At 44.5% G+C, this 52,621-nt stretch overlaps 1 protein-coding gene across 1 annotated transcript; it reads right to left on the reverse strand.

The window, feature by feature from the left end:
• Positions 1-4,637: 4,637 nt before the first annotated feature.
• LOC117365091 (solute carrier family 2, facilitated glucose transporter member 11-like) lies at positions 4,638-42,722 on the reverse strand. The gene is made up of 12 exons (XM_033955041.1): positions 42,262-42,722; positions 32,964-33,062; positions 29,985-30,145; positions 29,656-29,780; positions 19,959-20,088; positions 15,959-16,107; positions 14,306-14,493; positions 13,473-13,583; positions 13,275-13,376; positions 10,968-11,043; positions 9,102-9,229; positions 4,638-5,311 (listed from the first exon to the last, which is right to left on the reverse strand). Exons 1-12 carry the CDS (start codon positions 42,274-42,276, stop codon positions 5,108-5,110), a joined length of 1,488 nt encoding a protein of 495 aa, XP_033810932.1. The 5' UTR covers positions 42,277-42,722; the 3' UTR covers positions 4,638-5,107.
• Between the last annotated feature and the right edge of the window lie 9,899 nt (positions 42,723-52,621).

A 52,621-nucleotide genomic window follows, 5' to 3' on the forward strand; every position in this document is an offset into this window, starting at 1 on the left:
GATTTAAAATAGGCATTATATGTCTGAACATGAAACACCAGTAATTAACCTAGCTGCAGAGTCAGCAAGGTCTGACTCTTTGTATTAGCTACGCCAAGAAATAGGCCATTACAGTAATCCAATCTAGCCAATTGGGATTACATTGTTAAAAAAAATCAATGTGGCCTACAATGTAGGCATCTGACTCGCGGTTACGGAAGTACCTATGCACACCTACAGACATCTAAGGCTGGCGTAGGCATGGCTTATGCCGGAATTGGCCTTAGGCATCCATAGGCATGCCTAGGTGCTTCCGTAGGTGCAAATCAGACACCTTAAATGTAGGCCTGTAAAACACTGGCCTACATTTAAGGTGTCTGTACAAAAATTTGACACGGTACCTACTGGTGATTGACACACAGTAGGCACCTGTTTTGCAGGTGCCTACCACAGCTGGCACCGTTTCCAGAAGCAGGCCCCATGTGCTTGACGAAAACCAAATTGATAGGGATCCAAGCAACCCACCTGTCGAACATAATCATTCAATCGATGCAGCAGTGTGGTGTGTGTATGTGTGTATGATTATTTCTAGAAATGTGTGAGCTGTACTTTTAATGAAGTTCTTTTCCACTTTTTGTATTATTGTATTATATTATATATTGTATTATATTATATATTATTGTATTGTATTATTGTATTATAATTGAAACAAAATCCAAAAAGTAGGGATGAAGCCACAAAATGCAACTGGGGTAGCGTGTAAGAAAAACTAAGATCAATGAATGTTGTCCCAAAAAGTTTTATTTGGAAAATCCGACACGGTCTGTGTTTCAGCTCAATAGTGCCTGTATCAGGGGTTGTATGCACAATATCATATAGAAAAAGTGCAAGCACAAATTGTCGATTGCTAATTGGGTTTGCCCTTTGCATAAAACGACTATGAGGCTGAACTATTGTTCAAATCGCTGAAATGTGGCTGTGCCACAATTTGGCAATTTATCAAATTTTTAAAATAACGATAATGATATATCCCAGGTTATAAAATTGGGATTTAGCTGTGTATGCAACACAGCTAAATATTGGTTTATACATGTTGAAAGTGTGCATAGAGCTTTCAAAATAAGCACCTTAGTGTGTTTACGCACAGGGAGGGCAATAACGAAATCCCCTGATGTATGTGAGCAACGTTTCAAAAGGAAACAACCTATGGAGGTTTCTTTGCTAATTTGGACGGTGCTCACATGACAGCAACCAAAGATTTTTTTGCAGCACATGCACCCACTTTGAAACACAGCTATCTCCTATACCCTGAAGTATGTTCTTAGCAGTTCCCATAACTCAAGGTTCAAGTTTATTAGGTGTTTATATACGGCCTATCAAGGTTTATCGCAGTGGTTTTTACAATCAGGTACTCAAGTATTTTCCCTATCTGTCCCATGGGCTCACAATCTATCTAACGTATCTATCTAACTCCTGTTAGAGTCTTTTGCAAAGGCATTGTCCACATCCCTCTGATTCCTTTCTCTCCCTCCTGTAAGGTACTCACCAGGTCTGAGAGCAGGCTGCCCATCTCCACTGCTTAGCACGAGTCCTGAATTCTTTACCCTTCTCATCCATATAGCCCTCCAGGAGGCTGGAAGCTTTCAAACTCCACTTTGTACTGTTTGCTTTAGACTGGGTTGAACCTTCACCCTTGCTGACGGTGATCTGGGACACTTGAGGTCACGGTGAAACTCCGAGAAAGCTTCAATGGTGCTTTTTTTTTTGCAAAATTTTGTGTCTGCAGTTTTTTGGTCCAAAATGTATCATTTCTGCGAAAATTAAAATGAGGGCAAAAGCCAAACTATTGTAATTCTGCATAAGATTCTTGTGTGCAAGGTTCAAGCTATTTTTATGCTATGGAAATATATACAAATTAGGGCTGTGCATTGATTACAATTTTTAATCGCACAATTAATCGCATGATCCAAATGAAAAAGAGGTGAAATATGTTTAGCATGTACAGTCCAAAGCGAGCTTTTACAAAGCAGTGCATGTTAAATGCCAAGCTGCCAATAGGAATAGAAGGGGCAGCTCAGCATTTGGCTTTGTAGAAGAACCTGAAAATCTGGTGATTTTTATAATCATCTCCATTCCTCTTCTCTCCTCTGCATTCCATGGGCACCATCTCTTCTCATCTCCCTTCCCTTCCCGCCTTGCCACTCCCCTCCCCTGGGCACCATCTCTCCTTTCCTCGGGCACCATCTCATCTCTCCCCTCTCCTCCATGGATACCATCTCTCTTCAGGCACCATCTCCTATTTCTCTCCCTTTCCCTTTTCTTTCTTCCCAATCCCTCCCTCCCTGGTAGCCCAATCTCTGCCTCTCTACTCCACTTCAGGATAAATCTCTGGAGAACACCCCCCATCCTCATTTTTCCCTCTCTCTTCTTTTTTCTGCCAGCACCTCTTGCCTCCCCCACACTCCCCCCCCCCAGGCACGAGTATTCTTTCCTCCTCTCTCCCCCGGGAGGGAGGTGGGGGTGGGTTAGAGTCAACCCTATAATTATTGGCAATTTTTTGGTAATCGCGGGCCGGCTTTGCCCCTAATCCCCGCAAATATAGAGGGAGATGTGTGCTAATTAAGAGGTGTTGGGTGCTGATTATCAATGCCAATTTAGCCTTTTAATCAATTCAAGTTAGGTGCCCTGATGTAGGTGCTTAACTTTAGGTGGACTTTATTAAATTTAGGGGTAAACTCCCAAACATGTAACTTTCCAAATTACTTGGAACTCTAGCTATTACTGTGGAAATTTGTAGCACAGTGCTTCCCAATCTTTTTATGCCTGTGACCCCATGATTGCAGCCAAATAAAACTGTGTGACCTGACCCCCATCCAAGGAGCCCAGGGTGGTGGCATCCTCCCTGCACCCTCCCGCTCTTTAGACACCAATCCCCCCCTGCTCCTTCCACACCTCTCTGCCACATTCGCGCCCTCCCTTCCCACCCCGTACCTTTTTAAATCTTCGCCAGTGTGAGCCGCTTCTTCAGCATGTTGCTCATGCTGGCTTTCTCTCTGATGTCACGTCCTGACCCCGTGACCCAGAAGTGATTTCAGATGGAGCCAGACCAGCATATGCAGCAAGCTAGAGTACTTGCTCACCCTGGTGAAGATTTTAAAGAGGCATGGGGGTTTGGAAGGAAGAGTGCGAACATGGCATAGGGGGACAGAAAGGTGCTGGCAAGATGGTGCCTGGTGGGATCTGCCCTCCCTTACTTTACCACTGGGTGCTGAATAATGATGCATCTACAGAAAGCCCACCTAGGTCATGACCCCAAAAGCAGGTTTTGTGACCCCCATTTGGGGTTTTGACCTACAGTGTGGGAAGCTCTGGTGTACATTAACTCTACAGTGCTGTTTCTTCCCTCCAGACATCTGGGAAAACCTGGACATGTCTTCTTTTAAGAGGATTGTCTGGGCTGCCGGACGGACTTTCCAAAACCCGGCATTTGTCCGGGTTTTGGAAAGCCCCGAGGAGCTCCGGCTGCATCTGAAGGGTCTTTGAGCATGCACTGATGATGTCACACACCTCTGCACATGCTCCAGACCCTCCAGACGCAGCCAGAGCTCCTCAGGGAACAGAAGAGGCTTTGTGAGGGTGAGGCTGGAGGCAGAACTGTGTGGGTCTGGGGCAGAATGGGGCGTGCTGGGGACAGAATAGGGCAGGGCTGGAGGCAGGATGGGGCGGGATCATGTGACCAGAGTTTTACAGCTGGAAATCTGGTAACTTTAACAATACATATATGTACAAACACACACACATCACATGGATGCATGTCACATGCACACAATATAGACACATATTTCATGCACAAACTCACAGACCTGTCACATACATGGGGGTAAGGGGGGACATGTACAATTACAAATCTTAATGAAAAGAACCAGCTATATAATGCACACAATATCTTTTCTTAATTTCTCTTGTTTACTAATGAATACATTTTCATTTAAATAATGACTATACATACAATATTTATACCCAAAGACTTAGGGCACGATATTCAATGTAATTTTGCTGGCCAGGAACAGCTAATTTCTGCGGCCAGATAGGCCCACCTAAAAAACAGGTCTATCTTTTGCCGCTTAGTCCACAACTCAAAAATTCAGCCTCTCCAGCAGATCTAATAAAACCCCAACATGAGATGCATTTAATAAGCAGTTGACAGAAGGTAGTACTGAAATAATAATAAAAAAAATACAGGAACTATTCATCATCCACATTTGCCATCAGTTTTATGTCCTTTTGCAAGGTCAACATGAAAAATCAGACCAATATCTGATGTATAGAAACAGTAATACCTAATGTGGGGAACAGTTTATATATCAGCCCATGGGACAAAACGTAACTGACCAGATTTTAGCTGTCTGTTGGATTTGTAAAGAGAAAGAGAGAGAGGAGCCAAAGTTGACCCCCAAGGCAGGGCCAGTGAAATGGTATTAGGTGCCATAAACAAACCTTCAACCTTGCACCCTTGCTAGGGTTACCAGATTTTGCATCTGGTAAAGGAGGACATGTGGCTCTGTCCTGTTCCGCCCTCGGCTCCGCCCTGTTCCGCCCCTAGGTCCACCCCATTCCCACCCAGCCCCGCCCTGTCCCGCCTCCCAACCCCAGCCCCATGCAAACCTCGTCTATTCAGGCCGGGTCTGGAATGCATCTGTGCATGTGCAGATGTGACGTGATCTTGTGCAATCATGAAATCTGAGAACGTGTTCACTACTCAGGTTTTCAGCCGAGGGTGGCATTTTGCCGAGTAATCACCAAGTCTCAAGAAAGAGGTCCTTCTGGGGTTTTATACCCTGATGCTCACAAAAATGCAGCACCATAGATTATTCCCAATAAATGTGCCCCTCTAGTTCTCCATAGTCCTGCATTAAAAATGTGATAAGTTAGTTCTGAGCAGAGCTAAAAAAAAATAAATAAAAAATGAAGGGCCATAACCAATAAGGGCTCCAGTGCCAGTAATTCTCCTTCTGCACCACAGATCAAGAGTTAAACACCGCCAGTCACATGAAAAAAAGTAGTGCATCGCTTGGATCTTAATGAGTGCTCATCCCAACTGCTCAGTCTGTCCTTCAGATATTTCCATTTAGAATCTGGTAACAAAGATCACATTGCTGTCTGTCTGTTTGTCAGTCTTTTTCTTGATCCCTCCAAAGTTCAAACGCTGAAACTCTTCCATGATCTCCAGTATGCTCTTGCCTTTGGTTTCTGGCACAAACAGGAAAACCAAAATAGCCATAACGAGGCAATACACCAAAAAGAAGATGAAGCAGAACGAGCCAAGGCCTTGCTGGAAAAAAAAAAGCAGTGAGAAGTTACAGTGAGAGGAGATATTTCATAGCCAACTTTCACCCCAACCCCACCCAAACCCTGTCTCTTCGGGGCCATGTCTGGAGGGCATCTGCTCGTGCGCAGATGTGACATGATGTCACACGCATGTGCGTGATGTCATCGTGCCACATCTGCACATGCACTTATACCGTCCAAATGCGGTCCTGAGCTCAATGTTTTTCTAAACCCGGACAAAGTGCCAGGTTTTGAAAACCCGTCCCAATACCTGGACAGTCCTCTAAAAAGAGGACATGTCCGGGTAAATCCTGACGTCTAAGCTAGTGCATGCCTACAGTAATTCCATTACATCTTTTTTACCCTTTAACATTACTTTTCCAACTGTACCTGCCATTCCCAATTCTATTGTAAACCATAACATTACTTCTCAGCGTGGGCTGAAATTATTCTCCCAGTTCCCCGAGTCCATGAGACAGAGGCTACATTTCTTTACAAGCAACAAAACTGTACATTATTTTTCTCCTTGTTCTGAGTTACTACCTCAAGAAAGATTTGCTTAAGAATCGAGAGTCCATTCTGATAATGTTTTATACTTATAGTACTGGGTTTAAACTTCGTGCTAATCACTCAGGGAGGGAGGTAACGGAACAGTGATAAGGCTTCTGAAACATGTTACCTGCCCTGTGCCTTATTCTATAACATGGAAATCTAAATTTCAAAGGGTATAACTCCAAAAGGAGTGTGGCCATGGGAGGGGCATAGATGGGCCACACCTTATGGCCATCAGTTGGGCATGAGCACTTACATCAACCTTTGCTAGATGTTCAAGTTTCAAGTTTCAAGTTTATTATTATTTCTTGATTAATCGCTTTCTCTAATTCAAAGCGATGTACAAATCAAATTTAATTAAAAGAAAACAAACAAACAAACAAAACAAACTGTTGGGAATCATAATGCTTACAAAGGTTAAAACTTATTATACTACATTGGGTAAAAATAGGGTTATAAAATACATTCGTTATATAAAAGATTAAACATAGGAAAACACATTAGGAGAAACAATAAATAAAAAATCAAGAGTTAAAAGCGTCATTAAAAAGAAATGTTTTTAATAGTGATTTAAATTTTACCAAATCTTGATCGTTCCGTATAAAAATTGGAAGAGCATTCCAGGTTTGAGGGGCTGTTACGGAAAATATAAATTGCCGTCTAGTATTAATCAATTTCAATGAAGGTACTGTTAATAGGTTTTGATCAATTGATCTTAATGTTCTAATTGGATGGTAAGGTATTAAAAGTTTATGAATAAAAGCAGGTGTCTTATATAGTAGTGTTTTAAATGTAAGTAAACAGATTTTATAAGTTATTCTATGGATGACAGGGAGCCAATGTGCCTTTTCTAGTAGGGGAGTGACATGATCAAATTTTTTAGATTTAGTAATAAGTTTTATAGAGACATTCTGTATAATTTGTAAACGTTTAATTTCATTTAATGCAATACCTCTAAAAAGAGAATTACAATAATCTATTTTTGATATGACTAATGAGTGGATAAGGATATTTAAAGATTGTGCATTCAGAATGCTCACACCCCAAAGTTAGGCGTGAAATGCGTGCTGTTCGTTTTCCACAGAGGTCATTCTGTTCAAGTTTCAAGTTTCAAGTTTAATAAGTTTTTGATTAATCGCTTCATCTAAATTCGAAGCGATGTACAATATAATAAAATACAATGTTAAAACAGAGTCATAGAGGATGATACTAACAAGGTTAAAAAAACAAATTTGACGAAACAGGAGACAAGAGGAAAGTATGGGGAAAAAGTTACATTTTAAATAAAAAGGATAAACATAAAGGGAAAGCACATAAGGGAGGGATAATGATAATAATTAAAAAAGATAAAATTTAGTAGGAGAATAAAATTGAAAATGAGACTTGAGAGAAAGCTTTATGAAATTCTCGTGATTATTTTAAAAAAAAAAAACCACGTTAGAAGCATAGTTAGTTTAAGAATGCATCATTAAACAGGAATGTTTTAAGTTTACATTTAAATTTCCCTAAATTAGATTCTTCCCTTATAAAGCTCGGTAGAGAATTCCATGTCTGGGGTGCAGTGACTGAAAAGATAAATTGACGACGCGTATTTATTATTTTTAGCGATGGAATCGTTAGAAGATGCTGTGCGGCAGATCTTAAAGTTCTATTAGCTGTATAAGGGATAAGCAGTTTGTGAATGAAAGCCGGTGTTTTATAGAGGAGTGATTTAAAGGTGAGCAAGCAAAGTTTATATATTATTCGATGACCCACCGGAAGCCAATGGGCTTCCTTAAGGAGCGGCGTTACGTGATCGAATTTTTTTGCTTTAAAGATAAGTTTGATGGAGGTATTTTGTATTATCTGTAAGCGTTTTATTTCCTTTTGTGCTATACCTTTGAAGAGGGCATTACAGTAATCTATCTTTGAAATGACAAGTGAATGAATGAGGATATTAAGAGAGTTGGCATTAAGGAACTGTGATACAGAGCGGATTTGTCGAAGCCTGAAGAATGAGGACTTTATAACATTACTAATATGGTCATGGAAGGAGAGAGAATGATCAAAAGTGACTCCGAGTATTTTAATATTGTTTACCTCTTGTAAAGGATGACCCTTAATAGAAATTGGGAGGCTTAGTTTGGGGTTATCCTTCCAGGGAAAAAGTAGTACATTAGATTTTGAAATGTTCAATGCAAGTTTATTATTGTTTAACCAATTATGTATTTGTTCTAATTTTGTATTGATTACTGATATGTCAGAAGGATTATTGGTATCAATGGGGTGCAGAAGTTGGATATCGTCGGCATAAGCGAAGACATTAAAGCCGATAGATTGACATAAAGTTAACAAAGGAGCAAGAAATATGTTAAATAGAAGAGGAGAAAGTATAGAACCTTGAGGGACACCGTTTGAAGAGGGGAAAGTATTGGAAGTTGAATTATTGAAAAAAACAGATGAAGAACGATCAGAAAAGTAAGAGTGAAACCAAGATAGAACTTGGTCTGTGATACCAATTGACTGGAGCCGATACAGAATGCTAGCAATGTGGATCATCCTGTTGCACTTTGGGCGCCATTTATTGAAATTCCTCCAAATGGACTATACTGTCCAAATACATTGTAAAAAAAACCTCTCTCGATCACAAGGGCTTCGATCTAAAGGAGTTAGTGAAATCTGCAGATGGCTTACTATATTGTTGGCTACAGGCTTTTATTATTATACTGTATGTGTCATAATCCAAGAAAAGGGACCAAGTCTTAGAAATTGAGTTATTCAGCTGGGTAAGTAATCAAGAAGATGCTGATTCAAATGCAACAAACCGCATCTTTCTATCATTTCATTTGCCTGAGATATACCATTTCAATGAACAATATAATTCAACAAATAAATAGAACCCAAGCGACATTGTTGCTTCGTTTCTTCAGTGAACATGCACTTGATACCTTTTCTTAGATTGCGACACATAATAGTGACTAGTAGTAGCAAATAAAGACCAAAATGGCCCAACCAGTCTGTCCGGTAGTTTGGGTGCAATTACTGCTCCATGCAGTTTAAACCCCACCCCTCCACCATGCCTCTGTATATGATTCCATTTAATTCTCCACAAAAGAAACCAATCCATCCCCACTGGCAGTGTCGGCACTCCCTCATATTATAGTAAGGGACTCATATTCTGTACTCCTTCCATGCTCATGAAGTCAATGGCGCTGACCTCTGAGCCGGCCCTTCTTTCACTTTCTACCGAAAAAACAACTTACCACCATGAAGGGGAAAACAAATCCTAAAACGATAAGACCAAGCCAGTTCATAACGCCGCAGAGGACAAAAGCTGCAGGTCTGTAGGACTGATTAAAGATCTCTGTTACCAATAGGCAGCACACACCAGCTGCAAAAACAGAAATGGGAGAAATTCAAACAATGATATTGTGAGAATCAGCTTTATATTTGTTATTGACCAATTGTTACTTAAGAAGTAATGTTACATCACTGTAATCTCCCATGTGAGGTGTGTGGAGTGTCCAGAACAACCTAAAGTTGGAAAAATTGTACGAATTGAACTTTTTCCCATGTATTTGATTGTGCTTGATCAGAAAATAATTTTTTAACATTTTAAAGCCCATTCTGGGGTCGCTCAAAGCCACTGATTACATAAAGCTCTGTTTTTCTTAAAATCTGCTATTATTTTTGCTTAATGGAGCAAATTTCTTGGTAATATAGCTATAATTTTTGTTTTCACACTCGGCAATGATACATTGATAACAAGACATTTTTTATGCAAAATATCTAGCAGTATTTTATTAAATAAAGCTTCAATATGTGCACTTTATTGTGTAAAATAACAGAAATATAACATACTTCACCAATAGTTAAACACATAGGGCTCCTTTTATCAAGCCGCGCTAGCGGGGTTAACGCGCGTGACATTTCATCATGCACTAACCCTTGCGCTGGCCAAAAACTACTGCCTGCTCAAGAGGAGGCGGTAGAGGCTAGCACGGCCGGTGGTTTAACGTGCGCTATTACGAGTGTTAAACCGTTAGTGTGGCTTGATAAAAGGAGCCCATACGCTTTGGTGTAGTCATCTACCAATAGCATTCCAAACAGTCAAGCATTCAATGTCTTTTTGAGATAGTCAGGATAAAGCTTGCTAGGCTGTTCAGCTCCCTACAACAAAGTCTCACACTGCACTGGGTCTATGGTGATGCCAGGGGCAAAGTTAGTTATCAGTTTAACATCTCACTCGGCTGTGTTGTTAACCATCTTTACTGTGTTGACAAACTGTTCAGTGTTATGGAAGTTTGGATCTTGTCCACTGGCTTTGCCAACAGAAAATGTGATTCATGTCTACCAAAGTCTCCCAGTGACTTCAAGAAGACATTGAATGCTTGAGTGTTTGGAACGCCATTGGTAGATGACTACACCAAAGTGTACGTGTTTAGCTATTAGTGAAGTGTGTTAAATTGCTGTTATTTTCCACAATAAAGTGCAGATATGGAAGGTTCATTTAGTAGAATACTGCTAGATTAGCTATAATACTAAGACATTTGCTCCATTAAGCAAAAAATAATAGTAAATTTAAGAAAACTGAGCTTTATGTAATCAGTGACTTTGAGAAACCCAATCAAATTCATGGGAAAAACTTCAATTCACACAGTTTTTCCAACTTTAGTTTTTTTGGACAACCCTAGTGGAGTGTGGTAGAAATTTGGGAGAAGGTAGGTAGAAGGGGAGGTGCCGTCTCCTAGAGCAGTGGTTCCCAACCTTGTCCTGGAGGACCATCAGGCCAATCGGGTTTTCAGGCTAGCCCTATTGAATATGCATGAAGCAGATTTGCATGCCTGTCACTTCCATTATATGCAAATCTCTCTCATGCATATTCATTAGAGCTAGCCTGAAAACCCGATTGGCCTGGTGGTCCTCCAGGACAGGGTTGGGAACCACCGTCCTAGAGCCTCAGGTTTTCTGAGAAAAAATATTTTCTTGGAACCATAGTCAGAAAAATGGTTAATGTTCTGCTAAGTCCATTACTTTCACTAAGAGTATGGTATACATTACTTTTTAAAACCAACATATCTTTTCTTAATCAAACAATTTAAAAAATGAAAAGACTTTCAGATACTAACCTGGGCCTATCCCATAGCTCAGGAGAAGGATGAAGATAAGTATGGTAGAGAAGTATGGCATCCAAGAGTAGACACTCTGTGGAAAAAGATTTCCAGTAAAATTAGCTGCTCTTGACAGAGAAGGAAGAATCTTATTCTGCTCCTTGAGTCATAGATTCAGTTCTGGATTCCAAAAATTTCTGCAGGGGCACATTGTCACATCTCCTGTCCTTCTCAGCCCTGAATTAGAAATCTAGGAACTGCACTGCTGCCTGATTGCAGATTGTGGGTTCTTAGATCAGTATAAATCTATATCTAGAAGTGATGTTGCACAAGAGCTACTGGGAACATATCAGTACCTCCCTCAGTTTTGGAATGGGACATGGGCTTCTGGCAATGAAAGGTGTATATATGCCCACATTCTCTTTAGGAAGTCTAGCAAACACATGTATCAGGAGGGAACTTTTCTGCTTTTGTATAGAATCAATCATGGAAAAGATCACTGTCAGGTTTGTTAGTGGCCCCCACAATATATGGTTGGTGGGGTCACTTGAGAGGCGCCCTTACAAACGCCAGGTCCCAGGTTCAGTTCCCTCACAAATGACTCACCAGGAAGTAGAATCAAAGAGGCACAGCCAGAGGTGATTGCATAAAGAAAATATTATAGAAATAGGCTTACAGAAAAGTAGTATTCATAGGCATTACAATTAAGTAGAGAGCAAAGCAGTTTCCCTGCCTTACATAGTTCAGAGGAAAAGAGAGACATAGAAGCTTGCAGTTCTAGGGAGAGCCAGACAGAGAGAGAGAGAGAGAAAGGGGGATGGGGTGATAGTCTAAGTTTCGGGTTTCAGAGATCGGCCAGAGAGAGAGAGAGAAAGAAAGAAAGAACAAGAGAGCCAAGACCAAGAGCCAAGAGATAGATAGATAGATTGATAGATTTTTGTGTGTTGCAGAGAGGAGGCTTTTATAGCTTGGAATCTTATTCTGTGTATAGAAACTATTGTATGTCCCAGTATCTTTCTGTTTAGAATTTGTAAACTGTTTGAAACAATGGTTTAAGGAGGGTGTGATACTTGTAGGCATGGTAGATGGGATTAGTCTCTGGCTTCTTTGTCCCATTCAAGCAGCCTATCTTCTTGATCTGTGCACCTGGACCCATTGTCCTAAGCACCCTCTTAATCAGACATTAACACCTTTTAGCTAATCATGATTCAATCAGGGCTACTTAAAACAGTCTCCCTGCCCTCAGGGTCTATCTGCATTCACATGCCAGAGTCAGATTGATATAATTTCCCATAGGCCTTCGCTGACATAAGTAATGCCAACTAAAAATGCTGAATGGTAGCGATAGCTATGCTGACAATCACGTTCAGAGCTATTTACCATGGCAGAAACTGCCATTCTCTGGCCAGCTGAAAGTATGTGAGGCTTTTCATGTATGTGCACTATTTGCCACATTGTACAGAGCCATTTTCAGAGGTGTGTTTATGTGGAGGAGGAATATAACGTAGAGAATGACACGGTGACAGAATTTATCACTGTTCCCGAACCTGTAGATAACCGCGGGAAACCATACCATATGGTTCTTTAGTGTCTATCTCAACCTCAGTCCTTCTACACAAGTATTCTTCAGTGCAAGGCTTGAGGGTCAGTGGTTGTGCTCATTCATACTCTGATTCTTATGTGAACCTAGTATAGGATAATGAACCCATTGTGACATCACTGATGAGGCTAGCTCTTAGGCATTGGTGGAATGAGGAATTATGACATCACAATATCTGCTCTGGATACCAGAGACTGTCATTCTCAACCTCAGTCCTTCTACACCATCATTCTTCAATGCAAGGCTTGAGGAACAGTGGTTGTGCCCATTCATACTCTGATTCTTCCCTCTCTCCTTTAAAAATGGCATAGGGATGGTTTCCCACCGTTATCCGCGGGGTCGGTAATAGTGATGAATTCTCTACATGTAGACCAGATTTACCCATGCACACATGATGATCTCCCTCTCACAAAGACCAGGACTGGCTGCTGTTGGAATCAGGATACTGGGCTATAAGGACCATCAGTCTAACTCAATATGTCTATTTTGTACTTATGTACACAGATGCTTTTAATCTAAGTGCAAAAAGAAAACTACCTTGCGTTTCTTTCATTTTGAAAATTAGTGTCAAGTACATTGATTAAAAGCGCCCATATACTTAAAAATGACCCTCAAGATGTCCAGTACAGCCAGTGGCATGTGACTAGTAAACCATATCTTTTACACATAGGACTTGTCCTTTGGGGATGGAGGGGCCATAATTCACCTAAGAGAATGAATCCTACCTGCAGTGAAAGGGAGACTGTGAGAGCTCCTAAAACCAAGCTGAGAATGCTGTAGCCCATCCAGAGAAGAGTCTTCCTCCCTACACGTTCAATCATGTACCCCTACAAGCCAAAAAGAAGAACAGTTAACTGAAAGAAGCTTTTCAGTGAGGCATGGAAGAGATGCACAAGCAGATCGGAAGGGCTGGTGGTACTCACACAAAGGGCTATGGTAAAGATCTCAGTTATGCCCAATCCAAGGGATACATAGCGAATCTGATCACTAGGGATTCCAGCACTGAAGAAAATATCATAAGTATAGAAATACACCTAGGAAGACAGCAAAGAGATTCTTAAGTTGCACACATTAGATCATGCAAGCACTGTTTCCTGTAAGCTGAGCGGGATTCCTCCACCTACAGTCCTGCCAGTGGGTGGCGCTGTTTCAGTATCACATTTTCAAAAATGAGGGGCAAGCAAGCTCTCCAGGACTCCAAGGAACCTGCATGTTCTTAGTGATTGATAACACTAGAGTTACCATATGTCTTTTTAGAGAACTGTCTGGGTGTTCAGATGGACTTTCCAAAACCCGGTAATTTGTCTGGGTTTTGGAAAGCTCCAACCTCCGGCCGTACCTGGAGGGCCTCTGAGCATGCGCAGATGACATCACACGCTCTCCAGACATGGCCTGGAAGTTGGAAAAGAAAGACAAGGCTTTGTGGGATTGGGGCCAGGGACATAACAGGGAAGGGCTGCAGGCAGAACAAGGCAGGGCTGGAGACGGAATGGGGTGGGGCCATGTGTCCGGGTTTCTATGTCAGAAAATCTGGTAACCCTAGATAACACAATATTGAAACACCACATCTCACTGGCAGCAGTGCAGTTGGAGAACTCCCACTGAACTTAGATGGAACAGTGCATGCAACTTGAATATTTCCTTCCCTACATGCACTGGCATAGTTCTGACATTAAATAAACTCTGTTCTTGTTTCACTAAACTCTGTCTTATTGGTATGCTCTCCAATATCAAAAACAACCATTGGAAAAATTACCACACTGATGCCAGCAAGTTGAAGACAGCCATAGACCAGTAGGAGGATGAGGAACTGCCGGCGCACAGCCCGATGGCATACTAGCTCCATGACACTTTTTGCTTTCTCCCCGTTGATAGCTGTCTTTTCCGCTAACATCTCATCCATCTCAGCTTTGTGGTCTTTGTCCCCCCAGAGCTTCTTCATGGCTAGCAGAAAATAGGAGGGTGTAGATAGATACAGAGATGAGTGATGTGCTGACCATGTCCTCCCCTGATCCTATATGGAACCCCCTTTAAGCTTGGGCCCCTGACTTAACTCCAGTTAATGCGGGGTGTTATTGTTTGCTTCTATGTATATCTTAAAAGACACTATACAAGAGGCAGTAACAGTCAATAGGTTTCCAGAGAGAACTCCGAGGGTAACCACTCGTGAGAAGAATAAATACTCAATGATTCATTAAATAATAATAAAGATAATACAGATTTTTTTTGTGAAATGGGGTATCCTCAGTGTGGGGGGTCTGCGAACGGAGGAAAAACCTCCAGCGCAGAAAACAACTAGATTGGGGCAGCAAACCCCTACCAGCACACCATCATTGGATACCTCATGTGTGCATAAATAATACAGTGAAAGCAAAAGTGAAAAATAAGTGATAAATCATTTAATTGTCACATAAGTGGAATCACACGGAGAACACTCTGAAAACCCCCAGCCAACTCCCAAAATAAACTTGAGTTTGAACTGCCTCTGTAATTAGAGTTTAAACTGCCTCTGTAATTGGAAGGCAGAAATGCAGCAAACATCTCCAGCAAACTGGATATAAGTGAGGTCAAGGATTTAATAGCCGTCAAAGGCATCACAGAAACATTTTGACTGTACAGGCAAACTGAGCAACCTAGAAGATCCACACGAGGAGATAATCTAAGACCAACTACCGGTAATCCACAGAACAGACAAAATGTGGAAGTTTAACTATTATATTTTAAATTGTAATTCACTGGAATTGACTAGTTTATATTCTTATTAATATCCACCTAGAACTGCAAGGCGGAATAGAAATAAATAAATGTAATGTATTAGGTATATGTTAAATCTTACTCTGTCTTCATTCTCAGCTTCCAGAGGTTCACAGCTCAGACATATGAAAGATACAGAAATGAGTCCTGCCTCTCCTTAGTAGGGGATACAAAGCCTTTGCTATCATATTCTCCCTCCTAAGATTCTTCCCTGGAACTAGCCAAATATCTGGAAATATTCAGCCCACATTCTCACACACACTCTTATGTGAACACTGACATACTGTGTATACACACATGTGTTTGCTCTCACACCTACAATCTCCTACTGCTTGTGCACAATGACATACACATACCACATTCTTACATGTTTTCACTCTCATACACACACACACTCACATTCTCATGTGCACACTGACATTCACTTACTCACTTACACACACACATATGAGCATTGGCACTGTTGTTTCATAGTTTCTCCTTATTTCAAGTAGAGGTTTTTCTTTGTTTCCTGACGATATCAAGTAACCACTATATTTCTTGTTGTTCAGAATTTATACTCCCTGACAGAAGGCAGAGGCCCAGCACTTTTCTCTCATTCCCTCTCTCTTTTCTGTAGCTGGTGGTGCTAATTTTTCTAGAATGGTCTCCTCACCTTTTATGCAGCCTTCCTTGTCTCCCTTGTCAATGAGGAGGTATCGTGGAGGATCCGGGAAGAACGGCAGGGTGACCAGCTGCAGCAGAGCAGGGACCGCACTGCTGGCCATGATCAAGGGCCACAAGGCTTCAGAACCCAGGAGCTCACTGGACATCGATAGAGACATAACAGACATTCAGCATTCATTAGACCAAAAAAGAAAGAATAAATGTGTGTGTGTATGTGTGTAAGTGTACTGTATAGGCGAGAGAGACAAAACAAAATGTGTGTCTATGCATGTCCATTGAACAAATGCCTTTACTTTGTGCATGATGGAATAATTTGAGATGGATTTGGAACCCCAATTACTCTGAAAAGTTGACTCCTTTGTATGAGAGGATGAAAGAGATAGATATTATGAAAGAGAGAAAAGAAAGTGTGTGTATGTGTGTGTTGTCATAATCTGGGTTTGCGGGACTACAAATTCAAAGACAGTGTGCTACCGGGTGCCATCTCAGTGGGGACGCCAACACATCTTTTTCTCTCCACCCTTTGCTCCTTCCCTCCCCCTCCCCCACTACGTACATGCACCTTCCCTCCCCCCATATCTCTAACTTTTCACCGGCATGAGCAGCATCTCTAACATGCTGCTTTGTGCTGGGGCTCTCTTTCTGATGTCATTTCCTGGTCCCATGACCAAGAAGTCATTCCAGAGGGAGAGCCAAGGCTGATGCATGCAGCAAGTTGGTGATGCTGCTCGTGCCAGTGATGTTAAAGGGGGGAAAGGAAGGGAAGGTGTACATGCGCATGACGGGGGGGGGGGGGCAGGGAAGGAGCGAGGGACATAGAGGGGTGTGCCACCACCATGGGTGCCTCCTACACTTGCTACACCACTGGTATTATATGTTAAAGATCATATTGAATCCACACAATTGCAGGATCTGCAGGGTAAGGAAGAGGCACTGTGGGTCAACCTGGAAAAAGGGAATGGAAAATGTATTTACATTGGTGTGTTATACAGGCCTACTTCACAGACAGAAGAAGTGGACAGAAATTTAATAGTAGACTTTCAGACTATAGCTGTAAAAGGGGGAGTATTACTAATAGGTGATTTTAACATGCCAGATGTTGATTGGGGTATATCTATTGCAGGGTTATTTAGAAGTAGAGAGATCCTGGATTCTCTACAAGGAGAACTGTCCTAGAAGTTGGTAATGGAACCCACATGTGACGGGGCCATACTAGACTTAGTACTTACAAATGGAAAGTATTTCTGGCATCCAGTGATCACCGCATGATGTGGTTTAATATTAAGACAGATGTAGAGAGGGGTCATTCAAAAGTAAAGTTTTCAGACTTTAAAAAAAACTATCTTTGTTAAGATGTGGAATTACATCAATGAATTATTGTCTGGATGGGAATATCTGGAAGAAGCAGGAAAGCTGTGAGCAAAACTGAAAGGAGCTTTTCTAAGGGCAACAAATCATTTTGTAAGGAAAGTAAGTAAAAGTAAGAGGAAAAGAAGGCCACTTTAGTTCTCAAAAGTAGTAGCTGATAAGGTAAGGAAAAAGAGGTTAGCTTTCATAAACTACAAAAGATTGCAGAAAGAAGAAGATAGGCTAAAATATCTGGAAAAGTTAAGAGAGGCTGGTCGAGTAGTCAGGAAAGCAAAGATTCAAATGCAAGAAAAAATAGCCGACACAGTAAAATAGGGGGGCAAGACACTTTAGATATACAGTATTAGTGATAGGAAGAAGTGCAAAAGTGGTTTTTTGAGACTTAAAAGTGAAGGGGAGAAATATATAAAAGCTGATAAAGATAAGGCTGAATTGCTTAACAAATATTTCTGTTCTGTGCTCACAGCTGAAGCACCAGGAGTGGGACAGCAGAAGACAAGCACTAATAGGGATAGAGGTGTGGTATATCATGATCAATTTTCAGAGGATTGTGTTCATGAGGAGCTAGCTAAACTAAAGGTAGACAAAGTTATGGGGCTAGATGGTGTACATCTGAGGGTATTGAAGGAACTTAGGGAAATTCTGTCGACTCCGCTTGCTAACCTTGTCAATGCTTCTCTAGAATCAGGAGTGGTACCGGAGGAAGGAAGAGCAAATGTGGTCCCTCGCCTCAAAAGTAGAAGTAAGGAAGAAATAGGAAACTACAGGCTGGTAAGTCTGACTTCTGTGGTATGTAAATTAATGGAAACACTTTTAAACAGAGAATAGTGATGTTTCTGGAATCCAGTGGATTACAGGACCCGAAGCAACATGGAATTAGTAAATGGAAGGTCTTGTCAGACAAATCTGATCAATTTCTTTGACTGGTAACTAGAGAATTGGATAGAATGTGTGACCTAGGAATGGCTTTGACAATGTTCCACACAGGAGTCCAGTGGCTTAGCAAGGGTGAGATGCACCCAGGGTGGTGGCGCCCCTCCCCTGCCCTCTTCTCCATCCCCCCACCCCATCCACTCCTTCCACGCCCCCTTCTGCCGCTCGCACGCACCCCCTTCCCTTCCTCTTTACCTCTTTAACATTCCCAGCATGAGCAGCTACCCCAAACTACTGCTCGCGCCAGTGTCGGCTCTTCCTCTTACATCACTTCCTAGGCGTGGATTCAAGAAGTGATGTCAGAGGAAGAGCCAATGCTGGTGCGAGCAGGAGGTTGGAGTTGCTGTTCGCACCACGAACATTAAAGAGGTATGGAGAAAGGGAAAGGACCCACGCATGCATGGTAGTGGAGTGGCGGGGAAGGAGTAGGGTGGTGGAGGAGGAGAACGGGTGCTGTTGTCCCTACCATGATGGCGCCCGGGGCAGACCACCCCCTCCCTTATTATGCTACTGCAGGAGTCTAATTAATAAACTGAATGTCCTTGGGATGGTCCCCAAAGTGACAGGCTGGGTCAGGAACCCGTTGAGTAGAAGGCGACAGAGGGTAGTGATCAATGGAGATCGCTCTGAGAAAAGGGGTGATACCAGTGGTGTGCCTCAGGTTCTTAGGCCTGTTCCTTTTAACATTTTTGTAAGCGATATTGCTGAAGGGCTATCAGGCAAGATTTGCCTCTTTGCAGATGATACCAAAGTCTGCAATAGAGTAAATACCCCTGATGGTGTAAGTAACATCAGGAAGGATTTAGCGAAGTTTCAAGAATGGCCTGAAATTTGGTTTTAATGCTAAGAAATGGAAGGTCATGCATTTGGGCTGCAAAAACTCAATGGAATGGTATAGTTTAGGGGGTGAAGAACTTATGTGCACAACAGAAGAGTGTGATTTGGGTGTGATTGTATGTGATGATCTTAAGGTAGCCAAACAGGTTGAAAAGTCAACGGCAAAAGCTAGATGGATGCTAGGGTGCATAGGAAGAGGTATGGCCAATAGGAAAAAGGAATATTGATGTCCCTATATAAGATTCTGTCGAGATCTCATTTAGAATATTGTGTACAATTCTGGAGACTGCACCTTCAAAAAGATATAAAAAGGATGGAGTTGGTCCAGAGGAAGGCTACTAAAATGGTGCATGGTCTTCGTCATAAGGTGTATGGGTTCAGACATAAAGATCTCAATAAGTATACTTTGGATTAAAGGTGGGAGAGGGGAGATATGATAGAGACGTTTAAATACCTACTTGGCATAAGTGTGCATGAGACAAATCTCTTTCTTTAAAAGGATGCTTCAAAATGAGAGGTCATAGGATGAAGTTAAGAAGTGATAGGCTCAGGAATAATCTAAGGAAATACTTTCTTACAGAAAGGGTGGTAGATGAATGGAATAGTCTCCCGGTAGAGGTGGTGGAGACAAAGATTATGAGTTCAAGAAGGCATGGGACATTCATGTGGGATCTCTTGGGGAGGGGAAGAGATAGTGGATGTTGTGGATGGGCAGGCAGGATGGGCCATGTTTATGTTTCTATGTAATGTATGTTCCGAATGTCTGTGTCATCAGCTGAAAAGATTAATTAAAACTAATGTAATGAATGAATATCCTGTACTGGTATAATGGGACAGTTTTATATCTTCACCTGAGGCTCAGGAGCAGTCCTACACATTTTCCAATAGCTATGAATAAGGCAGAGGTAATAGTGATCAATCCTCGCAGCTGTTGTGGGGCGCACTCCCCTGCATATATCATATGAACATTCAGTCCCAAACCTGAAAGCAAGAGAACACTGATGAGACAGGAAAGCACACATCAAAACACAAAGATGCTCAGCTGTGAAAGGCTCTATCCAGGGATAGATGAAGGGGTTAGGGAGAGAGGGCTTCCAGATCCAGTCTAGCACTGACTCTATTGAGCAAGATTACCATTGTACTCATACTACTTCAGACGCTAGGCCACTATGTCAGACAATATGGACACAGCTAAGTTTAATTTAAGATTTATATACTTTGTTAGCGGCGGCGCTTCTGCAGCGGCGCTTCTGTTAGCTGTTCTAGTTGTTTTTGTGCCTTTTTTTAGGTTTCCAGGCAGAGAGGTGAGCCGGGGACGCTGAGGAGAGGAGGACTGGGGAGGCAGGCAGATCGGGGTCGCGGCGAGAGTTAGCTCCGCCCACCCCCGCGCGTCACAGGTCGCATCGGCCCGGGCTCCACTAGAAGAGGAAGGGAGCCGGGACACGAGGAGACCTGCAGCGGCGCTTCTGTTAGCTGTTCTAGTTGTTTTTTGTGCCTTTTTTTAGGTTTCCAGGCAGAGAGGTGAGCCGGGGACGCTGAGGAGAGGAGGACTGGGGAGGCAGGCAGATCGGGGTCGCGGCGAGAGTTAGCTCCGCCCACCCCCGCGCGTCACAGGTCGCATCGGCCCGGGCTCCACTAGAAGAGGAAGGGAGCCGGGACACGAGGAGACCTGCAGCGGCGCTTCTGTTAGCTGTTCTAGTTGTTTTTTGTGCCTTTTTTTAGGTTTCCAGGCAGAGAGGTGAGCCGGGGACGCTGAGGAGAGGAGGACTGGGGAGGCAGGCAGATCGGGGTCGCGGCGAGAGTTAGCTCCGCCCACCCCCGCGCGTCACAGGTCGCATCGGCCCGGGCTCCACTAGAAGAGGAAGGGAGCCGGGACACGAGGAGACCTGCAGCGGCGCTTCTGTTAGCTGTTCTAGTTGTTTTTTGTGCCTTTTTTTAGGTTTCCAGGCAGAGAGGTGAGCCGGGGACGCTGAGGAGAGGAGGACTGGGGAGGCAGGCAGATCGGGGTCGCGGCGAGAGTTAGCTCCGCCCACCCCCGCGCGTCACAGGTCGCATCGGCCCGGGCTCCACTAGAAGAGGAAGGGAGCCGGGACACGAGGAGACCTGCAGCGGCGCTTCTGTTAGCTGTTCTAGTTGTTTTTTGTGCCTTTTTTTAGGTTTCCAGGCAGAGAGGTGAGCCGGGGACGCTGAGGAGAGGAGGACTGGGGAGGCAGGCAGATCGGGGTCGCGGCGAGAGTTAGCTCCGCCCACCCCCGCGCGTCACAGGTCGCATCGGCCCGGGCTCCACTAGAAGAGGAAGGGAGCCGGGACACGAGGAGACCTGCAGCGGCGCTTCTGTTAGCTGTTCTAGTTGTTTTTTGTGCCTTTTTTTAGGTTTCCAGGCAGAGAGGTGAGCCGGGGACGCTGAGGAGAGGAGGACTGGGGAGGCAGGCAGATCGGGGTCGCGGCGAGAGTTAGCTCCGCCCACCCCCGCGCGTCACAGGTCGCATCGGCCCGGGCTCCACTAGAAGAGGAAGGGAGCCGGGACACGAGGAGACCTGCAGCGGCGCTTCTGTTAGCTGTTCTAGTTGTTTTTTGTGCCTTTTTTTAGGTTTCCAGGCAGAGAGGTGAGCCGGGGACGCTGAGGAGAGGAGGACTGGGGAGGCAGGCAGATCGGGGTCGCGGCGAGAGTTAGCTCCGCCCACCCCCGCGCGTCACAGGTCGCATCGGCCCGGGCTCCACTAGAAGAGGAAGGGAGCCAACGGCGCCCAGCCGTTCGGCGCGCGGCGAAGGCGAGCGGTAAAGGCGCTCGCCTTAGCGAGAGCGCCTTCGCGAAGGAGCCTTGAGAAGGAGCCCAGGCAGCCCAGCAGCAAACCTAACTTTAACCCAAATAAAAAAAAAAAAAAAAAAAAAAAATCTTTTTTCTCCACTTTCTTCCTTCTCTACCCTTTCGGCTTCTCACTCTTCTCTCTCTCTCTCTCTACTCTTTCAACTAGCTGCACGCCAAAAGCCACTCTCAACCACCGAGGGACCGTAGGAGCAAGGAGAAAGAAATGGAGGCTACAGGAACCCAGCAGAGCTACCCAGTTTACTGCGTTGAGTGTCATATGTATGACTACCTCCCCTCCGGGAGGCGGGCATACATATGCGGTCGGTGTCAGGAACTGGAAAGCCTGAGGATGGAGGTCGGCAGATTGAGGGTCAAGGTCCAGGAACTGGAGGGACTGGAGGGACTGCGCAACATAGAGGAGACGAGCTGGTCAACCAAGGACACAGATGGAGCAGGCCTCATTGTGGACCAGGTGAGGGACCTTGAGAGATTCATCGAGGAGGCCTATAGGAAGGCGGAAGGACAGGACCAACAGCTGCACAGACGGATGTCGGCAGACGAGACCCAGGATCCACAAGGCGACACCGGGGAAGGACCTAGCGGAGGAACCACACAAGAGGAGGAGACCGTGACTCACCGAGACCCCGAGGGTGAGACACCTCACTACACCGAGGACACGGACCTGAGACAGAGGAGGTTGCTGAGGAAAGGGAAGTCTGCTATTGTGGTGGGAGACTCGATCTTGAGAGAGGTAGATAGTCACGTAGCTGGAGGAAGGGAGGATCGGCTAGTGACTTGTCTCCCAGGGGCCAAGACACGAGACGTCACTGATAGGATTGAGAGGATCCTGGACGGAGCAGAGACAGAGGAGACTGCGGTGATAATCCACGTCGGAACAAATGACGTGAGCCGGAGGAACTTCAGCATGGCCACGATGACTGACCAGTTCAGGGTCCTGGGACGAAAACTGAAGCAGAGTAACCGGAGGATAGCATTCTCAGAGATCCTGCCAGTGCCGAGAGCAGATGCAAAAAGGCAGGCAGACCTCCAGGCTGTGAATGCATGGTTGAGGAGATGGTGCCAGGAGGAGGGCTTCCACTTTGTAAGGAACTGGACGTCCTTCTGGGGAAAGAGTAAGCTCTACCGGCGGGACGGCCTGCACCTGAGCACAGAGGGAACTAGACTACTGGCTGCCAATGTGAGGAAGGAGATCGAGAGGGCTTTAAACTGAGGAGAGGGGGAAAGCCGACAGCTGATCTGATGTTGACGCTTCGGACAACAGTATCCAGAACAGATGCTGAACGGGCTGACTGCACAGAGGAAGTAGAGAGACCAGTGGATCTCAGGATCAGACAGCAAAGGAAACAACAGGTAAAGGGAGCTTGCTGGGTGGAGACTAAGGGGCATGGAGACACAGGGGGACTGGGTGGCAATAGGGCGAAAGCTGAGGGCATTATAGGGGCTACACAAGGCGAGGGGGATCGAACAGAGGCCGGGGCCCAGGAGGGGACAAGAAAACCCAGAGGAAAAGCGGGGAATTGGGGTGGCGGAAATGTGGGGAAGCTGAAAGCTACGAGGGTAAAGGCTATGGGCAAAACAGAAGTACAGGGAACAGGAGAGGCGGCCCAGGTGAATGCAGAGGTGGAGGAAAAACGACGGGACCTGCGGTGCTTATACGCAAATGCAAGAAGCCTCATGGCCAAGATGAGTGAACTTGAGGTCGTGGCCAAGGGGGAAGACCTGGATATAATTGGAATTACAGAAACATGGTGGACAGAGGAGAATCAATGGGATGTGGCGCTGCCGGGGTACAAGCTCTACAGGAGAGACAGGACCCACAAGAAGGGGGGAGGCATAGCACTATACATAAAGGACTCTATCTACTCGGTCGGGATGGATATAGCAACGAAGGCAGAGGGGCTGGAATCGCTATGGGTCAAATTGCCGGGAAACAATGGTGCAGGCATAAAACTGGGACTGTACTATCGCCCACCTGGCACGCCGGAAGGACTCGGACACGACCTGGAAGCTGAACTGAGACAGGAGTGCAGGACTGGAAGTGTAACAGTGATGGGAGACTTCAACTACCCAGGGATAGACTGGAGTACGGGTCACTCCAACTGCACTAGGGAAACAGGATTTGTAGAAGCTGTGAGGGACTGCTTCATGGAGCAACTGGTCAGGGAACCGACGCGGGGGTGTGCTACCCTTGACCTCATCCTGAATGGATTAGGGGGGCCTGCAAGAGGGGTAGAAGTAGGAGGACCACTAGGCAACAGTGACCACAATGAAATCAGATTCACATTAGAAAGGGGGACACCCATAGTAAGGAGAACCGCAACAACTGCGCTCAACTTCAAGAAAGGGAACTATGTTGCTATGAGGGAAACGGTGGGGAGGAAGCTCAGAAACATCTTTAGGATGGAGACTGTGGAAAGCGCCTGGACCCTATTCAGGGACACCCTGCAGGAAGCACAAAAAACGTACGTCCCCAGTTTCAGGAAAGGATGCAAGAACAAGCGGACAAAGGACCCGATTTGGATCTCAGCAGAAGTAAAGAAGGCAATAAATGACAAAAAAGTGTCCTTCCGGAGATGGAAAAAGGATCCAACTGAGGAAAATCACCAGGCGCACAGGAAATGCCAAAAAGAATGCCACCGAGAGGTTAGAAAAGCAAAAGGGAAATACGAAGAGGGGCTGGCCAGGGAAGCAAAAAACTTCAAGGCATTCTTCAGTTACGTAAAGGGGAAACGACCAGCGAGAGAGGAGGTGGGGCCGTTGGACGATGGGGATAGGAAGGGAGTGATTAAGGAGGATAAAGAGGTAGCTGAGAGGTTGAACACGTTCTTCTCGTCGGTCTTCACGAGAGAAGACACATCTAATATACCGGACTCAGAGGAGCTCATGATTGGGGAACAGGCTGAAAAATTGGAGCACATAGAGGTAAGTAAGGAGGATGTCCTCAAACAGATAGACAGATTAAAATGCGGCAAATCACCGGGTCCGGACGGGATCCACCCAAGGGTTCTGAAGGAACTAAGACAAGAAATAGCGGGCACAATCCAGCATGTTTGTAACCTATCCTTGAAAACTGGAGAGGTACCAGAGGACTGGAAATTGGCGAATGTCACACCTATATTCAAGAAGGGATCGAGGGGTGACCCCGGGAACTACAGGCCGGTGAGCCTGACTTCAATTATAGGGAAGATGGTGGAAGCTATGATAAAAGACGGCATTTGTGAGCACATTGAGAGAAATGGCCTACTGAGAACAAGCCAGCACGGATTCTGTAAGGGAAGGTCGTGCCTAACGAACCTTCTGTACTTCTTTGAGGGAATAAGCAGTCGGGTGGACAATGGGGAACCCATCGACATCATTTACCTCGATTTTCAGAAGGCTTTCGACAAGGTACCACATGAAAGGCTGCTTAGGAAACTGTGGAATCACGGGGTGGGAGGGGATGTGCACAGATGGATCGAGCACTGGCTGTCGGGTAGACTGCAGAGGGTCGGAGTAAAGGGCCAATATTCTGACTGGCGGGGAGTCACGAGCGGTGTGCCACAGGGATCGGTGCTGGGGCCGTTACTCTTCAACATATTTATCAATGACCTGGAAAAAGAGGCAAAGTGCGAGGTTATAAAATTTGCAGACGATACGAAACTGTGCGGCAGAGTTAACTCCAGGGAGGAGTGTGAGGACCTGCAAAGGGACCTAGACAAGCTGGAAGACTGGGCAAACAAATGGCAAATGCGCTTTAACGTGGAAAAATGCAAAGTCATGCATATAGGGAAAAAGAACCCGTTGTTCAACTACAAATTGGGGGGGGCATTGTTGGGAGAAAGCAATCTTGAGAGAGACTTGGGTGTGCTGGTGGATGCATCACTGAAGCCATCTGCACAGTGCGCAGCGGCCTCAAAAAAAGCCAACAGGATGCTGGGCATCATAAAGAGGGGCATAACTACCAGGACGCGGGAAGTCATCATGCCACTGTATCGAGCGATGGTGCGTCCGCATCTGGAATACTGCGTTCAATATTGGTCGCCGTACCTCAAGAAAGACATGGAGGTACTTGAGAGAGTCCAAAGGAGAGCAACGAAACTGGTAAGAGGGCTGGAACACTACTCATATGCTGAGAGGTTGGATAGGCTGGGGCTCTTCTCTCTGGAAAAAAGGAGGCTCAGGGGTGATATGATAGAGACCTTCAAGATCATGAGGGGCATAGAGAGGGTGGATAGGGACAGATTCTTCAGACTGAAGGGGACAACAGGTACGAGGGGGCACTCGGAGAAACTGAAGGGAGATAGGTTCAGAACGAATGCAAGGAAGTTTTTTTTCACCCAGAGGGTCGTGGACACTTGGAATGCGCTACCGGAGGAAGTGATCAGGCAGAGTACGGTACAGGGATTCAAACAGAGACTGGATGGATTCCTGAGGGATAAAGGGATCATGGGATACTGAGAAAGCTAACCAGAAAATAAATGTAGAAACCCAACCAGGTCGTGCAGGTGCAAGACCGGAGGGCTAGGACTTTGATGGGAAGATAGGACTCAATTAGGAAACCGAGGTGGCATGGGGGCCCCTTCTGGTGATTTAGACAGGTCGTGACCTGTTTGGGCCGCCGCGGGAGCGGACTGCTGGGCAGGATGGACCTATGGTCTGACCCGGCGGAGGCACTGCTTATGTTCTTATGTTCTTATGTTAGTCGTCTTATGTTTTCTGGAATATTCTGAAGCTCATTTTCATAGCACATAGATTTACAAAATTATATGTTTCTATGGGGCTCGTTTTCAAAAGATAAAAATGTCCAAATAGTGGCATAAAAGGGTAGATGGACGTTTTTCTCTCCATACCTTCCAAATTGCTATTTTCGAAACCCAATTTGTAGATGGATTTCTATGCTGTGTTTCTGCAGTGCCTCTAAATCTCAAGGGGACATGTTGGAGTCCTGTTTTGGGTAGGATTAGGGTGGGCTTATGAGTTGGACATTTTTCTGCAATAATGGAACATTCTGAAGTGTGTCCAGGGCACAATTTGGACATTTGAGGCTAGACCTGTGTTCTTAATGAATAAGTGCCAAAAAGGTGCCCAAACTGACCAGATGACCACTGGAGGAATATAAACATAACCCACCACACTCCCCCAGTGGTAACTAAGGGTTTGAGACTCAGACAAGCTTCAGAAAGAAAAGGACACCCTCTGGGACACATTCTTAGCCAGTAGCTATAATAGAAGAGTTACTTCTTAAGCCCTAAAACTTCTGGAGAATTCAACCCATAAAAATAGCAATAACCAACAACCAATGGATAAACAACTCATGTTGCTCCCCTACACCCAAGAAATGACAGACTGCATAGGTAAATTGCTAAAGAAAAATCACATCAGAAGAACATACAGCACACCACAGGAGAAAGCATCCATACTCACATGTGTGAAGGCCCAGCTACCTTGGCTCCAATTCCCTGGAGTTTATGAAATCCCAGGTAGCTGCAGCCAATCAGACACTGGTGGATCTGGCTGTATCATAGAGGAAAGGCTACCAGAAGATTTTAGGTGGTCAAAAAGAATCAAAGAAGCAGTAGAGATAGCAAAACATCCATGTAACCTCAATGGAGACAAAGGGCTACTCTAAAACAAGGCATGGCAATCACCCATTCAAAGGACAAATATCCCTATCTCCATCCCAGAGTTTCGAAATGTGACATACAGAAATTCCTTCCCCTTCCCCCCAGAGTCACAACTGTTCCAATGAATTTTCTGCTTCATTTTCCCACAAAATTTAAATTTATCAACAAACTTTCTGTCAAAATTCAAATTTATAACCAACACACTTTCTCGCCAAAATTTCCTGTATTAAACCACCCACCTCAAACCACAACCAGTCAGGTTTGAGAACCCACTATATAAAGAACTGCAGACCTCACATCACACCCTGAAGAAAACAGCAGCACAATGGCTGAGATGTTGGAAATGTACAAACAAACAGGAGAGAGAATCCCCACATTAATATCCAAACGTACACACAAAAAGGGGGATTTCTGAAGGATCAGAGTGGCCACCAGTGAATGTATAAGTTAAGAAGCAGTCTGTATAAAAATAAAAACAAAAGAAGAAAACTCTTTCTGAAGTGATAAACAGTCTTTATTCTTAATCATAAGGTCTTCAAATGGAAGAAGACTCAACATGGCCATGCATCAGACTACACAGCTGAAACATGGCCATGTTAAGTCTCCTTCCATTTAAAGTTCTTAAGAATAAAGACTTTACCATTTCAGAAAGAATTTCTCCTTTGTTTTTCTTGAGGATAGAGACTGCCTCTTAACTCATACACTCACTGGAGGCTTCTCCAGTCCTTCAGAAACCCCACTTTTTGTATGTACTTATGAGATGTTGGGCATGGCAAGACCCAGCCAACTGCAACAATCACTACTTATCTTTCTCTTACTTTATTTTATCTAGTCAACCACTTTGTATTCTTTAGAAACCTTTAACCCATGTGAAGAATTTCTCTATTTTCTTTTCTTACGCTAAAGGATGTATTGTAAAAAGATTCCTGGACAAAACTTTAGCTTACCAGGCTAGTGTCTGGAGCAAAACTTTAACGTGCTCTATTTGTGAATTCCTGGTCTTATCAAATGTTTAGGAAACCTCTGAAATCTTATTTGTATGACAAATTTGTTTGAGAAACCTCTACTTGTGAATTCTTTTCCTTACCAAATGTGTAAGGAAGCTGTGAAATCTTATTCGTATGACAATTTTGGCTTAAGATACGCAACCATGCAAGATATATAATTCGATATGTATTCATCTGCGTCTGGCAGATTCTCTTTGTTGTAAACCGCTCTGAACTGTTAAGGTATAGCGGGTTATAAATAAATTATTATAATTACTTTATCCAAACACCTTGGGGGCAGAGAAGCAGGATGTCATGCTGTCCTTTTGAGTTTGGCTGTGAGTAGGGTTTTGAGGACATGTCCGGGGGTCCGGATGGCTTTTCAAAACCCGGCACTGACAAGAGCAGGAAGCAGGGGGTGGGGCTAGGGCAGGCTTGGGGGCAGGGATGGCAACCATAGCTTTGAGCACATAAGCCCAAAAGAGAGACAAGGTGCAGAAAGCAACCATTGGCTGGAGCATTACCCTTCCCCTGGGTGCAGTGACAGTCTCAATTTGGGCTGGTGCAGTTCCATTGGTTTTATGTACTATTCATGCTTATTTCATAAGAATTTGAAATCAATTACTTTTGAAAAAGGAAATCATTTCCTACTGTCACTCAATACATGCTTCCTATAGGGTTGGCAAAAGAAGTCTGGAAATGCTTTCAGTGGCCTTTCAAAGCCTGCACTGGAGAAATGGCTCAAATCCCACCTTTCTCATTGATGTTTCTCGTGACACTGGACAAGTCTGTTTACCCTCCACTACACCAGGTATAAACCAGGATTAGATGTACCCTCTGGACAAGGGTCTACCTTTGGTATCTGAATAATAATTAATAACTCATCTTGAGCAGAGGCCTGAAAGGAAACTAATGAAATCCAAGTCCTGGGTGGGAATTTTAATGGCAGGACAGCTCTGGGGAGGGAGGTTGGAGGTATAGGGAGAAAGATACAAAACCCCTGACTGAAGAAATGCTTCTAGGAAAAAGTCCATAGACAGATGACCTGTGACTGAGGAGATCACTGGCAGAAAAAGAACCTTATTTTATCTGAGGACTGTGAGCTGCATGTAAAAAACTGAATGTGTACCTGAGCCAACCCCATACAGGAATCGACCTAATATCACCATTTCAAAGGAGCCCAGGGTCCGACTGAAACCCAAGACAGCTGCACCCAGGAGCGCAATGATATTATTATATAAGAGGGTCTTCTTCCTGTAGTGGTGAAAAGGAGAACATATGTCAATGTATGGAATATCTATAGCCCTTTAATAATACTACTTGATGATATAGGCACATATAGAAGCACATTCATGGAGTTTGAAATGTAGCTCCCCTCTTTCTGTTCATTCATTGCAATCTTTAGTCTTTGTCTATCCTAGAAGAGATCTATCACACAGGAGCAAAGGATTGCTTTACCTGCCAAATCTGACAGAGAGGTAGGCAACATTCAGGGAACCCAGCAACCCCCCTACGTTGTAGATGGCGATGATGACAGACCATAGTAAGCTAACTTTCTCCTGATGAAGAGGAGAGCCATAGCGATCCTGCCAGGTCTGGTTGATGAACTCCTTAATATACTGGAAAGAAGCAGAAGCAGGTGAAAACGACTTGAGCATAGATTTATTATACTAAGCAATTATTCCTTTTTTATATATATATATATTATTTCTTTATTAATTTTCACAATATTCACAAGCATAAATCTTGTTCCATATAATACAGAGAAGGAAACTATTCAAATCACAAAAATTTTCCACATTGAACGGTATAAATTTTTTCCTCTTCCTCAGACCACAATGTTGAGGAGTGGTAGTCAGAATCTAGTTTAGAAAAAATAGGTATCTAACATTCAAAGAAAAGGGTTAATGGACTATCGGTTGCAATATTCACATAATTCCATTCCTTAATCAATCCTTAATGATCTTTTTCACTTTTAGAAATTCCCTCAAATGGTCTGGAGAGTAAAAAGTATATTTTATTCCCAAATACCTAGCTAGGGATCTGCTAAAAGGAACATAGCACCAAGTTTAAGAGTCTCTTGACGTAGGGAAAGAAAGTCTTTTCTTCTCTTTTGCGTAACTTTTGAGACATCCGGGTATATCCAAAGTCTTTGATCTCCAAATAATTTTTGGGAATTTTTAAAGTATAATTTCAAAATCGAATTTAAATCTTGCTCAAAAACAAAAGACACTAAAAGAGTAGCTCTTTCAGTATCTACAGACAAGGTTTGTTCCAAAAGGGCAGAAATATTCCCAAAATCAATCTGTTAGCAATTATTCCTTTTTTTTAAATTGATCATTCATGTTCTATTTCTGATCTTTTAATGGTGATGTATATAGTTTGATATCTTCACATTCTACGATTGCGCAAAGAGAGGTTAAGTGACTTGCTCAGAGTCACAGAGGATGTAAGAACATCAGATATGCCATTTTAGGTCAGACCAGATATCCACTGAGCCTGATATTATGCCTTCAACAGTGGCTACTCCAGCTCATCAAGAAGTATCCAAAGACCATGATCCTTAGTATTCATTCCCAAGGTTAAGCAATGGCTTTCTCATGTCTGGATGGCTAATAATTACGCAGCAAAATACAAAATCACAGAGAAACCAATGAACTTATCTAGAGATGCACGCAGCTGTCCATATCTCATCAAGGGGGTGCCTTGGCTGATTGCCCTACAGAATATCCTGTTTCGTAACCTTCAGAGGCAAACTCAGGAGCATGACCCACTGCTAGTAAATCATCACTTCTCTAAGCTACATGACATATGCAGGCACGCACACAACTTAGAGATGTTACGCACGTATGTCATGCACTTATGTCTCACAACTTAGAGATGTAATGATTTATCCCAGTGGTTCTTAAACCTGTCCTGGGGATCCCTAGCTAATCGGGTTTTCAAGATATCTCTAATGAATATGCATGAGAAAGATTTGCATGCCTGTCACCTCTATTATATGCAAATCTGGCTCAGGCATATTCATTAGGGATATCTTGAAAATCCAACTGGCTTGGGGTCCTCCAGGACAGGTTTAAGAACCACAGGTCTATCCAATCCAGCTACTCTCAGTTTCAAATTTTATCAAGGCACAACATATTAGCCCTTAGATCAGTGTCCCGCAAATGTTGTCGAGCCACAGCACACTAAACGTAGTGGCTGCGGCTCAAGGCATCCATCCAGATGTGTGTGAACATTAACGCGATGATGTCACGAATATGCGTGACATCATCACGTCAATGTCTGTGCATGTGCGAAGGCACACCAGATGGGCCCTGAGCTGCCAGTGGGGAGTGCCAGCAGGGAAGACACACAGAGAGGAGAAGTGCTGGCGCCGGCTGATTGCCTACAGCAGGGGTAGGGAACTCCGGTTCTCGAGAGCCGTATTCCAGTCAGATTTTCAGGATTTCCCCAATGAATATGCATTGAAAGCAGTGCATGCACATAGATCTCATGCATATTCATTGGGGAAATCCTGAAAACCCGACTGGAATACGGCTCTCGAGGACCGGAGTTCCTTACCCCTGGCCTACAGGATATGCCTCTCACTGTGAGAGGCATGTCCTGCAGGCAATCAGCCAGCGCCTTTCCTCCTTCCCGGCGTCTCACGACACACCTGAAATCTTAGGAGGCACACAGTTTGCGACACACTGCCTTAGACACTTTTGGGTGACAGTTTTTGTTGAATTAGATTGCTACATAAGCTCATTTATTTTGTCTTTTTGTTGCGTGGACAACTTAAGGACTCCTGATGCAGGCTCTGTAGCTGAAACACGATCCATTTTTTTTGTTTCACTTCCTATTTTTGTCATTAAAGTTTTAGTTTGACGGTCTGGTCTTCTCTGCTCCTATGGGGTTTTTTTCTTTTGGGTTTGGGGCAGAGTTTTAGTTTCTCCTTTTGGTTTTCCTATCCAATCTACCCATCCATCCCACAACTACTCAGCTCTACAATCCCTTCCACACCCTCCAGGATTTTATACATCTTTACCGTATTTTCTCTCTGCGTTCTCTGCTTCAGGTTGCAGAGCCTTAACCTGTTTAACCTTTTTTCATAGCAGAGTCATTCCATCTGCTTTTTTATTTTGATTGTCCTCCTCTCTACCTTTCTCAGTTCATTTTTGACAATACACCCGATACTCATGGTGTAGTGACATTATGGATCAATATGAGTGAAGAGTGGGTAAAATGATTAGCTCCAGGGTCTTCTGCCAGCCCAGGTGCTCCTCAGTTCCATGGGAGGTGTATGGTGAAAGGGCATTGGAGCCTCCAAATTCTACCTCCATCAGAAATCGAGACAGGCAGGGATTCTCAAACCTTGTTTGGCTTTCAAATTGTTCTTTTTCTATGGTATATATTGAAAGAGAGCTTTTATCGCTAAAGAGTAGTTGTGCTTACCTCTGATGGAGAGCTGATAGTGGAGATCTGTAACCCATACTGGAAAGTACCACCAATTCCAAGGACTATGCTTAGCAAAGCTAGATTCCAAGTTACCTGCTGCAGGAGAAAGGAATGATGAAACAAGGCAGATAATGTCCGCATGTGCACACAGCCTACATACACACACACATATACCGAGTGTACATGTAAGACGGAGACAACTGAAACCAGGATCTTTGGCTTCTACCAAAACCAAATCTGTGTCCAAAATTGGCCACTCAGTTTCAGTAGAAACCAAAATCAAACCGTACCTTAAGAAGGATATGGCGTTACTCGAGAGGGTTCAGAAAAGAGCAACGAGATTGATAAAAGGTATGGAAAACCTTTCATATGCTGAAAGATTAGAGAAACTGGGGTTCTTTTCCCTGGAAAATTGAAGGCTTAGAGGGGACATGATAGAGACTTACAAGATCATGAAGGGCATAGAGAAAGTGGAGGGGGACAGATTCTTCAAACTTTCAAAAACTACAAGAACGAGAGGGCATTCGGAAAAATTAAGAGGGGACATATTCAGAACCAATGCTAGGAAGCTCTTCTTCACCCAAAGGGTGGTGAAGACCTGGAATGCGCTTCCAGAGGGTGTGATAGGACAGAGTACGGTATTGGGGTTTAAGAAGGGATTAGATGATTTCCTGAAGAAAAAGGGCATAGAAGGGTATAGATAGAGGATTACTATACAGGTCCTGGATCTGATGGGCCACCACGTGAGTGGGCTGCTGGGCACGATGGACCTCTGGTCTGACCCAGCAGAGGCACTGCTTATGTTCTTATGTTCAAACCTGTCCCCCAGCAATCCCCCACTCCCTCACCTGACCAAAAATGCCCCCCTCCCAAGCACACTTTAATACACAACTCCAGTGGTGCCTCCTTCCTCCCCACCCCCGGGCCTAGATCGTTGGTGGGTAATGGATGCAGAAGAGTCCCCCCTCACTCCCGCGTGTAGCCAGTTCCAGTAGAAATAGCAACTGAGGCTGCCACGGGAGGTCTCGGCAGCCTTTTCTACTGAGCAGCAGCAAGTGATCGTGGAGGAGGGGGGAGAGTTTCGGTTTCAACTGAAAGTGCACTGGCAATTTTGGCTGAAACCTGAACCTAGATTTCAGGCCAGTTTAGGCGCTGAACATGAAACTGAAATTTGGTTGGCTTCTAATGTAAGTTATAGATTAAAGGGGTCATGGATTTGATATACCTTTTTTCCAAGGGTACAATCAAAGCAGTTTACATATACTGTACTAATATGTAGGTACTTTTTCCTGTCCCTAGTGGGTTCACAATCTGTTATGTGCTTGCATTTACATGCATAACTTCGACAGCAACATACTTAAGTGCCAATTAGCACTAGCATACAACTTGCTTAGCATGTGAATGCAAGGGGGCACGCACAGGGGGAGGAATGGGGTATGGGTGTGTCCAAAATTTACACACATGTAACTTACAGGCAACTCCATTAATTGGAACCTAAGGACAGTACTAGGTAGACTATACGGTCTATATCCCATAAATATCAAAGAAAAATGACAACTCAGAACTGTACACAATATTCTAAATAAGGTCTCGCCAGAATCTTATACAGGGACATCAATACCTCCTTTTTTCTATTGGCCATCCCTCTCCCTATGCCACCTAGCATCCTTCTAGCTTTAGCTGTCGACATTTCAACCTATTTGGCCACCTTAAGATAATCACATACTATCACACCCAAGTCCTGCTCTTCTTTCATACACAAAAGTTCTTCACCCCCTAAACTGTACCATTCCCTTGGGTTTTTGCAGCCCAAAAGCAGGATCTTGAATTTCTCAGCATTAAATCATAGCTGCAAAATTTCAGACCATTCGTCAAGCTTCACTAGGTCCTTCCTCATGTTGCTCACACCATCAGCGGTGTGTACTCTATTGCAGATTTTGATATCATCTTACCTGACAACTCTTTAGCAATATTGCTTACAAAAATATTTTTAAAAAACAGGCCCAAGAGCCAAACCTTGAGGCACACCTCTAGTAACATCCCTTTCCTCAGAGAGATCTCCATTTACCACTACCCTCTGTCACCTTCCACTCATCTCAGTGGCATAGTAAGGTATGAGGGTGGCAGTCTGCCCCGGGCGCAGTCTTCCTTGGGGTTGCCCTTCCTCTCCAGCCCCACTTCCCACTCCTCCCCCTGCACTCCTTCCCCGTACCTTTTTAACTTTGGCATGAGCAGCGATGAACTTGCTGCCCACGTCGGCTTTGGAGAGCTCTCTGACATCACTTCCAGAAATGACATCGGAGAGAGCTCCGAAGCTGATGTGGGCAGCAAGTTTATCACTGCTTGCACCAAAGTTAAAAAGGTACATGTGCGGCAGGGGGGTAGGACATGAATGAGGGAAGAAGAGGGGCATTACAACCCCGGGTTCCAGTCACCCTCGCTACGCCACTTACTCAACCAGTTCCTGACCCAATCTGTCACTTTGGGGTCCATCCCGAGAGCATTCATTTTAGTAATTAGATGCCTAAGTGGAACACTGTTAAAGGCTTTCCTAAAATATAAATACACCATATCTAGTGCACTCCCTCTATCCAGTTCTCTGTTCACCCAGTCAAAGAAATTGATCAGATATGTCTGACAAGACCTGCCTCTAGTGAATCCATGTTGCCTTCAGTCCTGTAATCCACTGGATTCCAGAAACATCACCATTCTCTGTTTTAAAAGTGTTTCCATGGAAGTTAGAATTACCAGCATGTAGTTCCCTACTTCTTCCTTACTTCCACTTTTCTGGAGAGGGACCACATCCGCCCTTCTCCAATCCTCTGGTACTACTCCTGATTCTAGAGAAGCATTGAAAAGGTCAGCAAGCAAAGTCGCCAGAACTTCCCTAAATTTCTTCAGTACCCTTGGATGTACACAAGCCGGCCCCATTGCTTTGTCCACCTTTAGTTTAGATAGCTTCCCACGAATGCAATCCTCTGAAAATTGATCAGGGTCTACCACTCCTCCATCCCTATTTGCATTTGTCTTCAGCTATGATCACAGAGCAGAAATATTTGTTAAGCAATTCAGCCTTATCTTTATCAGTTTCTACATATTTCTCCCTTTCACCGTTGAGTCTCACAATGCCATTTTTGCACTTCTTCCTATCACTAATATATTAAAAAAAAGAAAAGTCTTGTCTCCCTTTTTTATCGTGTCAGCTATTTTTTCTTCTTTGTGCATCTTTGCTTTCCTGACTATTTGACCAGCCTCTATTAACTTTTCGAGATATTTTTCCCTTTCTTCTTCTTTCTGTGATCTTTTGTAGTTTATGAAATCTATCCTTTCTTTCCTTACCTTTTCAGCTACTACTTTTGAGAACCAAAGTGGCCTTTTCCTCTTACTTTTACTTACTTTTCTTACAAAATGGTTTGTTGCCCTTACAATAACTACTTTCAGTTTTGCCCACTGCTTTCCTTCTTCTTCCAGATGTTCCCCTCCAGACAATCATGAATTTATAATGCATGTAAATAATGAGCAAACTAGATGGACCGTTCAGGTCTTTATCTGCTGTCATTTACTATGTTACTATGTTATGTTACTATAACTTGCATGGTTAAGTGCTGCATTTAAACTTGGGCATGCCTAAATGTAGACACTTTTCTGCCAATTTAGGCAAGTACCGGTATTCTATAAGAAAATATACACAAAAATATGGTGCTCAGTTATCAAGTTGCCTCACATGTCTGTACATACATCTTCATACAAAGATACAACCTGCACATGTCATACACAGCCTGTACACATTGCATATACCTGTGGTTCCCAACCCTGTCCTAGAGAACCACCTGCCAGTCAGGTTTTCAGTATATCCCTAATGAATATGAATGGATCAGATCTGCATACCCGTGACCTTCAGGACAGGGTTGGGAACCACTGGTATACACAGTGACAGATGAGTACCATACACACTTTATTCCTCACTGTGACTCCAGGGAAGTACTAGCTGTGCTGTTTGGAAAAGTGACCCAGAATAGGAAGAGAATGCATTCAAATAGGGCCACAGCTATGAGATAACAATTACTGTGGCTAATGTAGGCTGAAATGTAAGTTTAATCTCAGTGAACAGAGGAGAAATATCAGAAGTCTCTGTTTACTCTTACTCATGAAAAAGGTAACTGGCATTCCCAAAACTGTGAAGAGAGGAGGTTCCTTAGGTGTCTGAGCCAATAAGGGCCTTAGGCCCCTTCCCGTGTATCACATGGCTGTCTGTAGCCCTCCCAAGCAAGAACTCGGGTGACCTCACTAACTTTGCTATTTAATTTGAATCCTCTCTGGGCGGTGTGTTCCAGTGGCGCATGAGTTTGCTCCTTCTTTGGGCACCTCCAGATTTTCACGGGAGTTACTCCTCCTTTGGGCACCTCCAGATTTTCGCTTCCTCTCATTGTATAGCTCTATTTCCTTTCTCTGTTCCTCTCCTTATGGCTCCTATTTACTTTCTCCTTCTAATACTCACTCTCTCCAATCTTATTCCCTTTCCCCTCCACACCATAAGCCCTCAATATCCTTCTTTTCCTATTCTCTCACCAGCCATTTTGTCATCTATCTTATTAGAAACATAGAAACATAGAAAGATGACGGCAGATAAGGGCTACAGCCCATCAAGTCTGCCCACACCATTGACCCTCCCTTTTAAGTCTAATGTCCCATTTAAGTAGAATTGTAAAAATGCCATTCTACTGACCCGCTCTTTCAAGTCCTATCCTTTGGCAGATCCTCGTAGGGATCCTACATAGGTATCCCATTTATTCTTGAAGTCTGGGACGCTGTGTGCCTCTATCACCTGCATTGGAAGCTTGTTCCAATGCTCAATCACTCTCTCCGTGAAGAAGTACTTCCTGGCATCTCCACGAAACTTCCCTCCCCTGAGTTTGAGCGGATGACCTCTTGTGGTCGAGGGTCCCTTCAGGAGAAAGATATCATCTTCCACCTCAACCCGTCCCGTGATGTACTTAAATGTCTCAATCATGTCTCCCCTCTCCCTACGCTCCTCGAGAGAGTAGAGCTGTAACTTGCTCAGTCTTTCCTCGTACGGGAGACCCTTTAGCCCCGAGACCATCCTGGTGGCCATCCGCTGAACCGATTCAACTCTGAGCACATCTTTACAGTAGTGTGGCCTCCAAAATTGCACACAGTATTCCAGATGAGGTCTCACCATGGCTCTGTACAATGGCATCATGACTTCAGGCTTCCTGCTGACGAAGCTTCTCCTGATACAACCTATCATCTGCCGTGCTTTAGATGAAGCCTTCTCCACTTGAGTGGCAGCTTTCATATCAGCACTGATGATTACTCCTAAGTCTCGTTCTGCCGTAGTTCTGGTTAAAGTTTCTCCATTCAGGGTGTAAGTTCTGCAAGGATTTCTGTTTCCAAGATGCATGACCTTACATTTCTTGGCGTTGAAGCCCAGCTGCCAGATCGAGGACCAGCTTTCTAAAGTACGCAGGTCTTGCTCCATAGCATCCTTTAGATTATAGTCGTTTACTATATTGCATAGTTTGGCATCATCAGCGAATAAGGTTACCTTGCCTTGAAGCCCTTGAGTCAGATCCCTAATGAATATGTTGAAGAGGAGAGGGCCCAGGACTGAACCCTGTGGCACTCCGCTAGTCACTTCCGACATTTTAGAGAGAGTACCATTAACCACTACCCTCTGAAGTCTGCCACTAAGCCAATCTTTGACCCATGTAGTTAGAGTTTCTCCCAACCCCATTGATTTCATCTTGTTCAGCAGCCTGCGGTGTGGGACGCTATCAAACGCTTTGCTGAAGTCCAGGTACACGACGTCCAAGGACTCGCCTGAGTCCAGTCTTTTTGTTACCCAGTCAAAGAAGCTGATAAGATTGGACTGGCATGACCTACCCTTGGTGAATCCATGTTGACTGGGATCCCGGAGATTTTCCTCGTTTAGGATCGTATCCAATCTATACTTAACCAGTGTCTCCATGAGTTTACACACTATTGAGGTGAGGCTTACCGGTCTATAGTTCGCAGCCTCAGCCTTGCAACCCTTTTTATGTAGAGGAACGACGTTGGCAGTTTTCCAGTCCAACGGTACTTTCCCCGTACTTAGTGAAAGATTGAAGAGCACTGCCAACGGTTTTGCCAGAACATCTCTCAATTCTCTGAGCACTCTTGGGTGTAGATTGTCCGGTCCCATGGATTTGCTCACCTTGAGTCTTGCCAGTTCGTTGTAGACGTCCCCAGGTGTGAACTCAAAATTCTGAAACGGGTCATCCACGTCTTGTTTCTCTTTCAACTGTGGTCCATGTCCTGGTGCCTCGCAGGTGAAGACTGAGCAGAAATATTCATTTAGTAGTTCTGCTTTCTTGGAGTCCGCCACTGCGTAGTTTCCGTCCGGTTGTCTAAGGCGTACTATACCGTCTGTGTTCCTTTTCCTATCACTGATATACCTAAAGAAGGATTTGTCCTTATTCACTGCACTCAAGCTCAAGCATTCTCTCTCTTCCATTCATCCATCTCCTTTCTCTTTGAGCCCCTCCCATCTTCGTCATTGCCGTTATTATTCCCCTTTGCTTCGACACACTCTCTTACTCCTTCTTCTGCTCTCTGCTGGGGATGTGAATCCAAACCCTGGCTCCCCACATGTGTAACCGCCCTACCCTTATACCTATTATTCTCCTTCAGTCCTCCTCTCTTCCTTTCTCATGTGCCTTATAGAATGCTTATTCTGCCTCCAACAAACTGCCCTACATTCATGACCTCCTTATCTTCTGGTCCCTCCACCTGCTTGCTCTAACTGAAACATGGACCTGCCCTGAGGACTCTACTGCAGCTGTTGCCCTCTCCCATGGTGTCTACCATTTCTCCCATACACCTCTCCCTACCAGTCGAGGCGGAGGTGTTGGGTTTCTTCTCTCTCCTTTTTGCAGATTCCAACTTCTTCACCCTTTATCCCATAGCCTTTCCTCAATTGAAGTCCACTCTGTCTGCCTATTCACTCCTTTACCTCTGCAGATAGCGGTCATTTATCGCCCCCCCCTCCTAACAAGTCCCCTTCCTCCTTTCTCACTGAATTTGACTCCTGGCTTTCTTGAGTCATCTTCTCCTTCCCTCATTCTTGGGGACTTTAACTTTCACCCTGATGATCCCACTGACAAGTTTGTTGCTAAATTTCTTGCCTTAACCTCCTCATTTGATCTCCAACTTTGGTCCACAACCCCTACTCACCAGGATGGCCACTGCCTTGACCTTGTCTTTTCTTCCAACTGCTCTCTCTCTCTAACTGCTCTACTTCACTGCTCCCCATCTCTGATCACCATCTGATATCCTTCACCATTACTCCCCCTCCGCCACGCCCAGTCACCTCCAAGAGGTTTCAAAATCTTCAAGCCCTCGATCCTCCCATGCTCTCATCCACTGTTTCACCTCTCCTTGTCTCCACTATGTTATCTAAGTCTGTCCATGAGGCTGTCTTGTCACACAATTCTATTCTCTGCTCTGGACACCCTTGCTCCCCCTGTTTCTCACTCTGTCAGGCGTACCAAACCTCAACCTTGGCTCACTCCCGGTGTCCGTTACTTACATTCCTGCACCCGCTGTGCCATCATTTTCTTCTGCGCATTGTGAGGAAATATTTACCAACCTGATTAATATCCATTTAAATATATTTCAATACAATTTGTGGTGATTTTTAGTGCACGTTATCAACCACACTGGAGACAATCCATTTTTGTACCTGGGGCAATGGAGCATTAAGGTCCCTTTTTATCAAGCTGTGGTAGAGCGTTTTAATGCGGTACGGTGAGGTAAATGTTCCGACGCTCATTCAAGTCCTATGAGTGTTAGAGCATATACCTCGCCGGCTCGTACTAAAATACTCTACTGCAGCTTGATAATAGGGGGCCTAAGTGACTTACCCAGGATCACAAGGAGCTGTAGTAGGAATTGAACCCAGTTCTCTGGAATCAAAATCTACTGCACTAACTATTAGGCTACTTTTTTTACTTTCTTTAATTCCACTGTGCTGCTTTCCTCCACCTTTCTTCTGGGTTTTTTTTTTTGTTTTCTGTAATCTCATCCCATCTCTTCTGCTTTTACTTTCTTTAAACTCACCGTGCTTCTTACCCTACATCAGGGGTGTCAAAGTCCCACCTCGAGGGCCACAATCCAGTCAGGTTTTCAGGATTTCCCCAATGAATATGCATGAGATCTATTTGTATGCACTGCTTTCATTATATGCTAATAGACCTCATGCATATTCATTGGGGAAATCCTGAAAACCCGACTGGATTGCAGCCCTTGAGGAGTGTCTTTGATACCCCTGCCCTACATTAATTGTGCTTCTACTTTTTTTTATCTCTTTTTTCTATTCCAAAGAATAGCAGAATCTCTAAATAGCAGAGAAGGACTGGGAAGATATACTGATATTATTTGACCCCCCAAACTCCTCTCTGTCCCATGTTTTGTGTAGTCCTATGTATCTTAAGAACTATTAAGAAGTGTAATCAGTATTCCATTCAGTTGCATCTTGAAATTGTTATTGGGGTAATCCCTAAATACTTCTTAAAAATATTTTCCTATCCTTGTCATCTAAATTCAACTACTAATCTTTCACCTAACTCCTCTGGGATCACTTTTTTTCATATCGAAAATTAATTTCTGCATTCTTTGCTTATTCTAGCTTGTCTGAGGACAATTGATATCATTTATCTGCCATCATTTGCTATGTAAAGATGTTATAGATATTACATTATTGCCCATGAAGACATTTCTGACGTCAACTGACATGATCAGCCAATCTCCGGCCAAGGAAACATTTAGAGGCACTTACATAATGAGATTTAAGATGTGAAACTGATGCTGTGGATGGCTGGAATCAGACCTAGAGAATGACACAGGGGCAAATTTGTCCCCGTCCCGTCCCCACGAGTTCTGTCCCTGTCCCATTCCTGCAAACTCTGCCTTAACCACACAAGCCTCGAACACTTATGATTTTAAAGTGTTCGAGGCTTGTGCAGATGAGGACAGAGCTTGTACGATTGGGGCAGAGCTCACAGTGATGGGATGTGAATAGAGAGATCCCCTCTAGTATTCTGTTGAGGTACAACTTCTGGGATTTCTCCTTCTACGTGTGTCTACATGAAAACAACTAGTCAAGTCTCTTTTGTAAAATCAGAACCTAGCAGGGTAAGTTTGGATGCCGGGAGAGCCCCTCACTCATTATTGCATTCAAGACATTGAAATAGAGCAGAGCAGGAAAAGAAACAATGGAAATAAAAAGAAAACATACCGGTTTGGGAGACATCTCTGGACTTTGGACGTTCTGTCTTGCTGCGCCGTATGCCAGGATCAAACAGCCTGAATCCCTACTGTGGGCTCCGTCTCTAGCAGTGTTCAAGTCCAAGTTAAAAGCTCACCTCTTTGAGACTGCTTTCAACTCCTAAATCTTCTCACCTTGGATTCTGCATCTCCAACCCTCTATGTCTGTCCAAGTTAGATTGTAAGCCCTTTCGATAAGGACTGTCTATTTAATCTCAAAATGTACAGCGCTATGTACACCCTTCAGCACTATAGACGTGTTGAATAGTAGTAGTAGTAATATAGATGAAACTCCAGATGAAATATCACCATTGGATTCTTACATCCGCATGTGTATGTACACACAGGCCTACAGATATAAGTGACTAACCCAAACTATCCATCAACCCTCAACCCCTCTGGTTGTTGGCACTGCAGTTCCCGATGGGTCAGGCTGATTATTCTGTGTAGGATTAGAGATGATCTGATTTTATTCCAGCAGAGCAGAGAAGATTGGGTGTTGCTGAGGATTATTAGGGTCAGTGATTTTAATGATGACAGAAATTACTGTAATGCAGACTTAATCTAAAACAGGCTGGTTAAAACTCAGACAGAAACATTTCTGAAGCTTGTGGGGTTAGTTGGAACTTTAAAGTGTAATTTGGAAATAAATCAACACATTTTCTTAATAACTAACATTTGGTTCAGCCTGTTAGGAAGGACTGGGGCATAGGTAGCTCCAAGGGTCACCTAGACAAAGGACATTGTATTTATGCATCTATATACTGTATATGTATTCTGTTTTTATTTATATAAATAAATCTTGTTATCTCCAAGGTTGATGTGTACTGTCCTGCTCCCAACTTGGTTTCTTTCTCAGTTTTGTTCTGTGTGGGGTAGTTTCACCTAGTTTTTTGTGCTTTGCATAGGAAGCTTGCCCACAAGCAGACAGTATGCAGAAGACAAGTCCAATTTTGGTCCAGGTTCAGATCACAGTTGAAAACTCTGGTCCAGGGTCAGTATCTAGTAGTAAAATTAAGTGCCAGCCACATTCTTCTGGCAGTTCCTCCTCCTCTCTGTTTTCAAAGTTGCACACAGAGGAAGAGAGGATGGTGAGTGGACTTGAATCCCCAGGCAGCTGCACCTTTACCCCAGTGCACTGGGAAAGGGACCAGAACCAAGCTGTTGATTTTTTTTTTTTTTTGACAGAGATCCTTATCTGAGTATTTCTGTCACTGTGGTTGGAAGTACCAAAGGAGAAGAGGCAGAGTGGATGCCTACTGCTAAGATGCAGGAAAGCACTGCCCTTTGGATGAAACAGTGGTTGTGAAAATGCCGCACCAAAACCCATTAGGAATTAATGGGTTTCAGTGCCATTGTCACACAGCTTTGTAAAAGAGGGTGTATGTTATTTGCATGTGATGTTCTGAGGGCTGTACCTGATTGAAATTGGTTTGGTTTATTTGCTGACTTTTTTTTTGTTACTTGGAAATGGACATTATGCCGTTTGGTTTGTCTTCACACTGAGAAAAGCACTAAGCCATGAGCTATTGGTTTGCTTTTACACTGGAAAAAAAGCACTAAGTTGTTTTTTTTTTGTTTAAGAGACTTATAGTCCGCCTAAAAACTAACCCCTTCTTCTACAAAGCTGCGCAGTAACAGCCCCGAAGTCCATAGAGATTTAAAGGGCTTCGGGGCTGTTGCGGCTTTGTAGAAGAGGGGGTAAGCGGATTACAACCATCTATATATATAATATTAAATAAACATAGGGCTCCTTTTACTAAGGTGCGCTAGCGGTTTTAGTGCACGCTACAATGCTGCGTGCGCTAAACGTTAATGCCTCCATACAGCTTGCATTAGTATTTTTTGGTTAATCTTTAGCGCATGCTAAAAACACTAGCGCACCTTAGTTTAAGGAGCCCATAGTATTTGTGTGTGATAGTCTGAGGTCTGTTCTTGATATATTTTGCACATGAATAATTAGAACTAAAATTATTGTCTACTCTGGACTAAACTATCTCTAGTATTGAGCTGTTTGGCTTCCTGTGTGCAGTGCAGAACCCAGCATGCTTCACAAGTTGTACATTTATTATGTTCTTTCAATAAAACTAAAAGTTAGAAATAACTCCCCTACTACAGGCTTAAAATGTTTGTTTGCATTGCCTCAGGCCCATAAAATTGCATAAAATAATCTTTATGCTTTGAGCAGAGAGATGCAGGGAAGAAAATTATGACTGCAGGGATGGTGAGGGGTCGAGGATGAAAAATGCACTTCACTGTGGGGACGGTGAGGGAACAGAGATGAAAATGTGGGGACAGGGATGAATCATTGTTCCCCTTGTCATTTTATTCAGGCCATGGGAGTCAGCAGGCTGACTCCTGCATTCAGCATTGAGTCCAGATACTCAATGCCAAGCCATTTCCAGTGACTGGCATTGACTGGCTAGTTCAGGGATCTCAAAGTCCCTCCTTGAGGGCCGCAATCCAGTCGGGTTTTCAGGATTTCCCCAATGAATATGCATTGAAAGCAGTGCATGCACATAGGATCTCATGCATATTCATTAGGGAAATCCTGAAAACCCGACTGGATTGCGGCTCTCAAGGAGGGACTTTGAGACCCCTGGTCTAGTTTATTTTTGACAAGTCAATTCCAAATTAGAACCCCGGCTACTGTCCACCACACATCCAGTGCTTATAACCACATTCACATACTTGTTAGCAGCACAGATCGTATATGTTAGGTATAGGGATCCTCAGATTGCCACCCAGATAGCATAACCCAGGCTGGCTGCAATCCTCATTGATCCCTGTTAATAACTGCTAAGCTGTTCTTCTTGCTTTAAATTCTTATTTTTCGCTATAATCTTCTATTACTCGTGATTCAATTCCTACTTTTAACCAACTGATTTTCAACTTTTAACATATAGATTGAGAAGTAACGCACTTATCTTGCAGCACCACCTCATCCTCCGACGTGAGCCCCGTTTCAATCCTTTTATCGGGGAGTGAGGTGCTGTTATACCGTTGGGCTGCAAAAAAGGAAAATCATTATCATCTCATCCTAACGATCTGTGCTGCTAACAAGTGTGTGAATGTAGTTTAGTTTTGGACACTATAAACTTACCCTCCCCCCCTTTCACTAAACCGTGTTAGTGGATTTAAGTGCAGGGAGCCATGTTGAATGCTCCACGCTGCTCCCGACGCTCATAGAGTTCCAATGAGCGTCAGAAGGGGGGTGGGGTGTTAGCCAGCTAAGTCGATATTCAGCGCTGCCTGACTAAATTTAAAGTGACCAAAGAGAGACCAGCTATTTCTGTGGCTCAATTAGGCCACTAAACCTAGCTGGCTAGCATATTAAATGTTGCAGATAGCCAGTTAAATTGCTCAACATAGCTAGCTGGCTGATAAGCACTAATATTCAGCAGCTATCTCACACTGAATATTAGTGCTTAGCCAGCTAAATATTATTTAACCATCCAGAAGCTGTTTCTGGTTGGTTAAATAACACTGAATATTGGCCAGTAAGTACATAATTATTGCTGTACTGAGACAGACTAATGGTCAATGAAGCCCAGATCCTGTTTCCAGCAGTGGCCAATCTAGGTCACGAGGACCTGGCAGGATCCCAAAAGAGAGCCTATTCTGGGCTGACAACCAAAGAAGCCAGAGTTCAAATCCCACTGCAGTTCCTTGTGGTCTCGGGCAAGTCACTAAGGACCCCTTTTACAAAGTCGCAGGAGCGATGCTGACACGGTAAATGCACCAAAGCCTATAGCAGTGGTCTCAAACTTGTGGCCCAGGGGCCACATGCGGCTCACCAAGTACTATTTTGAGGCCCTCGGTATAATACAGAATGGTTCTGTATGGAAAATGTGTGCCTTAAGTTTCCGGCGGTCGCATTCTGGAACGTTGCCCGCCTCACTGCTGTAACCTCACGCAAGCGCTTTCCTGCGTCTATGAGCGATTGTCCTCTCCACTTCACCTCACAAACGCAGGAAAGCAGCTTGTGCGTGTGTCCAGTGCTGGAGGAGGTGAGAGCTGAATGCGGTTGCGGACGTGACCGCTGGACACTTAAGGCACAAGTTTTCCATAAAGAATCATTCTTTATAATACCGAGGGCCTCAAAATAGTTGGTCCAAAATCTTGTCTCTTGCAGTTGATACTTTGATAGTTTTTCATTTTCTGCATGTTGCACTGCTTTCGGCTGTGTATAACTGAAATTATCAGATAATCCACATTTTGGATTTATAGGTACTTACCTCATGCAAAGTTGTCATTTCTTTAATAAGACATTAACTATGTTTTCTACAACTCTTCAAGTACCTACAAATCCAAAATGTGGCCCTGCAAAGGTTTTGAGTTTGAGACTACTGGCCTATAGGAATAGAATGAGCTTCGGTGCATTTACCACTGCAGCAAAACCCTCTATTCTGATTATGAGTTCTCCAGGGACAGGAAAATACCTATGGAGTATCGGAGTGTACTGAAATATATATCGGGGTAAGAATAGGTACAATATCGAAACCAAAAAACAAGCACTATACTCTCTTCCAGAGGGAGTGAAAAATCAGTTGCTCAGACACCTTAATAAATACCCGCGGAGTGACATTCTCTTGGAAGACTTCCCCTGAAGATGCGCTTGGCGAAACAGGGTACTCCTGTAAGGACTGGATTTGAGGTGCAGTGTTAAATAATAAAGAAGACGGCTGAAGCTGGGCAACTTGGAGTTAAGGTACTTTGCTGACTGCAACAGTGTGAATTGGAGAAAACTGGACAAAATTTCCTAGAGCTGAGAGAGAAACTGGGCCATGGTACGCCCTCACCTGGAATACTGTGTCCAGCACTGGTCGCCGTACATGAAGAAGGACACGGTACTACTCGAAAGGGTCCAGAGAAGAGCCACTAAAATGGTTACGGGCTGGAGAGGTTACCGTACAGTGAGAGATTAGAGAAGCTGGGCCTATTCTCCCTGGAAAAGAAGAGACTGAGAGGGGACATGATCGAAACATTCAAGATAATGAAGGGAATAGACTTAGTAGATAAAGATAGGTTGTTCACCCTCTCCAAGATAGAGAGAACGAGAGGGCACTCTCTAAAATTAAAAGGGGATAGATTCCGTACAAACGTAAGGAAATTCTTCTTCACCCAGAGAGTGGTGGAAAACTGGAATGCTCTTCTGGAGGCTGTTATAGGGGAAAACACCCTCCAGGGTTTCAAGACAAAGTTAGACAAGTTCCTACTGAACTAGAATGTACGCAGGTAAGACTGGTCTCGGTTAGGGCACTGATCCTTGACCTGGGGGCTGCCATTTGAGCAGACTGCTGGGCGCGATGGACCACAGGCCTGATCCAGCAGCGACAAATTCTTATGTTCTTATGTTCTACTATGACTATAATTGATAAGTGGTCGGGGGGGGGGGGGCAGGGAGCTGTCCGCCCCAGGCGCTGTCTCGCTCAGGGCGATGGCACCCCTCCTCCTCTCCGTCCCCCTTTCCCACTCTTCCCCCTGCTGCGCATGTGCCTCTCCCCTCCTACCTTTTTTAACTTCGGCATGAGCAGCCACCAACTTGCTGCCTGCGTCAGCATCGGCGATCTCTCTGTTGTCACTTCTGGGAGCCGCACCTAGGAAGTGATGGCAGAGAGAGCGCTGAAGCCGACGAGGGCAGCAAGTTTGGTGGCTGCTTGCGCCGAAGTTAAAAAGGTACGGGGAGAGGGGGGGGCGGGAGGGGGCACCACCACCCGGGCGCTGCTCACTCACGCTACGCCACTGAGTGGAGTGTTTTTTATGACCAGTGTTTAAGGTGTGCCTACTATGGGCTTCTTTTATCAAGTCGCACTACAGGTTTAACGCACATAAACCACCGGCCACGCTAGCCGCTACCGCCTCCTCTTGAGCAGGCGGTAGTTTTTGGCCAGCACGGGGGTGAAAAGTCACACGCGTTAACCCCACTAGCGCAGTTTGATAAAAGGAGCCTTATATGTCTGAGCAGACACCAAAAGTAGCAGCGCGCTATGTACACTGAGGTCTTTTACCTCCACTTTTTCGAGGTTGTGCAGCTGATTTCTCACATTCTGGAAGAGAGTATTGCTTGTTTTTGGCTTTGGTACTGGAATGTACACCACTTTTTTTTAAAATTATTTATTGAAGTTGACATTATTTACCAAGCATACAACTTGAACAGAAAGTTAATAAGCCAAATTAAATAAATACACAAAGATAATTTTTCTTTATAGAAAAAACACACACACACACACACACAAAAAAAAAGGCTTAAATCAACTCAAGTCCTCTAATTGGGAAATCCAAGATATAAATCTAGCGGGAAAAAATGTATAGGAAAACAAAAACTGTGGCACTCAGAAGAGATATCTCATTCCAATCCAAAGAGCTCATGTTCCTTCTTTCTCCAGATGTTTCAGGACTAGAAAAGTTGTTAGTTGAAAGGGCTCAAACAATACATATTTAAGTGTGCGATAATTCACTATGCATTTGCAGGGGTGTCTAAGATAAAGAGAGCGCTAGCGTTTTTAATGCATGCTCCTGATTAGCACGCGCTATAGCACGCGCTAGCCGAAAAACTACCACCTGCTCAAGAGGAGGCGGTAGCAGCTAGTGCGCACGGCATTTTATTGCGCACTATTCCACGCGTTAAGGCCCTAACGCGCCTTCGTACAAGTGTTCCCCCCAATGAGGTAACTCCAGACTTCAAAAGAAGAAATTAATGTCTCCGCTTCTGCGTTTCAGGTGACAAGTCAGGAAACATTTGTATTTTAAATCCACAAAATTCCTTTTCTCCTTTCTTAAAAAAACCAAATTTTGAAAATCCATCCTTTATCTGGTGAAAGCGCCACCGTGAGTACCAACGTTGCAGGTCTTGCTACCTCTTTATCAGATATTTCCAGTAAAGTCGATATATTCTGTTGTTCAATGTACACCACTTTAATGGCTTGTAGGCAGTATATAAAAGTAGATTCAGTGCTGCTCATTCCAAGAACAAAGGTATTTTTCCTCCAGAAACTTGTCCAAACCTTTTTTAAAACTCAGCTATTCTAACCACTGTTACAATATCCTCTGGCAACGAATTCCAGAGCTGGTTTTAAGAAACATTTGGACAATTTCCCAAAAGAAAAGTCCATAGTCTGTTATTCAGAAAGACATGGGGGAAGCCACTGCCATATAGGTGCTACCTGTTATGCGCCATGTCTAGTGTGCATATCTAAAAGGAGGTGTGGTCAGGAGAGGATTGTGGGTGTTCTTTTGAGTTATGCGCAAGTTTATTTTGCCTAAGCACCGATGTGCACACAACTTAGGTGCAAGCATTTAGGCCAAGTCTTCCTTCACTTAAAATGGATGCGCCTAAAAGTTTTGATGAATCCTGGCCAGTAGCATAGCAAGGGTGAGTGGCACCCGGGGCGGTGTTGCTCCTCCCATGCCCTCTTCTCCACCCCCCCTGCCATGCATGCGCCTGCCTTCCCTTCCCCATACCTCTTTAATTTTCCTGGTACGAGCAGCATCACGAACTTGCTCTCCTTCTGATGTCACTTCCTAGATGCGGGACACGGAAGTGACGTCAGAGAGAGCCGACACCGATGTGGGCAGCAAGTTTGTGATGCTGCTCATGCCGGGAAAATTAAAGAGGTATGAGGGAAGGGGCTCACGCGCATGGCGGGGGGGATCAGGAAGGAGTGGGGCAGAGAGGACATGGACCTGCGCCCCCACGAAGACGGCACCTGGGGCGTACCCCCCCTTTACCATTATGCGCCACTGATCCTGACGCATAATGGTGCTAAATGTGATTCTATAAGGTGCGCATAACTTTTATAGAACTGCATTTAGCACCGCACTAGTCAGAATCGATTTTTTAGGCGAGATATATAGAATCAGGCGAGAGGAGAGATAAGAAGCATGTCTCTTACTGTCCTATCACTTAAAAACTACAACTGATCTTTCAGCAAGAGAAGAAATAAGACACCTGAGGAATAATACAGTATAAGACAACTGGTTTGTTATCAAGAGGACAGCAATAGATGTATTTTCTAGCAGAAGAGAGATAAGAGACATGTGGGGAGAGAGTGGCGCAGTGGTTAAAGCACTGAATCATAAGCCAAAACTGGCTAGAGCTTCAGCCTCAGCACCCTGGGCAAGTCACTTAATCCCCCACCCCCCCTTTCCTCAGGTGCATTAGACAGATTGGGCTAGATTCACTAACCCTCTGATCCGTGTGCGATTGGAGGCAGGCCGACCGATTCACCAACCATCTGCATGCAAATGGGGGCGATCAGAGGCACGCCCCCAACCGAATGCACGGATCGCTAGAGCCCTGACAGTAGTGACAGGAGAAGCAGCCTCCTGTCACTGCTGTCAGGGCTCCTGCCGGCTTAAAAAAATTTTTTTTAAATCGGGCAGATATTTTCCGTGTTGTACACACACAAATATCACAATTTAAAAAAAAATTACACCCCCCTCCCTCTCCAGATAAGTGCCCCTTCCCCTCCCTCCCTGAACCAAAAAAATCGACGCCGCTTCTAAAATTATGGCAGGAGAGTCCCTGTCATCTCTATTTCCCCCACCCCCAAAAACAAATGGCAGAAGGGATCCCGATGTCCTCCTGCCACCCAAGGGATGTCCTCTCCCGGTCGAACCCATCCCCCTCCCCATACCTTTCAAAACGTTGGGAGTAAGAGGGGTGCCCAGTCCCTCCTGCTCCTTAGGCCTCCAGTTATCTTCGGGAGCAGGAGGAAGCACAAAGTCCTCTTGCTCCTGCTGCTCTGCTGGGCTGTGACGCAATACCGGCCTTAGGCCACGCCCTAGTGCATCATGTGATGCATGAGGAGGGGCCTAAGGCCCTGATTGGCTTCCTTAGGGAGGAGTTTATGGCCAATCAGGGACTTCCTTAGACTCATCCCTAAGGAAGTCCCTGATTGGCTGAGGCGCACCAGGCCCCTCCCAAGGAAGGAGCCTGAGGCGCCTCAGCCAATCAGAGTCTTAGGCCCCTCCCTGTGCATCACATGATGCACCGGGGTGTGGCCTAAGGCCGGTATTGCATTGTGGCCCGGCAGAGCAGCAGGAGCAAGAGGACTTTGCGCTTCCTCCTGCTCCCGAAGATAACTGGAGGCATAAGGAGCAAGAGGGACTGGGCACCCCTCCTGCTCCCAACATTTTGAAAGGTATGGGTAGGTCGGGGATCCGATTGGCCCGACCAGGGGTGGGCCAGTCGGGAGGGGGGGGGTTGGCCGTGTCGGTGGCAGGAGGGAGGCCTACGGAGCAGGAGGGACTGAGCACCCGTCCTGCTCCCAACTTTTACACTAGTGTCCAGCCGGGCTGGGGAGTGGGCAATTTTTGACTCTCTGCCATCCTTCCCCGCAGTGCAGCCCCACTTTAAAACCACGGACTCGCACTGTGGGGAAGGGCGTCAGAGAGCAGGAGAGTTGGGGGAGCCAGATAGTCAGGAGAGCAGGAAGAGTCGGGGGAGCTAGAGAGAGTTGGTGCAGGCAGAAAGCAGGAGAGTCAGAGGAGGCAGAGAGAGCAGGGGAGCCAGAGAGAAGAGTCGTGGCAGAGGAGTTTTTTACACAAGCGACTGGTCCTCACCAGTCGCTTGTTCGTGATTGGCCAGCCAGTCGGTGTGTAGGGAAAAAAGTGTTGTGAATCGCATCCTTCTTGCTTTGCATGCCGATTCCCCTCATTTGCATGCACGGATCGGGATGGGATCATTACACAGGTTAGTGAATCGGGTCGCAAAGGGCTTGCAAACCATCGGTTTGCTTAGTGAATCTAGCCCATTGTGAGCCCACTGGGACAGACAGGGAAAAATGCTTGAGTACCTGAATAAATTAATGTAAACTATTCTGAGCTCCCCTGGGGGAAAGGTATAGAAAATTAAATAAATAAATTATAAGAGACTTCCGGTCTACCTCTAGTTGACCTGCTCCATCAGCAAGAGGATTGTTCTTTAACCAAAGGACAATAAAAGATTTCTGGTTCAACCAGTAAAGGACAGGTAAGAGACATTTGATCTGCCAGCACAGGAACCAGTGATAGGGCCATTGAGAGACATCTGAAGACAATAAAAACTTAAAAAGTGGTAGCCAAGTGAGTCTGATGTAATAAAATTAACAGAGGTGGATGGCACTTAATAGACTAACCAAGTTTTGGACTTTGGAGGATCAAAGTCCACTTCCTCAGACATGAACTCCAGTGCTCAAAAGTTCGTGCCTCAATAAACTGGTTAGTCTATAAGGGACCACCTGCCCCTCAATTCTGAGGATAGTAAGAGACACCTGATTCATCAGCAAATTTAGTCTTAGAAACAGCTGTAAGTCTGGTCCATGGAGCTTGTTTGTTCCCGAGTAGAG

Source organism: Geotrypetes seraphini, chromosome 8 (genome assembly GCF_902459505.1).
Source record: "Geotrypetes seraphini chromosome 8, aGeoSer1.1, whole genome shotgun sequence".
NCBI lineage: Eukaryota > Metazoa > Chordata > Amphibia > Gymnophiona > Dermophiidae > Geotrypetes > Geotrypetes seraphini.

Excerpts from the sequence above, each read along its gene's own strand:
- LOC117365091 (XM_033955041.1), bottom strand. Across the intron at positions 29,781-29,984 it reads CTCTCTGTCAGATTTGGCAG|GAAGAAGACCCTCTTATATA; the intron begins GTAAAGCAATCC and ends TCACCACTACAG. Across the intron at positions 11,044-13,274 it reads CAGTCTCCCTTTCACTGCAG|AGTGTCTACTCTTGGATGCC; the intron begins GTAGGATTCATT and ends CTTTTTCCACAG.